Raw genomic sequence first — 51,897 nt, forward strand, 5'->3', positions numbered from 1 at the left:
AGAGTCAATAACATTTCAAAATTTGACGCTTATCCCATGCCGCAGATTGATAAGCTGCTGGACCACCTGGGAGACGCTCAGTACATCAATACCCTGGACCTTACAAAGGGGTACTGGCAAATCCCCTTAAGCCTGAGCGCTCAGGAGAAGACCGCTTTTGCTACCCCCACCGGGTTATATCAGTTTACCCGAATGCCTTTTGGCCTTCATGGGGCACCTGCTACCTTCCAGAGGCTAATGGATCGGGTCCTGCAGCCACACAAAGCCTATGCGGTGGCATACCTTGATGTTGTGGTGATCTACAGCCGCTGATGGGAGGACCACCTCAACCAGGTTGCCGCCATCCTACGGGCCCTGGGGGATGCTGGGCTGACTGCCAACCCCAAGAAATGCAAAATTGGCTGGCAAGAGACCACCTACTTGGGATATACCCTCGGGCGAGGGCAAGTATGACCTTTGGTGGGGAAGGTCCAGGCATTACAGGCTTATGAAGCCCCCACCACGAAGAGACAGGTTCGGCAATTCCTGGGGCTAGCGGGCTACTACCGCCGCTTTGTTCCCGGTTTCGCCTCAATCATGGCCCCACTGACAGAGCTCCTAAGGAAGGACAGCCCTCGGCATGTATGGTGTACAAACGAATGCCAACAGGCCTTCCAAACCCTCAAGGACCATCTTAGCAAAGAGCCGGTGCTCTTCAGCCCTGATTTTGACAGGGAGTTCCTGCTGCAGACTGACGCATCGGAGGTGGGCCTGGGGGCCGTCCTGCCACAAAAGGTCAATGAGGAAGAACACCCTATATTATATATCAGCCATAAACTGTTCCCCCAAGAGCAAAATTATGTGGTGGTCGAGAAGGAAGCACTAGCTGTCAAGTGGGCAGTGGACGCCTTAAGATATTATCTGGTAGACGGCTCCTTCGTACTAGTGACTGACCATGCACCTCTGAACTGGCTACAAAAGGCAAAGGAAACAAACCCCCGGATTAGGCGTTGGTACCTAACTCTACAGCCGTATGCCTTCACGTTTCGGCATCGAGCTGGTAATGACCACATCAACGCAGACTTTTTCTCCCAACTGGGGGAGAAGGAGGGTGCCATCTCCGCGTTCCCGGAGATGGACTTGAGGGTGTGTGTGTGTAGTGAGGCTGAGTGGCCTCCCTCCTGTGATTAATGTGCATAAGTCTTGTCAAGTAGTGTCAGGCTAAGCACTGTTAGGCCTCAATCTTCTGGCAACCTTCCGGAAGTTGTAAGAAGCGAGTACAGTAGAATCCTACAAGCATAATCATAATCTAGCTAGGAAGCTTTATAGACTAAAAAGGAAACTCTGTAAAGATAGATACAGACTTGTGGTTACTATGCGCTGCAATCAAATACCTCTTTAAGCTAACTCGAGCATTTTTGAGTCTAGCAAATTGACCACAATTAGCCGCATAGAGAAGAGATGAGCTGAGCACAGATGCACAGTTCATAAGTTCAAAACAACTGCAACTACCACACTGAAACATTTGGCCACCTTCATTGGTTGACCTGTTTTGAAACACGGCCAGCAAATACCGTATAAAAAGGTGCAAAGGGAGGGGGGGCGGGTGTGTGTGTACACACGCCTAAAAGAGATCACTCTTTGTCAGGCTCACATACACCCCCGGAATAAAAGGGACTTGCACTTCACTGACTATCTGTGCCTGGCCAGTGCAGGAAACGGTCAACTGAAGGTAATGTATCTTTGGAAGAACGCAGGGTAAGGTTTTGGAGTGAAGAGGTCTGGTTGTGCTCGAGCTGGTTAATCTTAAATCTGTATTAATACTATAGTTTAATTAGTAAATTAAGTTGTTTAAAAATAGTAGTAGTCAATGGTTAATCAATATATAGTAACTGTATATGTTTTGTGCCTTGCTGGAAGCAGGTACAGTGCTGGTGAAGTTAGTAATTGATAAATCATAATAGCTTTACAAGTCGCTGTGCCTGTCTTCAGTATAAGTTACCATCAAGTTTATTATAAAAGTCAATAAAAGTTTATAAGTTGTTATATAAGATTATAGGTAGGTTAAGGTTAGTAAAATATAGTTGATCAATGTATTAGTATTGCATATAGAACTGTATTTGTTGGGGGTGGTTACAGTACATGTGAAGTTGCTAGGCAATCAGTAATAGTAGCGTTGCATGTATTTGTGACTATCTTCAATATTATTTACCTTTTATATGTGCACTTATAGGAATAGGTAGTTAATGCATAATATTACTTGTACTTGTACTTGTCTCCAGTATAACTTGCCATTTGTATTAATCCTCACTCAGTACTGGTCTTTAATTCTGTTTTTCTTACTCTGTCTGTGTTGCCTTTATAGTCGTAAGTCATTAAAAACCTATCTTGAGGAATAATTAGTTGTTTAGTTTCTCTTTTGCGGACACTACTCAACCTCATTACATCTGTGGTGGGAAGTAGCAATCACCCAGAGCCCTCCAGGGCTCTGACATGTGCCTCCTCCTTCCATTAATCTCCCCACCTCCGACTGGGAGAGTGAGGGAGCATTACACGTCCCTTGAACGGCGGAACTTAGATCACCCCGCTCCCCTCGCCGGAAGTACCAGGGCGTGGCTGGAAGTATAAGAGGCCGGCCCTGCAGCCCAGTTGGGGGAGAGCCTGCAATGGAGGAGACGCTCGACCTGTTCTCCAGAGACCCTGAGAGGAGCCGGCACCGGAGAACCCACTGTAGTTTACCCCAAAGACCCGGAAGAGGCCTGGAGCCTGCAGGTACCAAACTCCGGGGAGGCAGGAAGTAGCCTAGGGGCAGCCACGAAGCAGCCGGCTGCAGAGCCCGGCATGGCTCAGTCGGTGTGTTGCGGCTGGCTCCCCGCCGACGCAGGGGCAGCCAATCCTGCCCCTGCCAGGGCCCTGGGCTGGGACATGGTGGAGTAGGATGGGCCTACGTCTCCCTGCCACCCCACCCCGGGTGGCTGACCCCCTATACGATGCAAGGAGGCTCTAGCCCAGGACAGGAGCTCCCTGACCACTCACCTTTAGAGACTGTGTGTTTGCTGGCCGCCTGAGCTCCGACCAGGCCAAAGCCAGCCCTGAAAGACTGTTTGCTTGCTAGCACCCTGAACCTACACAAGCCCAGGCCCAACTCACCTGGAGACTGTTTTGTTTACTAGCTGCCTGCGCTCTTCCCAGGCCAAAGCCAGCTCTGAGAGACTGTAGTTAAGGGCTGACTACCAGAACTACCCCAGTCCAGGTATTGACTATTTACCACAAAAGCCCTAGGGGGGAGGGGGGACTTTTGCCTGTCTTACAGACTCTGGTCCTGACCCTACAGGACTAGCCTGAGTGGCCTCCCTCCAACCGGGAGAGTGAGGGAGCATTACACCCCACCATTCCCCTCGAGCCTGACCTGCCCTCCAACTCAGCCACCCACTGAAAATTGAAAAACAAAAAAGTAGAGCTGTAAAAGGCTTCAAAGTCCATCAGGCCCAACACCCCTTCAGTTCCAGGTACTAAAGGGTCCTTCCTTGGAAAGGACAAGTCCTGAAAAGAAAAAAGTAATATCAAGGAGGGTCCTGAATAAATGATTTTTGAAGTTTTTGGTGGTGCTATTACAGGAAAGGTTTGCTATTACCTGTCCAGGGATTTGCATTCTGGACTCTCAGATTAAAAGCCTGGTGTTTTACCCAGAGCTAGCCCAGCAAACATTGAAGTGGAGTAAGTTGGTGCAGAAGAGAAAGTAGTGAAGAAAAAGAGCGGGAAACAGGAAAGAAAACCTGGTATTCTTGCTCTTTTTGCAGCCCTGTCCCTGGTTGCTCCTCCCTCCAGTGCTCTGAGACATCTTCCCACCACCATGCACAAGTCAACTCCATCCTCCCCAAACTCTAGAACATCCAGTTCATCAACCTGCCCACTCTTTCAGCTCTCCTCTTCAGCCTGGACTCATAGGGAGGCATATTAAGTGTCCCTCCCTCAGGCCTGCCCTTCAGCATTTCTGGCAAAAGAAGAACCCTGCAAAAGTGACTTTGGGCCAGTAGGTCAACCAATACAGCTGTCTGAAAGGCCAGGCTGCAACCCAGCTGCAGGACTCAGAAGAAATTGCACTGGCATCCCTTCCTACAGGGCTCTAGGAACATCCAGCTTTCTGGATCAAATGTCCTCCTGTCGCTCAAATCACAACAGCTAGCGTAGAAAAGGCAGGCTCCCATGTCATTTTCGAGAGTAAGACAATACTACTGCGTTCCCATTTTTTCTATGCAGGATGGTGCTGCAACGTCCCAGACTTGATCTCAGATTGGAAGATTTAAAGTCCCGAGTGTTCACTTTTACACCATAGGATAAGGGTCTGCTTATATCTGAGACTTTTGATGGTGAGAACTTTGTTGAGATAATTTTGTGTTTGATTATCTCACTCCCTCTAGCTCCTAGCTCCCTATCTCTACATTGCAGAGTTCAGAACACAGAAGGTTCTGCTGTTCTTAAAATCCTGCTGTGACATTACACCCCATATTCTTCATGGAAATATGGTTATGATATGGATATGACATAACTAAGATATACTTTATGCAAGATGGCTCATGTGAGGTATCATGGGAAAGGTTATGATTTACTGAATGTGTTTATCCAATTTGTAAGCATGTATCATTTTTGTATCTGAAGCTAGGAATATTGACCATGTCTCTGTATTTTGAATGTGCTACGTTGGATGAGGCCAAACAATGTTAGTGGCTTATTGAAGAAATGCATACAAGCATAAGGATCACCCTAGGAACTGTGTGTAATAGAAACCTCTCAGAGATAGCTCTACACAATGGGAACTGTTTGACCCACGTCACAGCAAGAAAGCTTTTCAGCAAATGAGGGGAAGATATAAAAGAGGGACAATGACAACATGATGGGGCCTCACTCTCCCTCCAACAACACACCTGAAAACACCCGAGGAACAAAGACTGAACTGTGAGAAGTGATGATCCCAGGCTAAGATATTTAGCCTGTGTATGAAAACCTGGAAAAGCCAAGGCAACCTGTGCCTTAAGAATCTGTCAGCCCGTTTATCACTCAGGGTGAGAATTTGCTAATTTGTATCCTACCTATCTAGTGTGTTAAGCTCAGTTTGCGGCTTTTGTCTATTTTCTTAGATAATCTGCTTTGTTCTGTTTGCTATCTCTTGACCTACTTAAAATCTACCTTTTGTAGTTAATAAAAACTTATTTTTGATTATTAAACCCAGTTTATGTAATTTCTAACTGCGGGGGGCAAGAAATCATGCACATCTCTCTTCACATTGAGGAAGAGGGCGGATTTTTATGAGCTTGCGCTGTGCAGATCTTTCTATACAGTGCAAGACAGTATTATTTTGGATTTATCTCCCTACAGGGGTGTGAACGTGAGTGCTGGGGGAGTCCTCTCACACAGAGGACTCCCTGAAATTCCTGAAATTTCAGAAGCACCAGAGCCTCTGTAACTCCCTCTAATTGCAAAAGCTCCAGAAACATCAAAAATACCCCAAATCCCAAAAGCTCTATGGATTCTGAAGACTTTGCACCTGGCTTTATTCCTCCATACCCCTAGTGTAATGGGAAGGTAAGGAAGTTTTCCTTTCACTCCAATGGACCAAATGGCCTTTCTTGGGAAACTGCAAGCCTTGAGGAGTAACCTAAAGTCAAATAGGTTCCTACTCGGATGGCTCAAGCTCCTTGTGAATGAAGCATATTAAAATACTGTATGAACAAGAACTTGAATCTTAATCCCTCAGATTAAAAGTCTGCTCCTCTAGCAACTGATCTACCCAGATTCATAAGAGAAGAAACCAAGATCATGTAGAAGAGAAACTAGGCAGGCAAAAGAAAGGGGGAAAACCAGAGGAAGGCTGCATCTTTCTCTGCACAGGCCTACCCTATGTCCACTCCTCTGTCTTCTCTCCAGTGCCCTGAGGCATTTTTGCAGCCCCACACACAAGTCAAGTCCACCCATCCCCAAACTCTAGAAGGCTCAGCTCATCAACCTGTGAAACTTTTGCAGCCCTGTTCTTCATCCCTGACCAAATGGGATGAGTATTAAACCTCCCTCCCTCAGACCCCACCTTCATCATTCCTGAGGAAAGACCAACAACACCAATGGCAACACTGCCAAAATGACTTTGGCCCAGTAGGTCAAACAATAGGGCTGCCTGCAAGGCCTGTCATCCAGCTGAGGTGCAGGGCTCAGCAGAAATCCAGCTCGTACCCCTTCTCACAGGAGTCTACTCATGGCCAACCTTTGGGAGCTATTGTTCCCTCTCATGCTTAAGTCTCAGTAGCTGACAGGCAAAACCCAGGCTTGTCCATCATTTGGGAGAGCATGATATAACCCCCTGAACTCTCATTCAAGGCAGATAGATACCACAGCGTTCAACTGAGAGACACTCCAATCACATGTTTCCAAGCCCTGAGCACTGATCCTTATACTATGGGACCAGCATCTGCTATGCTTTACTCTGGAGACTTCTGATGGGGACACTTTCTTGGGATAAGTTTATTCCTTACTTTCTCAATGCCTCCATCTCCTATCTCCCTGCCTCTCTGTTTCCTGAAGGGCTCGGCACACACCGCTTTGTAACACTCACAGAGGTATTTTTTTTCCTCCAGATTCCTACAGTTATGGGAAAATAAGTAAGTTGTCCCTTGAGTCCTGTGGACCAAAGATCCCCTCCTAGGATTCTAGATGGCTTTAGGAGAAACTTAAACTCAAGAAGGATTCTCCAGGGATGCCTTTAGCTCCTTGTGCACAAAGCACATTGAAAAAAATCCCAGAGCTTGAATCCCAGACCTTCAGATTAATGTTTTGGGTTCAACCAATTGAACTACCCAGATTTATGAAGAAGGGAAACAAATGGGTGTGGAATAGAAGCTAGGCATTCAAAAGTGCAGGAAAATCCGCAGGACGCGTGCATCTTTTTTGACACAGCCCTAGCCCAAATGTTGTCCTCCCTTTTCCCTCCAGCATCCTGAGGCCTTTTTGCAGCCATACACACAAGTGAAGTCTTCCCCCACTAACCTCTAGCAGCCCCAAGTCATCAATATGGGTAGTCTTGCAGTCCTGCTCTTTACCCCTGCCAAATTGGTCTGTGCAGTAAGTCTCCCTCTCTGATGGCCCCACTGAAACATTTTAGCTCAAAGCATAAAACTGCAGGTGGGAACACATAATTGGGCCTGGAGATCAACCAATAGGGCTGCATACACTGCAGGCAGCCAGTCCAGCTGCAGGCCTCCACTCAAATGCAGCTCTCCCATTCTGATTCTGGTATCAAACAGATAATGAACAATGTATGTATCGTGGGGGGGAGGGGGATTGTGAATGATGAAGGAATGGGTCCTGAGTGTGGATTTCAGAAGTGTTTAATGGAAAACTAGGATTATGCAGAGGCAATGGGGTAAGTCGAATTCAAAGGTGACTGGGTGAATTTGCCAGCTTACTTGGTAGGGCCCAAAGAACTGGTAATCCAATGTACGAGTTGGCCTGTTCCTGTGTAGGTTTTTCATGAGGAGCCATTCCTTCTTGCCTAGCATAATGGCAGGGCCCTCTTCTCTTCAATGGGTTGCATATTGTTTGTAGATCTTCTTCGTGTCCTCCAGATGAACTGTTATGCCATCTCAGGTTTGATGTTTGTGTTGAATCCAGTCCAGGGCTGCTGCATTTTGGGAAGTTGCAGGTAATTCCAGGTAGAACCAAGGGAGGGACTCATTGTTTGAAATAAAAGGGCTTTGCCACGTAGAACTGTGCTCTGCATTACTGTACACAAGCTCTCCCTGAGGTTGCAGCAAGGACTAGTTGTTCTGGTGGAAGTTTATGTAGCATCGAACATACTATTCCAGGATCTTGTTGGTTCTCACTACTTAAGTATTCATTTAAGTGTGGTAGGCAGAGGAGAGGGAGAATTACATATCCAAAATCCAGACAGCTTCTCACCAAAAGTGGGAGATGATGTGTTCTGGAAGGTCATGGAGGTGGACAACTTATACCACCCAGAGCCAGGCAATTTCCTGGGAGTATGGTAAACCAGTTCAGGGGATGAACTATCCAATCTTTATGCGGTGGTTCACTACTGTCAGAATGGTCATGAACCCATTGGACTTGGATAATTCTACTACAAAATCTAAGGTGATGGCTGTCCAGGGACCCGGTAGAGTCTTAAGTGGTTGCAGGAGTCCAAAGGCTTTATTGGGCTGTGCCTTGCAGCAAGCACATAGACTGCAAGAGACCACATAGGCTTGCATTGTGGCCAGCATGTGAGGCCACCAGAGGACATGGGAGACAAAGGTGCTGAGTTGAAATTTTGGAAATAAAAAGAGATCATCAAGTCGTTGGGTGTTAAATTTAAAACCCCTGGGAGATCTCAGCAATGGGCCGTGTTTATAAATGAAAGGGTGCATGGCTAATAGTTAATGAATTCCAAAGTAAAGCCTAGAGCTCTGTCTTTCAGACAGAGAAAAAATTATTATGCATTTTTCAATGTCCCCTTCCAAGCTTTGATTGGGGCTTGATTGGTTTAAAGGAGTGGTGGCCCACGGGGATGATCATTATTTTATTCCTAAGCATTTAGTCCTGGTGTTGACTTTGCACGCTCATTAATATCTAGTGGGCAACCAGGGCCTCTACCTCTGGTATTAATTAAAGGGCAAAAACCTTCATCAACACAGTTATGGTTGTCTGGGAGGATATCAACCCCTTGCAGAACCTCAACTTCAGCAAAACTCAAACATGTGAAAACAAGGAAAGGCACAATTAAGGTTGCACATACACATTAACTCTGCCCTCTTTCAGCAATGCCTTAACATGGCCCATTAACACATAGAATCATAGAAGATTAGGATTGGAAGAGACCTCAGGAAGTCATCTAGTCCAATCCCCTGCTCAAAGCAGGACCAACACCAACTAAATCATTCCAGCCAAGGCTTTGTCAAGCCAGGCCTTAGAAACCTCTGAGGATGGAGATTCCACCACCTCCCGAGTCCAAGAGAATATATGACGATATTGCTAAATAGCTATCCTCTTTTTTGGTACTTCTCTTGCTTATGTAGTTGATATCAAAGTTTTCCACTACAAGAACAGTCTATATTTTTATATACTCCATGCCATAGGAGAAAGCGGGTCACATTTTTCCAAGAATATTCAATACAGTGAAACTGCTAGCAATAAAAATGAACTCATCTGGCATTCTGTTTAAAAGGCAGATCCTTTACTGCAGAACTAAGTGAACAGGTGAGGGTATATCTAGGAAGCCAGCATTTTGTTATAAGAGGAATCGCTTTAATAATTTCCCAAACCATCTTGTGCTTGGACATAACTTCCACAGAAAGTCATGGATTTGTAGGAAAGGAAGGGACCTCGAGAGGCAAAAAGAGGCCCAAGCCAGAAGCTCACTGGATAGATTGGAGAGACCATGGTTATGTAAATGATTCAAACAGCCTGAAAGGCCCCTATGTGGGAATTAGCAAATGTATTAAAGAAATTTATTTTTGGTCAGCTCTAGATAAGGTTTTTATGGTGTTTATCTCCCATGTGGATTCTCTGATGATAAATAAAGGCTGAGCTCTGATGGAAGCTTTTCCCACAAGAAGCATCTCTAGAGAATCTCTCCTGTGTGGATTCTCTGATGTGCAGTAAGGGCTGAGCTCTGAGAGAAGTTTTTCCCACATTCACAGCATCCATAGGGTCTCTCTCCTGTGTGAATTCTTTGATGTCTAATAAGGGCTGAGATCTGAGAGAAGTTTTTCCCACACTCACAGCATTCATATGGGCGCTCTCCTGTGTGAATTCTCTGATGTGTAATAAGGTGTGAGCTCCGAGTGAAGGTTTTCCCACACTCCCAGCATTCATAAGGTCTCTCCCCTCTGTGGATTCTCTTATGGTCAAAAAGCCCTGAGCGGCTACTGAAGTTTTTCCTACACTCTCGGCATTCATAGGGTCTCTCTCCTGTGTGGATCCTCTGATGTGCAATAAGGGATGAACTCTGACTGAAGGTTTTCCCACACTCACAGCATTCATAGGATCTCTCTCCTGTGTGGGTGCTCTGATGCATAACAAGAGTTGAGATCCGAGCAAAGCTTTTCCTGCACTTATGGCATTCGTAGGGTCTCTCTCCCGTATGGGTCCTCTGATGTGTAATAAGGGATGAATTCTGACTGAAGGTTTTCCCACAGTCACAACATTCATAGGGTCTCTCTCCTGTGTGGACCCTCTCATGCCTAAGAAGGGTTGAGCTCCGAGTGAAGCTTTTCCCGCACTCACAGCACTTGTAGGGTCGCTCCCCTGTGTGAATTCTCTGATGTTCTATAAGGTGTGAGTGGCTACTGAAATTTTTCCCACACTCAGCGCATGTGTTGTTTCGCTCTCCTGTGAGGAGTCTCTTCTGAGCTGTGGTTTCCTTCTGAGTTTCCTGATAATTAATGGATTTACTAATTTTCTCCCCTGTCTTGTTTCCCTGCTCTCTCTCTGGCCTGTGGTCACTCTCACAGGCTTTTCCCTCCACATGATGCCAGGACACATTCCCTTTGGATCTTTGTGATAATCCCGCATGTGCTTCCACTTGCTCAGCATCTTGCTGCTGAGGATTCTGCTCCTTGTTCTCATTCAACATCCCAGCACCTGCTGGGATAGAGGGAGAAACCTCAGAAACAGGGATGGGAAAGGGGAGAGCAAACCAAAATAAATGCTACAGAGTCAGAAAAAAATCAGGATCAGAATCCCACCAAATTCTTCCCCACACAGGAGAGAAGAGGGCATAAAATCTGTTTCTACAACCCATCTGGGAAGGTCAAGTTGGGAAGTACGACCAGAGGTCTGTCGCTATGGGATGGAAGCCATGAGTGATATCGGCTATGAGGATGACTCCTGAACTCAGAGAGCTAACAAGGGTCTTTGTAGGGAATCCCAGCTGTTTCCTTCATCTTTTGAGCTGATTTAATGATTCCTCACCTGGACAGGCATCCTTCCAGATCTCTCTTTCATCTGAGCCCTGGACATCTGGCTTTTCTCCTCGTTCCAGCTGGGAGATCACATCAAATTTGGAAACTGGAAACTCTGCTCAGAGAAAAGAAAACAAGTGAGATCAGGTGAGTTCATAGGACATTTGTCACAATAACATGTTCTATTATTTTAACTCCAGACTATTTTAAAGCAGAAAATAGCCTGGGGCCACCTATCTCGGTTCTCAGATGTGTAGGATACTCTGCTTAATGAGGGATTTAACTATCCCCATGTCTGCTGGGAACACGCACAGCCAGATACTGGCCATTATTTATTATTTATTCTGGGAGAATCTGTTGTTCTTTTTGCAGCCTGCACTGACCTTGGCATTTGCAATGTGGGCTACCCTAAGCACCTCGGGTCACAACTTTCTAGAGCAGGGTTTCTCAAACTGGAGTCTGCGGACTAGTACTCCAGGAGGTACACGAGTCATATCTGGGGCTGCTGGTCCCACTGATCAACTCCTCCCTCTCTCTCCCAAGGCCTCCTGCACACTGCAGAACAGCTGTTCAGCGGCGTGCAGGAGGTGTTGGGAGGGAGGGAGAGGAGTGGGGATGGGGTGCACTTGGGGGAAGGGGCGGAAAGAGGTGAGGAAGAGGAGGGGCATGGGCGGAGTGCAGATGGGAAGAGGTGGGGCAGGGGTGGGCCCTCGGGGGAAAGGGTGGAGTGGGGGCGGGGCCTGGAGCTGAGTGGGTGGCTTGGGAGTCCATGAAAATTTTTAAATCAAAATGGGGGTCCTTGGGTTGCTAAAGTTTGACAACTGCTGTTTTAGAGGATGATTTAGTTGTATACAAGCTATTCAGCTCATTACAGCAGTCAGACAAGGTGGCCTAATACTCCCTTCTGGCCATAAAATGGGTGACTTTATAATCGATACAAGGAAGAACTAAGGGAAGATGCTATTGTTTGTGTTTTGTTCCACAGACGGGAATCCCAGCATTTATCTGCATGCCCTCCAGCTGTGTGCACTGTGCCAGCTGTTGCTGTAACTGGACAGGAGAGGGATTACTTGGAATAGCATGGCAGAGCTGTGACTGTCATATGAAGCGAAGTGCATGTGGACCGTGTATGCCTCCTTTCAGGGGTCAGTGTTGTAGGCTGTGTTAGTAAAGGCGCACAGAGTGCGTTCTTGCTATGGGTCTGTCAGTAATTTGTTGGCATACATGCTAGTGGTCTGCAGGGCCTAGTGAGGCTAAAGGGCTGGTCACATTTTGCAATTCTGCGATATTAGACTTTGTGCTATACTGCCCCTGTGCTCCGTTCCCAAGGTGTTCTGTAGCAGGGGAGGGGAGAGCGCTAATCTGTGTGTCATTGGCATGTTAGGGTGTTGCTGAAACGGGGAAGAGTTCAGGTTGCATTGTGGGCGTGGCGTGAACCTTCACTTTTCATTTCTTTTAATCATAGAATATCATCTAGTACAACCCCCTGTTCAAAGCAGGACCAATCCCCAGACTAATTTTTGCCCCAGATCCCTAAATGGCCCCCTCAAGGATTGAACTAACAACCCTGGGTTTAGCAGGCCAATGCTCAAACCACTGAGCTATCCCTCACAAAGGGGACAGGAATCCTTACCCAGCGAGGTCACATTCTCACAGTTCTCCTGCATGACATCCCTGTAGAGGGCTCTCTGAGCGGAGTCCAGCAGAGCCCACTCTTCCCTGGTGAAATACACAGCCACCTCCTCGAAGGTCACCGGCCCCTGAAAGAGCAAGAGTCCAACACTCAGTACCTGCTGCTCCACTCCCAGCCCCACTATTCATGACACAGCAGGCCCAATTAATTGGAAGCCTAAGGAGGCACAGAGTCCCACTCTGCTCAGAGCATCCAGGAGGCATCAGAGCGAGGGGAGGAAAAGAGTCCCACTTCCCTCCTAGCAGACAGAGGCTGGCAGGGTCTTCACACTCATTACACACCTAGTCAGAGGCTGATGCAGGAGATGGGTCCCTAGAAGGCTCCAGGCCCCCTGGTAGGAATCCCAACCTCCTCCCCATTGCCAGCAGCTAGATGGGAGGGAATGGGGCATCTCCCCTAAGCTTCTGATCAGTAACTTCTTCGTATCTCAGAGCAGCCTCCACTTAGTAGGTTTATGCTCCAGCACTGGCAGTTTGGTAAGTTATCCCAGCCAAGTCCAGGGCATCTGTTTCCTGTTCCACAAAAAAAGGAATTTCCACCATAACCCCCAGGGATCTGTTCCTATAATCTAGTCCCCAAGTAAAAACAAGTTCCAGCAAGTTTGTCACCCACTGTTCCCCTCCCTTTCTCCACCCTTTGCACAGGTGCTGACTTTTCCTTTTCCTCTTCCCGCCCACCTGCTGCTCTCCGCCCTCCCCCAAGCCCTTCCCAGCTGTTTGGCTGTCAGCGCCTATGACCCTGGGTATTTCTTGCCCCCTCCCACCTCCAGATTGAACTTCCCACCTATGTATTTTCTGCCCCCCCCAGCAGGAACGCACCAGCAACTCCCTTGGTATCCCTACCTGAGCCTGCTCTTCTGCAGCCATTTCCCTTCCCCCTCTCCTTGGAGGATGGGACAATCTGGAGCTAAATGGGGGTGTTATTCTGCAGCCTGTCAGGGTGAGAGAGAGAACTAGTGAGAGTCCGGAAGGGACTTTAGTTCATTCCACATCTTGATTCCCCCTAGTGCTTTCCCTGCAGACAGACGTTCCAGACACTCATGCTGGGAACATCATCAGTCATTCTATGACTTTATTACAGCACATACACAAACCCGTCCCCATCAGGACTGAACCCTCTGAGACATTTTCCAACCCTGAGGGCAGCGCGTTCCCCCTGCAGCACGGGAACTAGGCAGTGGCAGGTACTGGACAAAGCCTGTTCAGTGCAGGTGCAGTACATGAAATGAAATTTGCCGAGATGCAAAGGATCAGAACATCGTATGGCTGTGAATGGCCTCCAAGGCTGGAGTGACAGAAACGGGATGAAATTCAATAGTACAAAGTGAAAGGTCTCACACACACAGCGTCTGATCATAAGAATATCCGCTACAAGTCGTGGCTGGAAGAGACCTGGGTGTGTTGGTGGATCACAGGTGACTATGAGTAAGGCTCCATGTTTGTCACTCACCTCTGTGACTTCTGCAGCGGCCCGTGTGGCTGGCCCGGGAGCCGTCTGAGCAGCTTGGGCAGCCCCTGGGCTAGTCGCACTGGCTACTGCTGGAGCAGTCTTGCCCCCTCCCCCGCACCTCCCAGCAGCAGGAGGTTTTTTTGGGAGGAGGGGGGGCTCAGGGCTGGTGACTGGGTGTGTGGCAGTGCTTACCTGGGGGGGAGCTCCCCAGAAGGGTGACAAGAACTCCTCTCCCACAGCTCCTAGCTCCATATGCTGCCTCCGCCACAGGCATCGGCCCTGCAGCTCCCATTAGACACGGTTCCCAGCCAATCAGAGCTGCAGAACCGGGCTTGGGGGCAGAGCAGAGGCAGCACATGGAGCTAGGAGCTGGAGGTCGCTGCTTCCCTAGAGCCGGGTGGGGAACCTGCCCCAGCCCTGCCAACCCTCACGCCCCCAAGCACCTGTGTTGCCCCCGGGCTGCAACCCCCCACCATGCCCCCCTTGACCGTGCCCCCCTGAGCACTTGCAGTGCCCCCACGTCTTCCCGCCCCTGAGTACCTGTGGCGCCCCCAGCCCACCCCTTCCCAGCACCTGCAGTGCCCCCAGGGCCCCATGACCTACTAACAATACCCGTGACTAAAATGTAGCCTTAACTATGAGCCACTAATGTCATGTGGCTGTGAAAAAGGCATATGCATCTCTAGGACGCATCAGGCGAGGAGTTTCTGGTAGAGATAGAGAAGCATTAATGCGTTTACACAAGGCACTGGTATGACCTCATTTGAGCTAGACAAGGCAGGTCACCCATGTTCAAGAAAGATGAATTTAAACTGGAACATGTGCAGAGAAGAGCGGCTAGGATGAGCAGGGGAATGGAGGGCCTGCCTGATGAGAGGAGACTGGAAGATCTTGGTTTATTTACTCTAGCAAAGAGAAGCCTAAGGAGGCCTATGATTGCTCTCTGTAAATATATTAGGGGGTAAATATTAGGGAGGGTGTGGAACTATTTAAGCTAAAGGACAAGCCTAGCACAAAACCAAGTGGCTCTCACCTGGCCATGAACAAAGTCAGGCTGGAAATTAGATGAAGTTTTCTCACCATCAGAGGGGTGAGGGGCTGGGACAGCCTCCCAACAGCCGTTGTGGGGGCAAACAGCTTCTGTAGCTTTAAGGAAGTGCTGGGCAAATGTATGAGTGTGTGTGATGGGGCGCCTGCCCCTCACTGGTAGGTAAGAGGTTAAAGCCACCTTGAGGAGGCTGCATGGGAGGCAGCCAATGAGGAAAAGGCTTATAGTGCCAGCCAATCAGGAGAAGTTTTATTGAAACAGCCAATCAGGGCCATATAAGAAGGGGCTGCCCCTGCTTGAAGGGAGGGGGAGGAGGGCTGGCTGCTTAGAAGGCTGGAGCACCATGGACAGAGCAGTGATGGGCAGGGAGCATGAGTGAGCTCCCGGCTGACCGCTGCCAGACTGAGCCCTGATACAATGGTGGTGGAGGTGCTAGGGCTGCGGGCGAGTGGCCCAGGGAAGGAGATGCCAGAGTTGGAGGAGAGGCAGTATTTGTCTGCTGGCTATAGGGTCCCCCCCAGACACCTTGCCCCACTTGCCATTGAGGGGAGAGGCCAGTCAATAGACTGCAGTTTGCCACTGAGACAAGCAGCTAGAATTGGGACTGCAGTTTGCCACTGAGGCAAGTGGTTGGACTAAGGACTGTCAGTCCCCCGGAAGGGGGAAGGGACAGACTGGGACACCACCAGAAGGCTGTGTCCAGAAGAGGACGACCCGGTCCGGGGAGTGATGTGGGTCATGGAGACAGATGAGACGATGGGTGAGACATAGGCGTACTGGTAAACCCCAAGCTAATTCCCAGGACAGCCAGGAGTAGGTGCTGCAGTGGTGAGTTGCCCCCTGTTACAATATGATTGTATGATGGGGTTATGTGTGATGATGGGTGGCAGGGCTCAGCAGCCCTGGGGCTCACTTCCGGTTTAGATCTTATGTTCCTAAACCTCATGCTTCAGGGGTTCAGCTGGCCACTGGCAGAGGTCAGGAAGGGACATTTTTCCCTCAAGGAGATGACTGAGGAGATATCTGAGCCATTAGTGATTATCTTCAAGAACTCATGGAAGATGGGAGAGAGACCAGAGAACTGGAAGAGGGCAAATATAGTGCCCATCTGTAGAAGGGGGAATAAGGATAACCCAGGGAATTACAGACCAGTCCTCTTAGCTTCAGTATCTGGAAAAATAATAGAGCAAATCATTAAGCAATCAATTTGCAAACACCTAGAAGATAATAATGTGATAAGTAACACTCAGCAAGGATTTGTTAAGAATAAATCATGTCAAACCAACATAAACAGCTTTCTTTGACAAGGTAACAAGCCTTGTGGATAAGGGGGAGCAGTAGATGTGGTATATCTTGACTTTAGAAAGACTTTTGACACTGTCTCACATCACCTTCTCATAAACAAATACAGCCTTGATGGAGCTACTATAAGGCACATGAATAACTGGTTGGAAAACCATTCCCAGACAGTAGTTATCAGTTATCACAGTCAAGCTGGAAGGGCATATCAATTGGGGTCCCACAGAAATAAGTGGTTTTTCCCATACACCATTTCCTTCCTCCTCCTTCTGCATTTCTTCCCTACCCCTCTTTGTCTAACCCTTTCTCTGTTCCACCTTTCCCTCCTCTCCCTTGACAAATCTACTCTCCCAACTGATCTTTATCCTTCCACCATTTCTCCCCCCCTTCTTCTTATAGACTATTTAAAGACAGGTCTGTGCAAACTAACAACAATATATATAACCTGCCATTTGTGTGTTCTTTAACCAAAAACAATTCCAAACTCTTTTTACTAATCAAAAGAAGTGTCTTCATGCATGTCTTCCCTTCTTTTAAAAAAGTCTTTGAAAAGTTAATTATACACATAAACAGCTACACAGATGCAACCCAATATGCCATCCAGTTAAAAAAAGAATTTTCTTCCCACAAACCTATTTGGAAAGGCTCAAAATGTTCAGGTTTTGAGAGGTATTTGCTTCCCCAGTTCAAGTAGGGAATATGAAATTCATCCCTTGCCTAAGTGTAGTCCAAGACCTACCACACCCAGTGTGACTAGGAACAACTGCACTGGTACAAAAGGCAACAGGTTTAGATTTTGAACACTATCCAGTTTTTACTTATTTAGAGGATGACTGTGTCCCTAAAAGTCAAAGCCCCTGTTAAAATCGGATCCAGTTCCAAAAGGAGCAATGTAATTAGTGAATTTTCTGTGGAAATTCCAAACTTTGCAGAGAATTTCCCTGTAAAACGTGGTAATTCAGAAAGGACAAATAACCTTAGCGGTTATTTCCAGAACACACAGCTTTTCCAGGAAATTAGCCTTATATCAGCTAAAAAATTGTCCATCTCTTAAATTCTAAGGAGGGAAATACTTTTTTTTAGGGCATAATCCATTGTAAACTTCCTGCAACATTTAATTTAGATATTGTGTTTTCTTCCACATGGAAAAGACAAAACTTTGTCCCATCAGTCACCACGACTGGTAAAACCCCAAAACTAAACCCAGAAAATTTTAATCAGAGAAGGTATGTGTTATCGTGTACCTTATTTTCAGTTTAAGAACTATTCAAAAAATTATAAAATTCTCCCTGCCCCTTGCTAATTAAAGAGCAAAACTTTGTGTTACATTAAACATACCCCCCCCCCAAAAAAAAACCCTGATTAAATCCTTCTTTAATTCTAGTACGCTATCTGTGCAACAATCTAAAACAATGGTTAAAGTTCAAAAAAAATTCCTCCCCCAAAAGCTGCACATAATTTCCTACAAGTGAAAATAATTAACGAAATAGTTTAACCTTAAAAAAAGAATGAAAAGATATTCAAAAATAGTTGTTTTCTAAAACCAGCCTGAAGAGAGAGAGAGAGAGAGGGGTGTGTGTGTGTGTGTGTGTGTGTGTGTGTGTGTGTGTGTGTGAGTGAGAGAGAGAGAGACAGAGAGAGACACATAACTGTTTATGTTAACATTGTTTAAATTTTTAGTACAGCTTTAAAAGATCATGTGAAAGCCAACAATTATGTGCTAAAACACTTTAAATTATGTACTTGGAGTCTTAGACCCTTAACAAATTTTAAACCCTAAATAGTTTGCCCCTTTTTGGCTCATTGACTTTTTCAATAAAGACAATTTTTGCCCCAACATTTTAAAGCCCCTCTCCAATGTATCAGAAGTATGCAGTTTTCTGGAAATTTGCAGTTACTGCAGGCAATTCATCCCAGCATATGCCAAATTACTAGACCCCTCAGCAAATTACTACAAGTACATAAGGATTGGGACTGGGGACCTGCAAAAAAAAAATCAGGCCACACAAAAATTAAAAACAAAATTGATTTAAGTCCCTTGCTTAATTTACCTTGAACAAGGCAAAAAAAAGTTTCTTAGCAATTGCATGTTTAGAACATAGTATAAGTACTATGTTGTATCAAAAAATAAACTTGAAACCTCAAGCTACTGCTTATGCAAACAAACAATTAAGTAGTGCAAGAAAGAAAGGGCTTGCAAGTCTTCACTATTGCGCTACATCAGCGCCGCTGCGATCAAGGCATTGATTTAGCAGGTCTAGTGAAGACATGATAAATCGATGGGAGAGCACTCTCCCATTGATGTAATTAATCCACCTCAACAAGAGACAGAAACTATGTAGACACTGTGTTAAGTTGATGTTACTTTGGGGGTGGTCTTTTTACACCCTTGAGCGATGTAGCTTATGTCGACTTAAGCAGTAGTATAGACAAGGCCAAAGAAAGAAAGATCCTCAAACTATAAAAAACAATTTAAGATCTACAACATTTTTTATTAACAAAATCATTAAAAGTTAACCGCCATTCTTTCAAATTACTTCTTTTTATTTGTTTAGATTATAGTTAAGTGTCAAGTGCCAACTAACCTCCTAAATTCTAGCAATAAAATAAACAAAATGTAAAATAAGTATGTTAAAAATAAAGTTCTTAAAAGCAAAAATATTAACCCAACTACATCAATGTCCAACTACATCAATTAATCCACTAATTAAGGAAAGAGGTACCATTATTTGTCCACAAAATTTGCAATATCAGTCTTATAAAAGAAATGTTTGTGCCAGTTTACGCATTGCATATATAAATAGCTATTCATTCCACCAAAATAGGGGCCAATATGCTGGTGCAAAAAAATTTTTTTTTTAAACCTCAAATATTTAAACTGGTGAAAAAAATTAGTCAGTATCCTGACATTGTTGCTTGTATTGTTCGCCTTAAAATCAGCTGTAAAAAACGAATTGTGTCAACTTTTGTATTATATACAAATTCAAACTATGTGACAAGTAGCTTCCTGTTTTATCTTCATACCTGGCATAACAAATTCTAAAGTGCTAAAAGAAAAGAAAACAAACACTTTAAACTAATTAAAATAATAAATTAATTAGTTCAAAAATAAATGAACCATTTATTTTAAAGACGGGGGGGGGGGGAAGTCACCCATATGCAAATAAGCAAACTCATCTAAACAATAAGAAAGCTAACACACTTGCCAAAAAATGTGCATAAACCGCATGGCAAGTGAAAATATTAACTCATATAATCAACTTTCAACTAAAATAAATGTTTTAAGTGTTTGCCAAAAGAAAAGTAAAACCAAAGCCTCTTTGAAAGAAAGAAAGAGAAAGAAAGAAAGATCACTGTTTTAATATTAAACAGTAAAAAAAAAAAATTAGTAAACACTTTAAGCTTTTAAAATCAATACAACAGCTCACCAATGGGAAAAGTGTAAGAAACACAGATATACCCTACAGCAGGCTCCATCCTCATTCAAAATTAGACCATATTCAACCCAGGGACCTCTTCCCATTCATAGCCAGTCTGTATCCACTGTCCCATCTCTCATTCAGATCCGCGGGTAGTAATCGATCTATCGGGGATCGATTTATCGCGTCTCGTTTAGACGCAATAAATCGATCCCTGAACGCGCTCCCCGTCGACTCCAGAACTCCACCAGAGCGAGAGGCGGAAGCAGAGTTGATGGGGAAGCAGCGGCCGTTGATCCTGCACCGTGAGGACGCGAGGTAAATTGATCTAAGATACGTCGACTTCAGCTATGTTATTCTCGTAGCTGAAGTTGCATATCTTAGATTGATTTCCCCCCCGGCCGCCCCAGTGGAGACCAGCCCTTTATCTCCTCCTGTTTCACATCTTTCAGGTGCTTGTTCCTTGCCCCAAAGGGAAACACACCAGTGAGATCAGGATTCACTCTGAATCCACATCAGATGTCACAACAGGAGTGAATTGGGCAGTCATAGGGCTCACCTGGCTTCACGTTGTTCCATAGCGGCGAACAGCAGAGGCTAACAGCGGGAGTTTGCCTGGGAGCTGTCCAAGAGGAGGTACGCTAAGTGCTGCATTAGGGGGGCTGTGTTGGTGAGTATCTGAGTGCCTGCTGCTGGGACAGTTGGTCAGTTTGACCGTGTGCTTGATTGCTTGCTTGTTTGTTTGTTTGTTTGAAAAGTGTGAATTGGGAGTGCTTTGTTCCAGGTGGGCCTTGAGTGGGCCTGACTGGTATATAAGGGCAGTCAGCAGCGAACCAGCTGAGCGGCGAACAGCAGAGGCTAACAGAGGGAGTTCGCTTGGGGAGAGCGCACTGAGGCTTTCATCTGCAGGTTTCTCTGAGTAGTTCCTGCAACAGTTGAGGAAGCTCTTAAGAGGACAGTGATATGGAAGGTGAGCGATCAGCTGTTGTAACCTGCACAGGTTGTGCCATATTTGTCTTTCTTCCACAGGACAGAAGCGACTTTGTCTGTACAAAGTGCAAGCTGGTCTCCATGTTGGAAGAGAAGGTTCGAGGGCTGGAGAAACGAGTGTCGACTCTGCGTTGCATAAGGGAAAATGAAGATTTCCTGGACAGACGTCAGGAGATGCTTCTACGGCCACAATGTTCTGAAGATTCAGAGCAGGCGCAGCAGGGACAGAAGGATTGTGAGGAGGTTTGGCAGCATGTGACCTCCAGAAGGAGAAAGAGGAGCGTCCATGCACCAGCAATGGACATACAGGTGAGCAATCGTTTCCATGTTCTCTCTACAGGTACTAATGCGGAGAGTGGACTAGATGACCCATCTGAGGGAAGGGAGCAGAAGGAGACTCCACTGATTGGAAGGCAAAAGATGCACTGTCCTAGGGATGGGGGTTCCACGACCACCATTCCCAAGAGGAGGAGGAGGGTGGTGGTGGTCGGGGACTCCTTCCTCAGGGGGACTGAGTCATCTATCTGCCGCCCCGACCAGGAAAACTGAGAGGTCTGCTGCTTGCCAGGAGCTAGGATACACGATGTGACAGAGAGACTGCCGAGACTCATCAAGCCCTCGGATCGCTACCCCTTCCTGCTTCTCCACGTGGGCACCAATGATACTGCCAAGAATGACCTTGAGCAGATCACTGCAGACTACGTGGCTCTGGGAAGAAGGATAAAGGAGTTTGAGGCGCAAGTGGTGTTCTCGTCCATCCTCCCTGTGCAAGGAAAAGGCCGGGGTAGAGACCGTCGAATCATGGAAGTCAACGAATGGCTATGCAGGTGGTGTCGGAGAGAAGGCTTTGGATTCTTCGACCATGGGATGGTGTTCCAAGAAGAAGGAGTGCTAGGCAGAGATGGGCTCCACCTAACGAAGAGAGGGAAGAGCATCTTCGCCAGCAGGCTGGCTAACCTAGTGAGGAGGGCTTTAAACTAGGTTCACAGGGGGAAGGAGACCAAAGCCCTGAGGTAAGTGGGGAAATGGGATCCAGGGAGGAAGCACAAGCAGGAGAGCGCAAGAGGGGAGGACTCCTGTCTCATGCTGAGAAAGAGGGACGATCGATGAGTTATCTTAAGTGCCTATACACAAATGCAAGAAGCCTGGGAAACAAGCAGGGAGAACTGGAAGTCCTGGCACAGTCAGGGAACTATGATGTGATTGGAATAACAGAGACTTGGTGGGATAACTCACACGACTGGAGTACTGTCATGGATGGATATAAACTGTTCAGGAAGGACAGGCAGGGCAGAAAAGGTGGGGGAGTTGCGTTGTATGTAAGAGAGGAGTATGACTGCTCAGAGCTCCGGTATGAAACTGCAGAAAAACCTGAGAGTCTCTGGATAAAGTTGAGAAGTGTGAGCAACAAGGGTGATGTCGTGGTTGGAGTCTGCTATAGACCACCAGACCAGGGGGATGAGGTGGACGAGGCTTTCTTCTGGCAACTAGCAGAAGTTGCTAGATCGCAGGCCCTGGTTCTCATGGGAGACTTTAATCACCCTGATATCTGCTGGAAGAGCAATACAGCGGTGCACAGGCAATCCAGGAAATTTTTGGATAGTGTAGGGGACAATTTCCTGGTGCAAGTGCTGGAGGAACCAACTAGGGGCAAAGCTTTTCTTGACCTGCTACTCACAAACAGGGAAGAACTAGTAGGGGAGGCAAAAGTGAATGGGAACCTGGGAGGCAGTGACCATGAGATGGTCGAGTTCAGGATCCTAACACAAGGAAGAAAGGAGAGCAGCAGAATACGGACCCTGGACTTCAGAAAAGCAGACTTTGACTCCCTCAGGGAACTGATGGACAGGATCCCCTGGGAGAATAACATGAAGGGCAAAGGGGTCCAGGAGAGCTGGCTGTATTTTAAAGAATCCTTATTGAGGTTGCAGGAACAAACCATCCCGATGTGTAGAAAGAATAGTAAATATGGCAGGCGACCAGCTTGGCTAAACAGTGAAATCCTTGCTGATCTTAAACGCAAAAAAGAAGCTTACAAGAAGTGGAAGATTGGACAAATGACCAGGGAGGAGTATAAAAATATTGCTCAGGCGTGCAGGAGTGAAATCAGGAAGGCCAAATCACACTTGGAGTTGCAGTTAGCAAGAGATGTTAAGAGTAACAAGAAGGGTTTCTTCAGGTATGTTAGCAACAAGAAGAAAGTCAAGGAAAGTATGGGCCCCTTACTGAATGAGGGAGGCAACCTAGTGACCGAGGATGTGGAAAAAGCTAATGTACTCAATGATTTTTTTGCCTCTGTCTTCACGCATAAGGTCAGCTCCCAGATTGCTGCACTGGGCAGTACAGCATGGGGAGAAGGTGACCAGCCCTCTGTGGAGAAAGAAGTGGTTCGGGACTATTTAGAAAAACTGGACGTGCACAAGTCCATGGGGCCGGATGCGCTGCATCCGAGGGTACTAAAGGAGTTGGCGGGTGAGATTGCAGAGCCATTATTTTTGAAAACTCATGGCGATCAGGGGAGGTCCCAGATGACTGGAAAAAGCCTAATGTAGTGCCCATCTTTAAAAAAGGGAAGGAGGAGGATCCGGGGAACTACAGGCCAGTCAGCCTCACCTCAGTCCCTGGAAAAATCATGGAGCAGGTCCTCAAGGAATCAATTATGAAACATTTAGAGGAGAGGAAAGTGATCAGGAACAGTCAGCATGGATTCACCAAGGGCAAGTCGTGCCTGACTAACCTAATTGCCTTCTATGATGAGATAACTGGCTCTGTGGATGAGGGGAAAGCAGTGGATGTGTTATTCCTTGACTTTAGCAAAGCTTTTGATACGGTCTCCCACAGTATTCTTGCCGCCAAGTTAAAGAAGTATGGGCTGGATGAATGGACTGTAAAGTGGATAGAAAGCTGGCTAGATCGTCGGGCTCAACGGGTAGTGATCAATGGCTCCATGTCTAGTTGGCAGCCGGTTTCAAACGGAGTGCTCCAAGGGTCGGTCCTGGGGCCGGTTTTGTTTAATATCTTTATTAATGATCTGGAGGATGGTGTGGACTGCACTCTCAGCAAGTTTGCAGATGACACTAAACTAGGAGGCGTGGTAGATACACTAGAGAGTAGGGATCGGATACAGAGGGACCTAGACAAATTAGAGGATTGGGCCGAAAAAAACCTGATGAGGTTCAACAAGGACAAGTGCAGAGTCCTGCACTTAGGATGGAAGAATCCCATGCACTGCTACAGACTAGGGACCGAATGGCTAGGTAGCAGTTCTGCAGAAAAGGACCTAGGGGTCACAGTGGACGAGAAGCTGGATATGAGTCAACAGTGTGCTCTTGTTGCCAAGAAGGCTAACGGCATTTTGGGCTGTATAAGTAGGGGCATTGCCAGCAGATCGAGGAACGTGATCGTTCCCCTTTATTCGACATTGGTGAGGCCTCATCTGGAATACTGTGTCCAGTTTTGGTCCCCACACTACAGAGGGGATGTGGACAAATTGGAGAGAGTCCAGCGGAGGGCAACAAAAATGATTAGGGGTCTGGAGCACATGACTTATGAGGAGTGGCTGAGGGAACTGGGATTGTTTAGTCTCCAGAAGAGAAGAATGAGGGGGGATTTGATAGCAGCCTTCAACTACCTGAAGGGGGGTTCCAAAGAGGATGGAGCTCAGCTGTTCTCAGTGGTGGCAGATGACAGAACAAGGAGCAATGGTCTCAAGTTGCAGTGGGGGAGGTCCAGGTTGGATATCAGGAAAAACTATTTCACTAGGAGGGTGGTGAAACACTGGAATGCGTTACCTAGGGAGGTGGTGGAGTCTCCTTCCTTGGAGGTTTTTAAGGCCCGGCTTGACAAAGCCCTGGCTGGGATGATTTAGCTGGGAATTGGTCCTGCTTTGAGCAGAGGGTTGGACCAGATGACCTCTTGAGGTCCCTTCCAACCTGATATTCTATGATTCTATAGCTTCCAGGTACACATCGGAGCTAGAGGCCGTGATTCCCTTTCGCTAACATGGTTATTGGTCTGAAATTTCCCCATGACCCATCAGAGACAGACACATACCTGTGTCGCTCCCCAGCTCCTGTTGCAGCATCTCTAGGGAAGGAGAAGATGGGAGAGATGAGAAGTCAGGCCTTTGCATTCATGGAGAAATCCCCATTGGTTATTTAATGTAACTGCTGTTATCTACGAGATGGTGACAGAGATCAGAGGCTGATAGTGCAGCCGCTGCAGACAGAGCCAGCCCCATAGGGCTACTCCATGGGGAAGGGTGTCTTGCTGAGCTGGGCTGTGAGATGGATCCTGGGGTCAGTGACATCACTAGAGTCCCCGACTCCTTCCTGGGGTCAGGGTCGCTCTAACCAGACACACTCCCATTCACCTTTGAATCCCAACAGCACCTCCTGCAGGTGGACGCTTTTCAGAGAGAAATGGCTGAGTCTCTTCTCCAGCTCCACAAACCCCAGCTCCGGCTTCCGAAACGTCCCTTCCTTCCTGCTGGGGAAAGGAGGAGGGGTGAGAAATGAGCCCGATCCCCATGCCAACAATTAGTTACTGTTCTCTATTAAGTCCTTTATTGTCACGATCAGTATCATTCAATGGGACAACACCCCCCCCCCCATCCTACGCACGATTAGGGCCCTGCTATTTCTACCTTTTGTTCCCTTCCTTTCCCCACCCTCCTTTCTCCATTTTTCTCTCTCTCCTCAATGTCTGTGTCTCTCCTCTCCTCCCTACAGCAGCTCCCTAGTCCCACCCCTCAAAGGCTTCATTCCTGCCCCTTCCCCGTTCCACCAGTGACCAGCCATGGAATATTGAATGTTGACATTAAAGTGTCCTCATGTCAGCTGACCCTCCAATTAAATTGACAGGGGACAGAGGAGTTCACACCTCCCTGAGCCATGGCGTCAGCAGACCCTGAAAGGCAACCTTGTCTCCGTTCGCAGTTGGGAGGGTTTCTTTGTAACCAGGAGGGCTTGACACTTACTTAAAAAAACCTGAAAGCTGAGATTCTGCACACAGTGAATATGTGATGCGGCCACATAAACCTGTCAGACAGGCCGGGTCTGGCCCATATGTCTAACAGCCCTGGTGGGACCTCATTAGCTGTCAGAGTAACAGGCTCTGCCCCTTGCTGAGGCAGCCACTGGGTGGGGGAGACAAAATCACAGGCACCAAACCGGGGTGTTACACTGCAGGAGCAGGGGGGAGCTCCATATTTAGTGCAGATTCCAAACGTAACTGAACATGATGGGGAGTGAAATGGAACCGGGGACTCACCTGCCCCCAGTGTTCCCAGCACCCTGGAGAAGGGGAGAAAGAAGAGGCAAGTCAGGGGGGTTGTCCCAGCCTGGGGAGCTCTCCTGCTGTGCAGGGGAATCACCACTGGAGTCCTGGGTATTTAGGGAATTTCAGACCCTCAGGTTCATGTTCCCAGACCAGCTGCCATCCCCCAAGCAGGGACTTCTGCTCTCAGCAGCCCCAGCAATCCCTGCTGGGGGTTTGCCATTACAGAACGATTCTCCCCAGGCACTTCACAGGAAAAAAATGTTTCTCTGCCTCGAGAGTCAAATTCCCCCCCAGTGCTGAAAGACCCACAAGCCTCCTGACCCCAGTAATCCATTAACCTGGTGTGAGCAGGGCCTCAGGCCTGGCTCAGGACCTCTGCATGGGGGAGGGGATTTCACCCTCCAAGTGCAAATGCAGACAGACTTTTCCAGGGCAGGAGAGAAGGTCTTGGGGTTGTAGCATCCAGGACTTCCAGGACTCATCCCTGGCACCGCTGCCACAGCCTCATGATGTGAACTTGGGCAGGGCTCTGGCCCCTCTGCCTCACTTTCCCCCTTTGTATCACAGGGATAATGCCCCTGACCCCCCTTTGTAAAGTGCTTTGGGGTCTAGGGCTCAGAAGCGCCTATAGAAACACTGCGTATGATCATTGCAATGACAGCCTGACCTGCAGGGGTTGGCTCAGCGGCTGCTGCCCCTTCTCTCTTCCCCTCTCGCTGAGCAGGGAAACCTCCCAGGACAGTCTGCAGATGCCCTCATCCCTTCTCTGGACAATGGCTCTCTCTAGCTCTTCCAGCCGGGACAGCAGCCGCTGCTCCTGCTCCTCCAGAAACCCTCGCAGCTCCTTCCACTCCCAGACAATCTTCTGCCTCTCGGCTTCCGTCTGTTTCTGCAATCACAGGGAGAGGGCGGGTCAGTAATAGGGGAGAACCATAAATGCACCTCCTGGCGGGTGGAGGAGTTATTTACCAGGGCACAGGATCTCTTGTGGTGGCTCATGGAAAGTGCATTTAGGCCAGGAAGGGTGGACGGATCATGGCAGGGGTGAGCAGTACACTGCTAACAGGAGGGCCTGTTCCCACCCAAACCTCATCAACTTGCACTGAGCCAAACCCTCAATCTCTCCAGCCCACATTTCATCTCCTTCCTCCCCATCCCCCCCAGGAGCTAAAATGGATCCCTGGTCACTGTAACATGCAGACAGCCCATGGGCAGGTCTCTGGGCTAACACAGAGACTGACCCTCTCCTGCCCAGTAGCCTCTTGCACCCTAAGGGCATCATGTCACCCATGTGTCTGACCCTGCCTCTCCCTCTGGGGTCCAGTGGGGATGGTTCCCCGGCTGAGGCTGGCAGGCCGGGCCCATCATTCACTGTCACTCAGGGCACTGTGATCCCAGGCAAACCTGAGGGGCAGCAGGCCCTGGGCACCTACCAGCAGCTCCTCGGTTTTGGCTGCTTCTCTCTCTTTTCTTAGAGGGGCCAAACACTCTCGTGGGGGCTCCTGGAAGAAGCGGGGGAGGGGGTTACACACTGCTGCAAATGGCCTCACAACTGCCAGTTTTCGAGGCCCATCCTGCCCTGCAAATGCCCGAGCAGAGTCCCTGCCACTCAGACTTTTATCCCAAGTCTTCTTCAACCTCAGCCAGGAAGATCTGAGAGGGGCCAGTTAAAGGGGCACCAGGTTTCCCAGAGAAAACACAGGACCCCTGGCTGAAGTGACAGGGGTGCAGTCCAACCCCCCAGCTGCAAACATACCAGGCCCTGCTCACAGCCAAGTAACCAACTTCAGACATTGCACCAATTTCCCCAGTGCCCCCCACACTCCCCAAGTGCAGTAGCTGAACACGGACACACACACACCCAACCTCAGCTCCTACCCCCACCCTCACACCCCCCAAACTCCCAGCTCCAAACAGTCCCCCCCGCAGCCGGGCTCCGACCCCCGATACACCCCCAGCTCCCCCATCCCCTCGCTCCCGGGCCCAGCCTGGGCTCCAAGCTCTGCAGCCGAACCAGGCTCCGGGCCCCTCCTGCAGCTCCCGGCTCAGCCGCTCCCAGGCCCCGCAGCAGGGGCCGCTCCGCTCCGCCCGGGACACTCGCACCCCGCAGTCCCTCTCCGGCCGCGGGGAGCTCGGGGACCCACCCGGGCAGGGGGCGAACCAGGCAGCCGGGCCCGGCAGGAGCGTGTCCGCCCCACGCGTGTCTCCAGCCCCCGCCAGCTCCGCGCTGCCCCCGGACCCACCGCGCTGCCGGGCTGGAGCAGCCACCGCGCTGCGCTCCCGGCCCCGGCCATGGCCCCGCTNGCAGGAGCCCTTGGTGCGGGCCCCGCGCAGGGTGTTTGTGACACGCGGTGAATCCAGCTCTGGCCGGGAAAACCCGCCTCCAGCTGGGGGATCCCCCGAGCCCCGCAGCGAGCTGGTGCTGCTCGTGTCTCTGCCAGGGGAGGATGCTCAGTAGCCGGCTGCTGCCCTTGCTCTGCCTCCCGGGGGGGGACGACAATCTGCTCCCTGCTGCTCATGGGGGGGGGGGGTGTTAAAGGGGCAGATCAGAGGGGAGGGGGGCACAGGAGAGTGAAACAGGGGAAGGAGAGGAGACAAGCGGCAAAATCAGGGGCAAGGAGCATCGTTAAGGACTGGGCGATGCAGGGCCAGACAGTGGCAGGAGGGGGCAAAGTCACCACCAAGGGGGTGAGCGTGAGCCATCTGCATTGTTTGCAAAAGTTCAGGTTGGGGGGAGGGGCTTTTGGGGTCCCCCTCCCTCTCTGCAGGACAGTAGCTTCCGAGCCGCGTCCCGGGGCTCTTTCTTAAAGGCACCTTGCATCCCATTTGCTAGATAAAGCCGCTTCTTCCCTGTCAGAAATAGAAATTAAATAAATAAATAAATTAATGGAGATATCCCATCTCCTAGAACTGGAAGGGACCTTGAAAGGTCATTGAGCCCAGCCCCCTGCCTTCACTAGCAGGACCAAGGCGCTTTGAGCTGCTAAAGTAGACTGGACACACCCCCTCCAAACATTATCATTGTCATAGTGGTTTTAGTGTTTCAAGGGATCCCTTATCAGTGTATATGTCTGCATAGAGCTTCATAGCCGTAGGCTGTACTGGCCTAGCAGCTGTTCTGGTTGCAATCCGCTAGAAATGCTGTTTACATTATTTACTTGGCAAAATGTTATTTTTGTTCCTTTTAGCACTTCATCGTTTATCTTCATTATCATGGTGCAGACAGCTGTCATTCTGCATCCTTGTGCATATCTTTAATAGCGAATAAGCATTGAGAATATCATGTTGCTGGGAATTTCAGCCATCACATCTCACAGTATTTCTGGTAGAGCACTTCCTGTTTGTATTGTAGTTTTAATGTTTAAAAATAATTTTTAATAACAAGTTTATTCTTTGGGAGCCTGCAAGGTCAAGGCCGACCGATTTCCTGGGTTGGTGTCAAAACATCTACTCTTTCCTTTAATCCACCAGTGGGGACTGCCTTTATCCACTGTTGTTTTTCCTCTCAATTCAGCACTTTTTCACATCACCATTTGTGCATAGAACTTTGTTCCCAAATACTACAGATCAAATTTTTAAAGGTTGAAAGCACCTAGATGCTTTTGAAAATCCCACTAATTCCCTAAAAACCTTTAAAAATCTGGTCACACGGGCACGATAATATCTTGTATGAAATCCTTCTGTAATTTTTACTAAATATAGGCATATAAGACCAAGGTAAATTGAGTAGTCAAGTATTCAAGAATCATGAGTTATGCACCCAAAAGACATTAAATTAAAATAAATACATATTGGATTCTTTTTTATTTGCCTTTAGGGAGCGCTAGCTTCATACTTTTGCTGTTCTCACTCTCAAAGAATCCATATACCTAAAACAGTTATAGGTTCCTATAACATTCAATACCATTTTGGACTTTCGTAACATATGATTCCCCCCACCCCAATTCTTTTGTAATTGATAAGTTATTACAAATATTTATTTTTGTAAATAATTCCCTAACCTGCACACACCAAATGGCACACTTTCCTCTGCTATTCCTTCATTTGTTAAGAACAGAAGAACGGCCATACAGGGTCAGACCAAAGGTCCATCTAGCCCAGTGTCCTGTCTTCTGACAGTGGCCAATGCCAGGTGCTTCAGAGGGAATGAACAGAACAGGTAATCATCAAGTGATCCATCCACTGTCACCCATTCATATACAGTATGAGCTGTGATGGCTTAAGTACAAAAGGGGGTGGAATTGTACTATAGGGTTTTAATTAGATGGAATAAAAAAAAACTAGAAATCATTGCTCAGTGAAAATATATGGGCTGGTATTGCTGTTTGTGGATGTGATGTGGGCAGATCAGGTGACAGCTCATGCCAAAGCCCCAGGCCTCACCAAAAACTTACAGATTCATAGCTGGAAGCCAGGCCAATCCACTTGCGTATTAGTAGAGATCAAAGTGATTGTTAGATGTATACGAGTGTATTTGGTGAAAACGTAGGGGATGCTGCATGCATTGAACATTCCCTTTTATCTCTATTCTGTTACAATGTAATAGCAAAGCTTTACATTGTATATACCCCTGTAACTAACGAATCCATCAAACTAGAAAGAAGCCTTGTGTAGTGCAAAGGAAGAACTTTAACAGAAAAGTGCTAATTTCAAAGCCAGTAGTCACTGTGTGTGATGATCGGAGATCAAAGACACTAAATGCATTCCTTGTTCTCCCTCATCGAAGAAACACCTAGTGTGGATAGTGAGCCTGTCAGCTTGTTTTCTGTAAGAAGAAGCTATACGTATGGATGCAAGGAAAAATTCTTCATCTCTGGACTCTTACAGGACAGAATAATCAAATGAGAAGACAGAGTTCCCCAGTGTTACTCTGGGTAGCCCTAAAAGACTATTGGGAAACTGGCAGATGACTACATCTCTGCTACCATTTGGAATTATAGACTGTGACTCACCTGTACATACAGGTGCTGACTTTCCAATGTGCCCCAGGCCACACCCTCACCCACCTCTTCCCACCCCCTCCCCTGAGCGTGCTTCATTTTTGCTCCTCCCCCTCCCGCCCAGTCTCCCATGCCCCACAAAGCAGCTGATTGCAGTGGTGGAAGGTGCAGGGAGGGAGGGACAGACGTTGGTCGGTGGGGCCTGCTGGCAGGCAGATGGTGCTGGGGGGAGGTTCTAATAGGGGGGCTGCCAGTGGGTGCCCAGCACTCACCATTTTTTTCCCATGGGTGCTCCAGCCCCAGAGCACCCACAGAGTTGACACCTATGCAGCTGTACATATATTTTACTAGGGTTAACTGCTCAATAACTCTCATATCTTTTCCCTAGCTAATAAACCTTTAGTTTACTATAGAATTGTCTACCAGCATTGTCTTTGGTTTGAGATCTAGGATGCAAATCGACCTGGGGGCCTGACAGTCTCTTGGTACTAGGTATCAGAGGGGTAGCCGTGTTAGTCTGTATCCACAAAAACAACAAGGAGGCTGGTGGCACCTTAAAGACTGACAGATGTATTAGGGCATAAACTTTTGTAGGTTAAAAAACCCACTTCTTCAGATGCATGGAGTGAAAATTACAGATACAGGCATAACTATACAGGCAATATTGACACGGCTAATTCAGTCAGGGGGATGTGGTCCACTCCCAATAATTGAGGAGGAGGTATCAATACCAAGAGAGGGAACATTGCTTTTGTAAAAATTGCTCACTACAATTTTTGGGTGTCTGCCTCGCATCTGACAGTCTGCCCTGAGGTAGGCACTCATGGCCGTCAGCATGACCATGGATACCCAGGATAACATAACTGAGAAATAAAGTTACATTATAGCATGGTGCGGTGGTAATATTTTAAATTTATACTTATTTTTCATGTAACTGCTCTCTCATCGGCATAACACAGTCTGCAGTAAGGATTTAGTCAGTACAAATTATTCACAGTCCTGAGTGACGTCCTTATCCTGACATCAGTTTGTAGTGTGGACCAGAGCTTGGGCTCCTATTTTGGTGGCTCTGGGCCTACTGCACCCTAAAGAACAAAAAGACAAATAAAAACCCAAAATTCTTAGTATATATATATATAAAGAAAGAGTCATGCCTTGTTAGTGTAACTCATGTTGTTTGAATTCTTGTGGTTGTCAATCTATTTTGGAGTTGGAGATGTATGTTCAGCAAAAATTACAGCAGACGTTTGCTTTTGAGAAGGATTTCATAGGAAATAGTGTACTACCTTTAGTGAATATTTACGAGCCAAGTCCTACGCACAAGCAGTGACATGAAAAAGCACTGAGGGCTGGATTGAGAGGCAAAGGAACCATTGAGAAAGGCAATCCCCTTGGTGGATCAAATGAAAATGAAGAAAAGCTTTGAGACACGTCAAGGAAATCCATCAGCCTGGAAGTCACATGATGCAAATTTGTGGTGTAGAAATAAGAACAAAAATTAAAAATCACAGTAAAAACATAGGCAGTGTGTAGGCCTGGCTTGACGTAACTAACTTGTCTCATGTCTTAGTGGGAATAACTGGGAGGGTGACTGGAAGGTTAAGTTGTAAATAGGGGCTTGACAAACAGTATGCTGGAGTCAGAATGTCTGTGCTAGCTAAGATAAGCAGCAACACCCTGATGGTTGGGGGTATGGACAAGATAAACCTGGAATGTAAAGATCTGATTTCACATGGACAGAGCATGCTGTACAGAGATTGGTTCCTGCAAAGTAACTAAGCCAATTCAAAAATGTGTGATTTAACTGTATAGCAAATGCAATGTAATGTGTAAATATACACAGAGGAAGAGGTCATCCATGTAACTTTGGATGTTTGGAACACCCTATCCCCACCCACTACGCTTGAGTCTGATCAACTCAGCAGTGTGCAAACAGCAGGAACCTGAATGACAAAATCCAGAGCCCTACTGAGTGTTTGGGAAGCAGGTGCTGGTGTAGATCAATCTCTGATAATTTTCATATGACTTTACATTGTGCCTCTTCATATAACCTTGTGGTGGGTCTACCCACGTGTGACCTCTGTTTTCATGGAACTTTGTATCAAAGCCTCATTTAGAAACTTTGCATTGCCCTTGGTATAATATTATAGCCCCTAAGGATAGAATAAGATAGAAGAAAAATTTCTTTTTGCTAGCAGTAGAACAAGAGCTCTCCCCCCCTACTCTTAATCAATTGCCCTGTTGAATGAATGAGGTGTGGATGAGCAAGGCATGAAAGGCAGCACCTCCAGACAGCCTCAACTGTTGGAGAGGGGCTGGGAGCCAGACCCAAGGACAATAAAACGTGTCAAGTGGGCTCATTAAAGACAAGCAGACATACTGACGGCCTGGGGGGGTTAGAAGCAAGCACCTTCTTTTGGAAACACCCTCTTTGCAGCATTGGGACAACACTCAAAAGAAAGCAGCACAAAGGACCAATGGACACAGACACAGAGTTTGAATCTGGTATAGATTTGCATAAGAGGAAAGCTGCTATAAAAGTGAGGTGTCTTGCAGAGGACCCCGGGTCTCATCTTGTCAACATGGGAGCATCGATCCGGATCGGCAGAAGCCCGGCTCCACCCCCTCCCCCATCTAACTCACCTGGCCAGTGAAGTTAAGGGGAGCAATTAATTGGTAACAACAAGACGGAGTGTGTTTGTGTGTGTGTGTGTGTGTGTGAGTGTAAGTGTAATATATTATATGCATATAATACAGTGTTAATGAATACATGTATTGCTAATAAATGTGGCGTTCTGCCTTATTCCCCCTGAAAAGATCCTGTGCAGTACTTTAAGTACAACACTGGGATACACCATCCTGTGGGAGGTGAAATAAAAAAGGCCCTCTGCCCACTCACCAGGGTTTTGCAAACACAGCAGGTGGCTCATCCCATCTGGGGTGGCTTATCCCTTCCACCACTGCCTGGGCCAGGGTTCTCCCCTCTGCTACTAGCCGGTGGTGCCTCGATCCTGTTCTTGATCCTGGCTCCTACCCCCAACTCTGTCCCTTGTTTTTGCACTTCACCCCTCTCCTTCCCCTGCTTCCAGCTGTGCAGCCAGTTTGGCCTCTCCCCACCTGTCCCCTCTGATTGTTGCCCATAAGCAACAGGGAGCAGATTGCTACACCAAGGGAGGCAGGACAAGGGCAGCAGCTGCAACTGAGCATTCTCAGTTCCAGTGATGCAGGGGTGCCGGAACAAGTTGTATAGCCTATCCCACTCCTTAAATTTGTATCTATGGCCTTTCACATAAAAATACATATTCCCAAAGCCAACATATAAGAGGGAGATACTTGAACCATAATGGCCTTAGTTTATTGACCACTGGGGCAGGCTGCACGACTCTTTTTCCCTACCTAGAAGAAGTTTTAGGACTGTTTTCAGAGTTCCAACCTTCTTAACATTTGTTTTTGCCACTGCCTGGCAAAGGAACACCTGAAAGCAGGAGAGAAATTGATCTTAGTTCACTGAGCTCCTCCTAGCTGTAGTCTAGTGCACAGCACCAAAATTTGTCTGACAAAGCCAGTGTTAAATGCCAGGATCTTCTGCAGAAGTAGCTCTGTGGCATCTTGCCTTGCCAGTTCACACCCTAAGAGGAAGTGAGGGTAGGGGAAGGACTGCAGCCATAGTGGAGGCCATAGCACTGATCTCAGCTCTGAGCAGTGGGGATCTCCTTCCTCTGACAGCGATCCCCCAGGAGTCTGGCTATGCAGAATTGAGTCAACTTCTGACACGTGTTACAAAAATCCCTCCACAGTAGTAAAGATACTTATCTGCAAGAGGAAAGGAAAGAACTTCTTTCTGTTCTGTAAGCAGCTAGTGATTAGATGAGAGCACAGGGCTAGGTCTCAACATCACTTTTAAATAGTTAATGAGACAGTTTCTATTGACAAGTATGGAAAAAATATCAGGATGCTAGAGTCTTTAGTCAGTATCCCTTTTATTTAAGAAAAAGGCCTATTCCAAATAAATAACAGGCATCTTCAATTATAGTTTCAGACAGCTGCAGCGGCCTAGGAGCCAGCAAACAGAGCTGTAAACAGGGGAGTTGGCTTCTTTCTGTAGTATTACTTTAAAAAAAAAAAAAAATCTGTAAATGGAGAGTAAATTTGAAGAAAGGTCACATGAAACCAAAACTATAATTGAGTTCCAAAAAGAATGAGATGTTCATGGAGGATAGCTAGGGATACAACCCCATGCTCCGAGGGTCCCTACTCTCTGATTGCCAGAAGCTGGGCCTGGCTGACAGGGGATGATGGATCACTCGATAACTGCCCTGTTCATTCCCTTTGAAGCACCTGGCTAGATGGACCATTGGTCTGCCCCAGTATGGATGTTTTTATGAAGAATTTACAACATTCCACCTAGTGTCTGAATCTTTAAATTTGTGTTTAAAGAGTAATACGCACTCAATGATGGCAGCTTGTAGGCAGGGATCTGAACAGTGTCTCTTGCTGTCTGCAGTTAAAGCCACAACTCACAATCCAAACCATACCACGCTTTGATGGTGACTATGTTCTTTAAGGGGAAACATTTAGCACTATGGAGAGGCTGAATAAGGAACCAGCTGCATATTCAGAAGAGCAAGTAATTTTGATGCTGCTAACTGCCTTGCTTGCTTCAGAAGCCATTTTCAAGGGCAAGAGCAATAATTCACCTCCTGTCTTTCTGCTTTACTCAAATGCAGTGGATTCCTACTACAAGTCCAGCTCAACAGAGGAAAGAAGTTGTAGTGAAAGTAACACCAGTTGCCTGAGAGGGGTCTATTTTCACTACAGAAATTTTAGTACAAATGCATGACATTTATCTCCTAAATTTTCCATGTTTTTCTTCCAATGTCTGTTAATTTGTAAACCATAGCCATCAGCCAGCATCAGTCATGTATCCTGCAAAAGGAAGATAAACAATTAAAATCAAAATAGTTATATACACCTCTACCCCTATATAATGCTGTCCTCGGGAGCCAAATAAATAAATAAATAAATCTTACTTATAGGTGAAACCGCGTTATATGGAACTTGCTTTGATCTGCCGGAGTGCGCAGCCCTGCCTCCCCCGGAGCGCTGCTTTACCGCATTAGAGCCGAATTCATGTTCTATCGGGTCGCGTTATATCAGGGTAGAGGTGTACTTCAGTCTTACACACATCTTTCTTTAGACTTCAAAGTTCTCATTTAAACTAAACTTTTCATTGGATGTATTGTCAGGAACAAATACTAGTTTTTGTATTATGTGAAACTGCATAGAACAAACATTTTAAACTCATTTCAGGTTAAAGCAGAGGTTATGGCATTTTCTTAGTGGCAAAATCTTAGAAAAAGCAGGAGAAAACATGCATTATGGATGTGTCAGGGCTAGGGTTAATTTGTCAGTAGAGGTCGTAATTGCAAGGGACAAACAACAAAAATGTAAGTGTTGATAATTACAAGCTAACTAACGGAGAACTAGGCTATCTATGAATCTGCTCTTCTCCCCCTTATAAAAAAAGCTGAGTGGAAAAATATTCCTCTAGAAGTTCCACTCTGCACCAGGAATGGACACCTCTGTATATTTACATAAACAACATTTTTATAGTGCGATATTAGTTTCTTCAATATCTAGTCACATTGAATATTCTTATTTAACAATGGACCATGTGAATGCTATGTAAAATACTGTATAGTCCTTATGAAGTCCATGTGAGCTTCTTTATGATATATATCAGTGATCCCCAACCTTTTCTGTGGGGCAGGCACCAGATGACTAGCCGCTGAGGACCGTGGCCGCCAGACAAGCAGCTACCGAAATGTCGCCATGAAGCGGCAACGTCAAGAGGCGTCGCCGCCAAAATGCCACCATGAAGCAGCGTCATCAAGAGGCGTTCGGTGGCATTTTGGCGGTAGCGCTTCTTGACGTTGCCGCTTCTCAGCGGCTGCTTTTCTGGCAGCCAGTAGGCGGGCTCACATGGATGCCATGGCACCCGCGGGCACCGCGTTGGGGACCCCGATATATACTAAACACAATTAAGCTCTTCATGAAATATACTAAATGCAATTACTTTAGTTTACATACCTGTTTTAAAGCACCATGTACTGTAACTACACAGAGCGCCGTATAATCCATTTGACGAACTAGCACATGCAATGCTGCCTCCTTATACATGAAATCTTGTATTTGCTTATAATCTGGTTTTATTTATTTTTTTCACCTAAAGAACAACATAGGATTTTCTCCTTCATTCTTAATAAGGTAATATGGAAGGCTACTGGGAGCACATCAAACCTGTCCTCTGCTCTCCACACTGGCTCAAAAGCAGCAGAAACTTGACTTGAAAAGGTGGGGGGCTGAGGTTTGGGCTCAGAGGGTACATCTACACAGGGTAAAGGGCTTGGAGCATGGCCGTGGCTGGCCCAAGTAGCTGACTCAGGCTTGGGGGGCTCAGGCTGCAGCCCAAGCTCTAGGACCTTCCCCCTTCGCAGGGCCCCAGCCCGAGCCCAAACATCAACACAGCAATTTTTCAGCTCCGGATCCCGAGCCCTGCGAGCCCCAGTCAGCTGACCCAGGCCAGTCACCAGGTTTTTTATTCCTGTGTGGACAATCCCAGAGAGCCTGGGCAGCAGGGCAGGCACTCACCTTAGCATGGCAGGTTAAGGAAATGGTCAGGGCAGTGCCACTGGTCCTGCTTCCCTACCCTGGGCACCCTGAGTAACTGCTTGCCCAGCTTCCAGTCTTCTGCTCCAGAGAGGAAATGCCTGCCCTGCTGAAAGAGATGTGGCTTTGCCCAGCCCAGTTCCATTCCCTGCCTCCAGGTATGCCCTCTCCCCAGTGCCCAGGGTGCTGGGACACCGGAAGAGCAAAGCCTGGGCTGCCCTATTTCACACTCTCCCCAGGCCTAGGGAGATAAAAATCCCCAATGATGGAGATTGCACAAAGAGCAGATTGGACAAACTCCTGTCAGGGATGGTCTAGATAATATTTAGTCCTGCCTTGAGTGCAGGGGACTGGACTAAATGACCTCTTGAGGTCCCTTCCAGTTCTATGTACAGACACTTTTCCCAACCTATGTATTATATACCTTTTTTCCCCCCTGTGACGGGTTGGATCACAGAAACCCCCTTGGGAGCTGCCACCCGATGTGCAAAGACTACCCCTGCTTCTGTTTTCCCTGCCAGCTCAGGACTCCAGCACCGTGTCTTGCTGAGCCAGACACTCCTGTTTGGCTCCAGACACAGACCCAGGGTCTGAATCACTTGTCCCAAAGCTGCAAGTTTACCTGAAAACAGCTCGCAGTAGTGTGCTCGTCTTTAGCACTCAGATGCCCAACTCCCAATGGGGTCTAAACCCAGATAAATCCGTTTTACCCTGCATATGTATGCAGGGCAAACTCATAAATTGTTCGCCCTCTATAACACTGATAGAGAGATATGCACAGTTGTTTGCTCCCCCAGGTATTAATACATACTCTAAGTGAATTACTAAATAGAAAGTGATTTTATTAAATACAGACAGTAGGATTTAAGTGGTTCAAAGTAGTAACAGACAGAACGAAGTAAGTCACAAGCAAAATAAAATAAAATGCGCAAATCTATGCCTAATCAAACTGAATACAGATAATCTCACCCTCAGAGATGCTTCAGTAAGTTTTTCTCAGACTGGACACCTTCCAGGCCTGGGCACAATTCTTTCCCCTGGTGCAGCTCTTGTTGCCGCTCAGGTGATAGCTAGGGGATTCTTCATGATGGCTTCTCCCTCTCTCTGTTCTCTTCCCCCCTTTATATATCTTTTGCATAAGGCGGGAACTCTTTGTCTCTCTGGGTTTCCACCCCCCCTCACTGGAAAAGCACCAGGTTAAAGATGGATTCCAGTTCAGGTGACATGATCACATGTCACTGCAAGACTTCATTACTCACTTGCCAGCACACACATATACAGGAAGACTCACAGGTAAATACAGCCATCTGCAGACAATGGGAGTCATCAAGATTCCAAACCATCATTAATGGTCCACACTTTACACAATTACAATAGGCCCTCAGAGTTACATTTTATATTTCTAGTTTTAGATACAAGAGTGGTACATTTATACAAATCAGATGATCACACTCAGTAGATTATAAGCTTTATAATGATACTTTACAAGAGACCTTTTGCATGAGGCATATCCCAGTTACTTACATTCACTTATTACCGTATTTTCTCTAAAACTATCTCAGTTACATTATATTGACTTATTATCAAGTTTTTTATAAAACCATATAGACTGCACAACGTCACACCCCCCTCCCCAACATTAGCTTGAATACAAATTTGTGTGTGTGTTATGCCTATTACAAACAGGGGACACAGACATTCAAACTTTATATCATTCTAACATGGCTACTCAGAAGCAATAAACATGAAAACATTTAGCATATAAAAGATTCAACACAATTGCTTATACTTACGTAGACAGGTGGGCAAAGATGGAACCCATGAATCGTTAGCTTCAAATTTAACTGAACTGTTACCATTCAGAGTGTAGCCAGAATCACATTCAAATATTACGGTGTTTCTATTTGAATAGTCAGATCCAAAGCCAGACTGCTTTTTTCCATTTTTGACTTCTGGCTCTGGACACTTAACCACAGAAAATTAAAAGTGCCAGCCTAAGAACGTTTTGCACAGGAAGCATTTAGTTGGGGGGAGGGGAGGGGGAGGGGTAAAGGAAAGAAGAAAAAGCCCTGATTCTTGACTACAGCAGGTATCAAAACATATTTTAAAATAAAGTTATACAACTTTGGATCTCTCTCTTTAATAAGATGTTCATCTACATATAGCACAGCACCCAACTGTATGGCTATCAGGCCCCTTCCCCGCCCTCCCAGTAAACTGCATGAGTTAAACCGTATGAAGCAACAGAGGGTCCTGTGGCACCTTTGAGACTAACAGAAGTACTGGGAGCATAAGCTTTCGTGGGTAAGAACCTCACTTCTTCAGATGCAAGACTTNAGCAGCTCGCGCCCCCAGCCCTTATGTAGAGAGGGGAGGACGAGTACCGCCCATACTCGCCTCCGGTTGGCTGCTTATGGGGCTGATCGACCAGCCAGTCGGCCAATCAAGACGCTGACTGAGAGGGAGGCCGAGGCTGGCGTTTACCGGCCTCAGCTGTAGCCTCGGAGGTCGGGTAGGGGAGGAGTCACTGATTCGAAGCGCCGCCTGGTTTGGTCAGTAGGGGCAGAGGCGGCGCCTTGCACCATAGAAATGTCAGGCTCATGCCTAGAGGCACCTGATGAAGTTACCAAAGGCACCTGGCTTCCTTCCTGCCCAGAGTCCCTGGCTTCTGGGCGCTTTTCTGCTAGGGCTGTGCCATGGGTCAAATGGCCCACAAGCCATCCTGGGCCCTGGAGAGCTAGAATCTGAATCTTTCCGGCACCACCAAATAAGTCAGCACCATACCTACTTATGCTGGCTCCTCTTTGCGTGCTTTAAGTCTCATAAGCTTTCCCCCATCCAGATACCATTGGACAGAGGGATTATTTCAATTGGCACCTTTTACATGTTTCTCCAGCTACGCAACAGCTGAGGCTCTTGCTTCATTCATTTAGTAGGGTCCTGATGTTTCTGTCTTTTTTTCTAGAAAACTTAAGAGCTAAATTGTTGAACTCACACTATTTTGTTTTAAATGTATACATTTATTTCCCTTGCTTTTGAAGGCATTTACATAGCTGCCTATAATTTTGGTGGATTTCCAGCTTGCACATCTGTAACTCAAGGTAGAAATAACATCTGAGTTGAAGCTTACTTTATCTTTTAATGAAAGCTGAGTTTCTCACCTAATTATATAGCTCTAGGAGCTGGGACTTTAAGAAAAACATCAAATAATGATGTATCCTTTGCATTCAGGGGCAGGCCCACTCCATTCTCCATTGACATTATCTTTTGTTATAGAATAAATGGAGGCCTCTCCAACAAGAGAGAAGCCCTGGTTACATCTGTAAATTACTGCTGAGCCAAAGGAAAACTCTTGTCCACTCTGACCGTTATGGGCTCCATGGGTGATATCAGGAGGTGGAAGACAAGGTATTGCTGAAGCAAAATATGTCAACATGAAAATTAAAGTTTACATTGAAGGTGAACTGAAGAGAGTTTTCACTAAGAAAGTTGTCTCAAATCTCCCCAAAAAGCTATTTAGCCATTTGGAAGTGTACTTAACATTGCATTTTAACATTTGAAGCAATACCCCTTTCAGATTCTGAAGGTTTTTCTGCTTTTAGGCTCGACCCAACTCAGTACGTCCATTGCTCAAAGAGAATGCTCTATAAAACACCAGCTCTGGATGATGACCTTAACCGAGCATGCTCAGGGAGCCAGAACTCTTGCCAGGCATCTCTAGAGGTAGTATTGTTCCACCAACAGAAAACTAAGCTAGGACATTTCTTGTAGCAGCAACTGATTCTAGACTGGACATCAGCAGCATGATTGACAGACCAAGCCTAGAAAGCATTCAAGAGATCAAATTAAGGTAGAGGCAAATTAATTGTGATTCACTCCAAAAGAGCCTCAGATTTTAAGTGGATAATCAGATTTGGGAAGGGTCAAAACTTCCTGAAGTCATTATCATGCCTTTTATTTAGTGAGCAGCAGGATTACACAGATGCAATAGCAAAGAGGAACCATGAGGCCTGTTGGATTATGAATATTAAACAGTGCCAGGTGAACAATCTAAAAGGTACTTTTTAAAAAAAATTGATTCCGTAGGAGTCATCCAAACACCATGGTGAACCACAGTATGATTTCATTCCTCCCCCCAACAAAACTGGCATTTGGATTAAATGCCAAAGTAAGAATAGACTGACTCCTCTGAAGCACCAGCTATGCTGCATCATCGCCAGACATGAACTGTTCCTAAAACCATTAAATTAGTTTACCTTGGCAAAAGTGGAACCTCCTTATCCCGGTCAACTCCATTTCCCAGAAGCACACATTGGCCTAATGTTAACTTGGATTGCAAACCACAGCACAAGTTGGCAAACAGGTCTGTCTCAAAGGAATGTGTGCTCTGCTTAATTTGCTTTTAAGCAATAAGCAGTCATCAAGCAGGAAGAAAAAAAACCTCAAAAAGTGAGGAAAAGCAGCAGGGAAGAGCTTTTCCTACAGACTTTTTGTCAACTGGGATTGGTTTTCAAAGGGGCAGGACTGATACTATAAAAAAGGAGGGTGCTGATTTTTGTGGGACCCAACTGAGAGTGCCAATTAGGAACAAATTGCTTAGAGCAGGGCAGTTACAGCCCAAGGCTGGGGTTCCTTTGCACACCAAGGCAAACCAAACCAGCCAAACAGAGAAGATTTCGGCTTTACCCCACTGGCTAACCATAAGTCACACAAGCAATTCCCTTAGACACTCCAGTTTCCCAGGATCCCCACCAGTGCCACTTGTTATGGGGACGAATGGTTATGAAAACCAATACCCCAGTAAAAGAAAAGAGGTTCTCCTGATCCCGAAGGACCAAGCCCCAGAGTCAGGTCAATATACAAATCAGATCTTACCCACGAATCAGGCCTTGTCCCTGGGCAGAAGCGCTCTGGGGGCAGGAGGCTAGGAGGGATGCCGTGCAGGCAGCAGCCAGCAGGGAGGCGCTACGCCCCAGGGGCCGGGCAGGGGGCACCTGTGGCTGCGGCGGGAGCACACCTCGCCCCTCCCGCAGCCCGGGCTGAGGGGCTGGATGTGGGCGGGGCCAGGCCCCAGGGAGACTGAAGGGGAGGGCTCGGGGGAGCCGCCCGGCAGACTTGGGGCGGGGGGAGACCAAGGGGACTCTGTGCCCGGCCCCCCTCGCCGCGAGCCCCGCGCAGGGGCAGCAGGAGCAGGCGGCGCCGGGGGAAGGACTCGCGAGACGAAGGCCACCTGAGCAACGCAACCGGCGCCCCCCTGTGACTGCTTAGGGCGCCAGGTGAGCCGCCCGGCGGGGCCAGCAGCAGAAGGGGCGGGGCCTGTGTCGCTGCTGGGCGCTCGCGCGCTGTCCGGGCAGCAGGTGCTGCCTCAGCCGGGGGAGGGGCTGAGGGTTCTGCCCAACGATCGGCGCTCGCTCCGCCCCTTCCGGGCGCGAGCGCAGGGGTCTTCTCACGGTAGCAGCGCGGAGCGCTCATGCTCGGGTTCGCTGCTGGGCTAGTGTCCTTGTTCCAGTCGGTACAATCCCCCTCCCCCGCTCGGCCGCCGGGAGCAGCCCCTGGAGTGGGGAAGGGTCAGGCTGACCCCGGAGCCCTCCCTTACCTGGGCTGGGGAGGGCGGTAGCGCCCCCCTCGGCGCAGGCTGGGAGATGTAGTTCCTAGCTCTGCCGGGAGAGGAAGTGACGTTGGGCAGGGGGACCTGACGAGCCGGGCTGCGAATGCGCGCGGGGCGCTGTGGCTCTGCCTGGCACGTGCGTGGCCGTTGGAGCCTCTCCCGCGGCCGGAGAAGAGTTTTGTGTCTCCCGGCTCTGGGCATGCGCAGATCGGGGGGGGGGGGAGGGGGGAAAAGAGTCCCGCATGCGCAGAGGCAGCGCTCACCTGCTGCTGCTCCCTGGCGCCAGATGGCACATTTCTCCACGTAGCAATTTCACATCTATTATAGTGCAAGTAACGGCTACCTGTCGGCATTTGCTACATCAATAGCAGCTTCTAACATCTATAAGTATCGGAGTGTGCTGCCGGTAGCACATTCCTACGAGGAGCAGTATCCTTCACTACATGGAAAATCGGACATCAGGAATGGTAACATCCATAAGCCAGTAAGTGAACACTTCAGTCTCCCTGGTCATTCTATTACAGATTTAAAAGTCACTGTCATTGAACAAAAAAACTTCAGAAACAGACTTCAAAGAGAAACAGCAGAATTAAAATTCATTTGCAAATTCAACATCATTAATCTGGGCTTGAATAGGGACTGGGAGTGTCTGGCTCACTACAGAAGCAGCTTTTCCTCTCCTGGAATTGACACCTCCTCATCTATTACTGGGAGTGGACTACATCCACCCTGATTGAATTGGCCCTGTCAACACTGGTTCTCCACTTGTGAAGTAACTCCCTGCTCTCCATGTGTCAGTACATAATGCCTGCATCTGTAACTTTCACTCTATGCATCCGAAGAAGTGAGATTTTTACTCACGAAAGCTTATGCCCTAATAAATCTGTTAGTCTTTAAGGTGCCACCAGACTCCTTGTTGTTTTTACATGGAAAATGTCTGTGCAGCCCGGACATGGCCCGGGGGGGGGGGGGGGGGGAGGAAGGGGCGGGTGCCCCCCGGGGGGGGGGGGGGAAAGGGGGGGGGCTGAGATCCCCTCGGATTTACCGCTGCTCCTTCCCATGGGGACCCCCCATCCTTTCCAGCCCTGCCCCCTTTCTCTAGAGAGCAACGAGCCACATCCAGGGTGACCCTCCCCCTTCCCTCAAATCCCTGAGAAGGTCTCTGTTCTCTCCCCCGATTGTGTCCCATTTTCTCTCCACTTCGCCAATGTCCAGTTCAAATCTCAGGTTTGGGGTGTTTCCCCCCATTTTTACCTACAGTGATTTGTCCTTGTTTAGGTGGGAAATCATTCCCCTGAGTGATTTCTGAACTGGGAAGAGGGTTAATGGGCAGAGGCTGGGAGATCCCTGAGACAGGGATACTGCTGGGCTGGGCTGGGAGGGGGGGACGGGCACTCTCTGCTGGCAACAGGGCATGGAAAGGCCCAGGAAGGGAGGAGCAAGCATCCCCCACGGAGACTGCCCAGCCCCAGGTTGCCCAGTCCCAGCTACTTCCCCTCCCCCACCCTGCCCAACCCAGCAGCCCCCCCCACTACTGCTAGTCACATTCCCAAACCCCACAGCCAGCCCCTACCCACAGCCAGTGACCTTCTGACTCTAGCCCCACTCCTTTCCCCTGTGAAAGTGACATCAACCAGGGCTCCCTGCCGGCCATGTGAATGTGAGGCAAGAAGAATCCATCCCATTCTGTTGTTGATTGAGTATCACTGTTTAATCCCCTCAAATTTCTCCTCTTTTCTCTTGAACTGTTGAATGGTGACATAAAAACTACCGCAATGTTGGTGCTTCTCTCTTATGTGGGCAAATATTTAGTTTGCGCCCCATTTTCTCCTCAGTTCTGAAATACTGATATCAAATTCTTGAAAATCTTCCTGCTTTTCTCTCCAGGTGTCTGACTGAGATCAGGTTTCAAAGTAGCAGCCGTATTAGTCTGTATCCACAAAAAGAACAGGAGTACTTGTGGCATCTTAGAGACTAACAAATTTATTTCAGCATAAGCTTTCGTGGGTTACAGCTCACTTCTTCAGATGCATAGAGTGAAACACACAGACAGAAGATATTTATACATACAGAAAACATGAACAAAAAAACTTCAAAACAGACTTCAAAGAGAGACTGCTGAACTCGAATTAATATGCAAATTAGACACAATTAATTAGGTCTAAACAGAGACTGGGTCATTACAGTAATTGAAATTTTTTCCCCCCATGTTAAGTTCTCCTCACACCTTCTATGGGTCATCTCGATTATCACTTCATAGTTTTTTCTTCTGCTGCTACTGATAGCCCATCTCAATTGATTGGCCTCTTACAATTGGTATGTGTACTTCCACCTTTTCATGTTCTGTCTGTGTGTTTCACTCTATGCATCCGAAGAAGTGGGCTGTAGCCCATGAAAGCTCATGCTGAAATAAATTTGTTAGTCTCTAAGGTGCCACAAGTACTCCTGTTCTTTTTGACTGAGATCAGGGATCTTATCATACTGAGCATGGCTCAGGCCTTGCCTGATATCAGGTTCCCCAGTGTGCTGGGCACTGCACAAACCCTGACCAAGTTTGGGGCACTCATTGTGCCAGGAACTGCACAGATCCCTACAGAGAGCAGGGACCTTGTTGTGCCGGGTGCTACAGTGACCCTGACTGAGCTCCGGGCCCCTGTTGTGCCAGGCCCTGCATCAACATGAAGTGGAATCAGGCTCCCATTGTGCCAGATGCTGCAGAGACGGGAAACAAAATCAGGGACCTTGTTGTTCCTGGAGCTGCAGAGACCCCAACTGAGATCTGGACCCTGTTCTGCCTGGTAAAACTGAGACCTGGACTGAGATTACAGCCCCCCTTGTGCCAGGCAGTGCCCGACTGCAGCCCAGATTGCTGCCTCCATTTTGCTGGGCACTTCAGAGACCCCGAGTGAGATCTGTGTCCCCGTTGGGCCCTGGCCCTGCACTGACCCCGACCAAGAACATGCCCCATCACTATTGGGCACTGCACAGACCATGACAGAGATCCTGCCCCCACATTTTGTCAGGTACTGCAGGGATCCCAACCAAAATCAGGGATCCTGTAATGCTGGGAGTTGCAGTGCCCCCGACTGAGGTCAGGCCCCCTGTTGTGCAGGGCTCTGCACAGACATTGATCAAGATCAGGGTCCCCATTGTGACTGGTGCTGAACAGACACCAAGGGTATCTCTACCCTGCCATTAAAAACCCACAGCTGGCCCATGCCAGCTGACTCAGGCTCACAGGGCTCAGGCGAAGGGGCTGTTTAATTGCAGTGTAGATGTCTGGGCTCAGCTGGAGCTGGGCTGTAGGACCCTGCGAGATGGGAAGGTGCCAGACCTTGGGCTGCAGCCCAAGCCAGGTCATCTACACCACAATTAAACAGTCCCACAGCCTGAGCCGTGTGAGCCCAAGTCAGCGGGCACGGGCCAGCCACCGGTGTCTCACTGCAGTGTAGACATGCCCACAGTGACAGAGTGGCCACAAAAAGCTCAAAGGCTAAATAGGCAAATGGTGGGAGGCTACTCTCCATTTTACAGATGGGGAAACTGAGGCTTGGAGAACTGAAGTAATTTGCTCAAGTTTGCATGGAGAATTTGGGACAAAACTGGGAACTGAACCCAGATTGTTTGAATTCTTGCCTCTCCCCTTAACCCCAAGCCCAGCTTGTGAGTGTACAGCATTGTTTTGGTCTGTGTTTGCATTGCATTGATTTCCAAGGGAGGTTGTGGAATTTCCTTCATTGGAGGCTTTTAAGACCAGGTTAGAGGTACACCAGTCTGGGAATATCTAGGCATACTTGGTCCTGCCTCATCACAGGAGGCTTAAGTAGATGACCTCTCAAGGTCCTTTCCATGCCTACATTGAAATAATTCTCTTTTGTGCTGTGCCCTTGTGATGGGTTGGATTGGAGAAACCCCTTTGGGACTGCCATCTGATGTGCTGGGACTACCTCTGAGCCTGTTTTCCCTGCCAGCTTGGGACTTCAGAACCTTGCCTTGTTTGAGCCAGACACGCTTGCCTGCTGCAAACACAGATCCAAGTCTAAACCACATCCCCCACAAGCTGAAAGCTTAACTGAAAATGGCTTAAGAAGTGTTCCTGTCTCCCGCACTCAGATACCCAACTCCCAATGGGGTCCAAACCCCAAATAAATCTTTTACCCTGTATAAAGCTTATACAGGGTAAACTCAAATTGTTCGCCCTCTATAACACTGATAGAGATGCACAGCTGTTTGTCCCCCCAGGTATTAATACATATTATGGGTTAATTGATAAGTAAAAAGTGATTTTATTAAATACAAAAAATAGGATTTAAGTGGTTCCAAGTAATAACAGAAAGAACAAAGTGATTACCAAGCAAAATAAAATGAAACACGCAAGTCTATGCCTAATACAGTAGAAATTAAATGCAGGTAAATCTCACCCTCAGAGATGTTCCAATGAACTTCTTTGCCAGACTAGCCTACTTCTAGTCTGGGCTCAGCAATCACTCTCACCCCTGTAGTTACAGAATTGATTCCTTGAGGACCTGCTCCATGATTTTTCCAGGGACTGAGGTGAGGCTGACTGGCCTGTAGTTCCCTGGATCCTCCTACTTCCCTCTTTTAAAGATGGGAACTACACTAGCCTTTTTCCAGTCATCCGGGACCTCCCCCGATTGCTATGAATTTTCAAAGATAATGGCCAATGGCTCTGCAATCACATCTGCCAACTCCTTTAGCACCCTTGGATGTAGCGCATCCGGCCCCATGGACTTGTGCTCATCCAGCTTTTCTAAATAGTCCTGAGCCACTTCTTTCTCCACAGAGAGCTGGTCACCTCCTCCACATACTGTGCTGCTCAGTGCAGTAGTCTGGGAGCTGACCTTGTCTGTGAAGACAGAGGCAAAAAAAGCATTGAGTACATTAGCTTTTTCCACATCCTCTGTCACTCGGTTGCCTCTCCTATTCAGTAAGGGGCCTACGCTTTCCTTGACCACCTTCTTGTTGCTAACATACCTGAAGAAACCCTTCTTGTTACTCTTAACATCTCTTGCTAGCTGCAACTCCAAGTGTGATTTGGCCTTCCTGATTTCACTCCTGCATGCCTGAGCGATATTTTTATACTCCTCCCTGGTCATTTGTACAATCTTCCACTTCTTGTAAGCTTCTTTTTTGTGTTTAAGATCAGCAAGGATTTCACTGTTAAGCCAAGCCAGTCGCCTGCCATATTTAGTATTCTTTCTACACATCGGGATGATTTGTTCCTGCAACCTCAATAAGGATTCTTTAAAATACAGTCAGCTCTCCTGGACTCCTTTCCCCCTCATGTTATTCTCCCAGGGGATCCTGCCCATCTGTTCCCTGAGGGAGTCAAAGTCTGCTTTTCTGAAGTCCAGGGTCCGTATTCTGCTGCTCTCCTTTCTTCCTTGTGTCAGGATCCTGAACTCGACCATCTCATGGTCACTGCCTCCCAGGTTCCTATCCACTTTCGCTTCCCCTACTAATTCTTCCCTGTTTGTGAGCAGCAGGTCAAGAAGAGCTTTGCCCCTAGCTGGCCCAGTACTCCCCACTAGCAGGTTTTATTAGGCAGAGAATACAGGCATATGCTGTCATTGATGATGTCATTGTGAGCTCCTTCCCAGGGGGGACCAGTCTCACTTAGACCCCCAGGTGACCTGAAAGGAGAAGGACTTCAGCCTTTCCCTTGGTGTTTGTGGATGACGATTCCAGCTTATTCCAATTTATGGTGACTCCTCTGAGAGCTTCCAGGTAAATCTGATATGAACTATGCCTTGGATACAGACAACATGCCCAGTTGTTGTGTGTCTGAGTTAACGACTTGAGACTGTCAAAATAACAGGCTCAATTGAAATGATTTAATCTAAAATTATTAATCAGAGATTAGTACAGCACTATACAGAATACAGAAATAAATAGCTCCATTACTGCCCTTTGTTGTCAGATTAAGAGCTGGATCTGTGTCTCTCCGGCATCTGCGCAGTTTTCATCCCCCCAACTAAGTTCCCACATTGGTATCATGGTATAGGGTTTCAGACAAAGGAAACCTAGTTGCCAAGAATATTCTCCCAGAAACATATGTTCTGGTGTCATTTCTGTCCATTCTCAGTTTACCCGACTCATGGGAGAAGGCATGATTATTTACAGCTGAGAGGGCTAACAATTCTTCAAGTTAATCTCTCTCAGTGGGTCTTTCTTACCCCACAATCATTCTTCCATGTTGATTTCCCCAACAGAAAACATCTGCTATAACAATAATCTCTTATTAGTGTCCCTAATCTGTATATGCCCATGTTAGCATTTTATATATATGTTAAGGAGATGGTTTCCAAGAATATCAAGAGTTTTACAGACATGAAGGCACTCTAGAGTTATTAAATACAGCATGATGAATAAATTCCTGAATAGGGTTACACATTGGTCAAGACCTGTGTTCTGGGGCTTCGAATTCAGACATACTCTTTGTTGAAGAGAATATATATATAAAAATACAGAACTAATGGTATGACTATCACTAACAAGAACTAACATCAGTCCTGTTGGAATGAGGCAGACTTTGGGCTGTCAGTTTGGAAAAGTCTCCTTTAACTCAGCAGTTTTCCTAAAATAGCAGTTGTTGGAAAAACATCAATTGTGGATGTGCGAACCCCAAAGATACATTAAACAAAAAAAGAAAGAAAGAGAAAAGAAAAAGAAAAACAATGTGTGTTTTGAGTTGATTCCATAACCTGGCCTAAGGGTTAAATACCCTTCCTCTAAGAGCTATCATCCTCAAAAGGAAAAGGAATCTCAGCACCAAAAAAAAAAAAAAAATGGGTTGCAGGAATTTTTAAAAGATAAAATACTGTGTCATGCATCCATCACAATCCTTATTAATAAGTGTGTGTATCTCATGACACATCTCACGTCTTTCCTTTGCAAACAAGAGAAGGTGGGAACTCCATGATCCTTAAAATCTAACTAGGGAAAAAGGTCACACAAATTGTGTCCTTAAGTTGTTTTCCTCTTTAAAGGCCTGGTCTACACTACGACTTTAATTCGGATTTATCAGCTTTAATTCGAATTAACCCTGCAACCGTCCACACAACGACGCTATTTATTTCGATGTAAAGGGCCCTTTAAATCGATTTCTGTACTCCACCCCGACGAGCGGAGTAGTGCCAAAATCGATTTTAGCAATTCGAATTAGGGTTAGTGTGGCCGCAATTCGATGGTATTGGCCTCCGGGAGCTATCCCACAGTGCATCATTGTGACCGCTCTGGACAGCAATCTAAACTCGGATGCACTGGCCAGGTAGACAGGAAAAGCCCCGCGAACATTTGAATTCCATTTCCTGTTTGCCCAGCGTGGAGAGCACAGGTGACCACAGATAGCTCATCAGCACAGGTAACCATGCAGGCTGATAATCGAAAAAGAGCACCAGCATGGACCGTGAGGGAGGTACTGGATCTGATCGCTGTATGGGGAGAGGATTCAGTGCTTGCAGAACTTCGTTCTAAAAGACAAAATGCAAAAACTTTTGAAAAAATCTCCAAGGGCATGATGGAGAGAGGCCACAATAGGGACTCAGATCAGTGCTGTGTGAAAGTCAAGGAGCTCAGACAAGCCTATCAAAAAACAAAGGAGGCAAACGGTCGCTCCGGGTCAGAGCCGCGGACATGCCGCTTCCACGCCGAGCTGCATGCAATTCTAGGGGGGGCTGCCACCACTACCCCACCTGTGATCGTGGATTCTGGGTCGGGGATAGTCTCATCAGCGACGCCTGAGGATTCTGCCGATGGGGGAGAGGAGGAGGATGAGGATGAGGATGAGCTTGCAGAGAGCACACAGCACTCCATTCTCCCCAACAGCCAGGATCTTTTTATCACCCTGACTGAAGTACCCTCCCAAGCCTCCCAAGCCAGTACCCAAGACTCTGACCCCATGGAAGGGACCTCAGGTGAGTTTACCTTTTAAAATATAAAACTTGTTTTAAAAGCAAACGGTTTTTAATGATTACTTTGCCTGACTTTGCATTCGCGGTCAGTTCAGCTACTGGAAAAGTCTGTAGCTACTGGAAAAGTCTGTTAACGTGTCTGGGGATGGAGCGGAAATCCTCCAGGGACATCTCCATGAAGCTCTCCTGGAGGTACTCCGAAAGCCTTGCCAGAAGGTTTCTGGGCAGTGCATCCTTATTCCCTCCTCCATGGTAGGACACTTGACCACGCCATGCTTGCAGCAAGTAATCTGGTATCATTGCCTGACAAAGCCTGGCAGCGTATGGTCCCGGTGTTTGCTGGCATTCAAGCAACATCCGTTCTTTATCTTGTTGTGTAATCCTCAGGAGAGTGATATCACTCATGGTAACCTGGTTGAAATACGGGAACTTAATTAAGGGGGCAGAGGTGGCCGTTCCTACTGGGCTGTTTGCCTGTGGCGGAAAATAAATCCTTCCCTGCAGTTAGCCAAGCGCAGATGGGAAATTGGCCCTGAGTTTTTCGCGTTTGGCTAGCAGGGATCTTCCCTGTTACCAGCCACGCGGTGGGGGGAGGGGTACCGTGATCATCCCAGAGAATTCATGGCGGGAGGGGGGGGGGGGG

General features: G+C 47.4%; 1 protein-coding gene and 1 long non-coding RNA gene across 2 annotated transcripts; both read right to left on the minus strand.

Moving 5' to 3' along the window:
• Positions 1-9,454: 9,454 nt before the first annotated feature.
• LOC117870045 (zinc finger protein 239-like) lies at positions 9,455-12,613 on the minus strand. The gene is made up of 3 exons (XM_034757231.1): positions 12,559-12,613; positions 10,936-11,040; positions 9,455-10,608 (listed from the first exon to the last, which is right to left on the minus strand). Exons 1-3 carry the CDS (start codon positions 12,590-12,592, stop codon positions 9,584-9,586), a joined length of 1,164 nt encoding a protein of 387 aa, XP_034613122.1. The 5' UTR covers positions 12,593-12,613; the 3' UTR covers positions 9,455-9,583.
• A 19,071-nt stretch (positions 12,614-31,684) lies between these two features.
• On the minus strand, positions 31,685-39,680 carry LOC117870078. The gene is made up of 3 exons (XR_004643896.1): positions 39,506-39,680; positions 34,440-35,969; positions 31,685-32,128 (listed from the first exon to the last, which is right to left on the minus strand). It is a non-coding gene; the product is annotated as an uncharacterized LOC117870078 (long non-coding RNA).
• Positions 39,681-51,897: the final 12,217 nt, after the last annotated feature.

The sequence above is a fragment of the Trachemys scripta genome, chromosome 25, assembly GCF_013100865.1.
Source record: "Trachemys scripta elegans isolate TJP31775 chromosome 25, CAS_Tse_1.0, whole genome shotgun sequence".
In the NCBI taxonomy this organism is placed as follows: domain Eukaryota; kingdom Metazoa; phylum Chordata; order Testudines; family Emydidae; genus Trachemys; species Trachemys scripta.

Coding starts and splice junctions, on each gene's coding strand:
- LOC117870045 (XM_034757231.1), bottom strand. CDS start 12,592: ATGCAGGAGAACTGTGAGAATGTGACCTCGCTGG. Junction 11,041..12,558: donor TGAGAATGTGACCTCGCTGG/GTAAGGATTCCT, acceptor TTCTCTGAGCAG/AGTTTCCAGTTTCCAAATTT. Junction 10,609..10,935: donor CTGGAAGGATGCCTGTCCAG/GTGAGGAATCAT, acceptor CCTCTATCCCAG/CAGGTGCTGGGATGTTGAAT.